This window comes from Moschus berezovskii, chromosome 12 (genome assembly GCF_049115385.1).
Source record: "Moschus berezovskii isolate FMDL1 chromosome 12, NW_MosBer_1.0, whole genome shotgun sequence".
NCBI lineage: Eukaryota > Metazoa > Chordata > Mammalia > Artiodactyla > Moschidae > Moschus > Moschus berezovskii.
The window spans coordinates 5,701,799-5,773,887 of NC_142471.1; positions in this window are offsets into that span (position 1 = coordinate 5,701,799).

Sequence of the window (72,089 nt, forward strand, 5' to 3'; positions counted from 1 at the left end):
CTCTCATTAAAACCTTCAGTGATTTGCAGTTGGCTTCAGAAGGAATGCTAATGTCTTTGGATGCTAAGTTGCTCCAGTCTAACTCTTTGCGACCCCATTGACTGTAGCCCGCCAGGCTCCCCTGGTCATGGGAATCTCCAGGCAAGAATACTGGAGAGGGTTGCTATGCCCTCCTCCAGGGTATCTTCCCCAGCAAGGGATCTAACCCGTGTCTCTTGTGTCTCCTGAATTGGCAGGAGGATTCTTTACCAGCAGCGCCACCAGGGAAGCCCTGCCAACCCCCTTTGTTGTTCAGTCGCTCAGCTGTCCGACTCTTTGTGACCCCGTGGACTGCAGCACAACAGGCCCCCCGTTCCTCACCGTCTCCCGAGGTTTGCCCAATTTCATGTCCCTTGCATCAGTGATGCCGCTCATTCTCTGATGCCCTCAATCTTTCCCAGCACCAGGGAGTTTTCCAGTGAGTTGGCTGTTCTCATCAGGTGACCAAAATACTAGAACTTCAGCTTCAACATCGGTCCTTCCAATGAGTATTCGGGGTTGATTTCCCTTAAGATTGACCGGTTTGATCTCTTTTCTGTGCAGGGACTCTCAGGAGTCTTCTCCAGCGCCACAATTTGAAGGCATCAGTTTTTTGGCGCTCTGCCTTCTTTACAGTCCAGCTCTCACAGCCACATGACCACTGGGAAGACCACAGCCTTGACTATAAAGTAATGTCTCTCTTTTCAACACACTGTCCAGGTTTGTCATCACTTTCCTGATAAGAAGCAATCATCTTCTGAAGGTTTTTCTGACACTAACCTCCTTGGCATGTGTAAAACCCTTCAGAGACACTCAAGTTCATTTCCAGACGCTCCCAGTTATGCAGTGTAGGTTGAAGTCTCCCTTCTTTTTCACTGCTCCCTGGGTACGGAGCAACTTTCAGATCTCTGCATATTTGCATACACTGTACTCCTTTGTCCAGAATATTCTTCTTCCTCTTTCTCAGAACTTTCTACTTAGCCCTTCATGACCCAGTATAGATAGCTTTCCTGGGGAAATTGTCATGACTCTCATAAAGAGAGCTGGTTTTTTTCTCCACCTTTGCAACCATTCTTCTGATTCCATTTGATGTTGTGTAATCTGCTGGCAAGACAAATCTGCTTCCCTGATCAGAGAGTGAACAGCTTGAGTGGTTTAACTCATCTCTGATCCCCTGCACTTAATTAAAAGGGCCTGGGACCAGGTAGAAACTCAGCAATTGTTGCCATATTCACAAATGAAGCAGGCGGATGGTGACATACAAAGAAAATATGTCACAGCGAATTCTTAAATGTTTTACTTAAATGTTTTCAGTTCCTTTTATGATAAAGCCAAAAGGAAATTAAATGAGGCCAGGCCATCAAAGATCAGAGAGTCCATTTTTATTCCTGGATTCTTCCAGAAAGAGAAAGATGACAGTTCTCATCCTAGCCTGCAGCTGCTTTTAGCTTGAGTTGCCTTGTTTTCAGGATTATGTATGGTGATAAACTGCTAGAATTCAATAATGAGCAGTGAGATTAACTGATAACTGAGGATTAATTTAAACACACAATCTTAAATTAAGTGAGGATACGACATTTTATTTTCCCAAAATCTGAAGTATTATTTATGGTGTTATCAGCAGTATAGCTAGGAATAATAGATTGAAATTAAGAAAAGACCATTTTCAGAGGAAGACAAGAAAAATTCTCTAGACAGTGAGACCTACTAGACTGTGAAATAGGCTTTCAAGTAAAGTGATGGAAACACAGTCCCCGGAGACATTCTAAATAAAGGGACAATGGACTCAAAAGTGCTTTGCAGAAGAGCACTAGCTGGGTAGCTGAGTATGATAGCTGGAGCAGCAGGGGGCCTGGGGTTTGGGGTGACGACCAGCTGTGGCCCATAGAAGGGCTGCATGCTCAGAAAGGAGGAGGGTGGGCTGAGACCCAGGGATGCTGAGGAGGGTTTGCTAAAGAGGAGAGAAGCAAAGACAGTGTCAGTAATGGAGGAGGAACACAAGTGGCAGAATTAACATGGTACGAACATAGGTATTTTCAGGTTTGTAGACAAGGCAGCTAGAACCAGCATTGACAATGGGAAAAAAAAGAAGTTTGGGTGAAAACAGTCAACTAGATCAAAGAGGAGCCGAACAGATGAAAAGAGTTTATTCTTGATTTGATGGGTAATGGGGAGCAGGAGCTGATCCCTGAACTGGGAATGAGCCCTGATGCCCTTGGTACAGTCTCTTTCCTTGGAAGCAGACGGGGATGGAACAGGTGTGACTTGTTTCTGGTAGCCCAGGATCTGGCAGAGAATGAATACTTGCTGAACATCTGTTGAATGAAGTAGAGAATGAATGGATAAGAGTTACATAATCAAAGCATAGTTGTAAAGAAGATTAGTTTGATTGGGGGGAGGCGGGGAGCGGGGCAAATGAGAGAGACGCTAGAGTCGGGACACCCATTGAGAAGCCTCACAGAGCATGTTACAGAGTCCAGCTCTCAAACACTTCTGTCCAGGTGAGAAATTCGTGCTGTGTTGTGACTCAGTTTACACACAAACCCCCATGCTTGCAAACACATGTGTGCCACAAAACAATACACAAAATAACAATACTCATCACAAACCTATGATATGGTTTGAGCTTCCCAGGTGGCACTGATGGTAAAGAACCCGCCTGCCAATGCAGGCAACATAAGAAGCTCGGGTTTGATCCCTGGGTCAGGAAGATGCCCTGCAGGAGGAACTGGCAACCAACTCCAGTATTCTTGCCTGGGAAATCCCATGGACAGTGGAGCATGGTGGGCTATAGTTCATAGGGTCGCAGAGTCGGACATGACTGAAGCAACTTAGCATGCATGCATGATATGGTTTGAAAATTCTGTTTTGTATTCTGTTTCATTTCTTTTTCTTTTCAGTGCTGACTGGGATACACTAAACTGACTTCATGACTGGCTGATGCTAGTGTGCCACAACCTGTGGTTTGAAAAGCTCTGATCTGTAGATAAACAATCAATTAATTATCATCGAATGAGACACAATAGGCAGAATACATTCTTGAAGAACATAGTAAAGTACAGCTTTTCTCAAAGTGGGAAATTTCCAGCAGCTGACCGAAGGGTGATGTAAGGTCACGAAAACGGGCGTCTCAAGCTGTAAGGAAATAACCCAGACACCAAGGGAAAGTAACAGGCTTTATTGGTAGCGCGCTCCCGGGCAGAACCCACTGACCGCAAGAATGGCCATGAGGAGTTCTGCCCTGAACAAAGGCAGAGTGCGATTTTTATGTCTTCGGGGCAGGAAGTGACATCATATAACCTCAGTTCAGTTCAGTCGCTCAGTCGTGTCCGACTCTCCGCGACCCCATGAATCACAGCACGCCAGGCCTCCCTGTCCATCACCAACTCCCGGAGTTCTAACCTGGACAGGCCTAAATAAGGCAAAGCTCAGGAACGCGAGATTGTGAACAGTCAGCTAGTCGAGGTGGCGAGACCGGGTTGGTCGCCCTGGAGGTCAGGAAGGAGGGTAGATCTCGGCAGAGGGTTATTACGTCAGAGATTCCTCAGTGGTTTGGCGGGACTTTTTCCCTCCAGCGGGAGATGAAGAGGGGAAGAAGGAGCCAAGATGGACACCGGGAAGGGGAAGCCAAGAAGACCACCAGGGTCCGACCTTACATTCTGACCCTTTTGATAGGATAAGAGGTGACGTAGTCATCTCTGGCTGCTTCCTGCTGAACAGTGGCATTGTGGGAAGGGGTCATAGTCGGACTCTAAGTGGTCTTGACTGTATTTGAGGTCTTATGGTCTTGTTGGGTCTTTGACAGGGGACTCTGGAATATGTGGCTTCTGCTGCTGCTGCTGCTGCTGCTGCTAAGTCACTTCAGTCGTGTCCGACTCTGTGTGACACCATAGACGGAAGCCCACCAGGCTCCCCCGTCCCTGGGATTCTCCAGGCAAGAACACTGGAGTGGGTTGCCATTTCCTTCTCCAATGTGTGAAAGTGAAAAGTGAAAGTGAAGTCGCTCAGTCGAGTCTGACCCTTAGCAACCCCATGGACTGCAGCCTACCAGGCTCCTCCATCCATGGGATTTTCTAGGCAAGAGTACTGGAGTGGCTTGCCATTGCCTTCTCCAGGAATATGTGGCTAGTAGCATCCTTTTTCCAGTGGCAGCTTGGACCATCGTCTGAATCCTTTGAGCAATACATTGTAGGATGCACAGTCCAAACAGTAAGAGCACTATTATGAAAATAAGAATGATTAAAATCGATTTCCACCAGTCGCCTTTTATCCAGGCCAGAACTGAAGCCCAAAATGGGGATTGAACATTAGACATAGCTTGGATTTGAGTTTGCATATCTTTTAGGGCAGATGACACATTATTTGATAAATCAGGAATATATACATAGCATTCAACCTTTATAATAACACATGTTCCCCCTTGGGCCGCTGTAAGGATGTCTAGAGCCATCTTATAGCTAATAGATATAAAAGAGCTAAATCCCACCCAGTAAGCTCCAGTGTTCTTGCCTGGAGAGTCCCAGGGACGGGGGAGCCTGGTGGGCTTCCGCCTATGGGGTCACACGGAATCGGACACGACTGAAGTGACTTAGCAGTAGCAGCAAGCTGAAGAATCATTACTCAGATTCAGCAATGGGTGGTAATGGGGTTTTGGAGATCATAAGCTTAGTGGGGGTTAAACTTTTTGAAGTATATGAGTGTGTTGGAGTAGAAGGCTGGGGAGGCAACCCATGCAAGGGTGCTGGCTTCAGTCGGGTCAAATGATACCAGGACTCGTGTCTCAAGAGTTTAGCTGTGGGAGTTGTAAGAATAACAGTAAAGGGGCCCGTCCATCTAGGTTGAAGAGGGGCGGGAGTCAAAATTTTTAAGAGCACTTGATCACCGGGGGCCACAGCATTTAGAGAGGGGTCCTGAGATTGGTCGTTTTCTGGTTGAGGCAGGGATCGATCTGTGTGTTCACGTAAGAGAGATTGGAGCAATGTAAAATAAGGCAGGTAGTTTCCAAGAGGAGGCAAAGGAGGGTCTGGGAGATTGGTGAGTTGACACGGCCTACCGTATAACAGCTCAAAGGGGGTTAAACCTGTTTTTGAGTGTGGAGTAGTCCAGATCCGAGTAAGTGCCGCCGGCAGAAGTTTGACCCAGGACAAGTGTAATTCGATGGAGAGTTTTGTCACATGGTTCTTGAGAATGCCGTTGGCCCATTCAACCTTGCCAGATGATTGAGGCCTGGAAGGAATATGTAAATGCCAATAGATATTTAGGGCTTTAGCCACTTGCTGGGTTATTTGAGAGACAAAGGTTGGACCGTTGTCAGACTGCATAGAAGTGGGCAGGGCAAACCTGGGAATAACATGATTTAGAAGTTTGTCTGCGACCTTGCTGGCAGTTTCTGACGCTGTGGGGAATGCCTCTACCCAACCCGAGAAGGTGTCAACGAAGACCAGAAGGAATCGAAAAGACCTATGATGAGGCATGTCTTGGCCAGGAAGATGGCCCCTTAGCTGATGAGTCTTATGAGGTGGTCGGAAACCTCATTGAGGGGAGGTCTTTGCACAGATCAGGCACTGGTCATATGCTGTTTGAATTGCCTGCTGGAGATGTAAGGGAGAGAAAACAGCACTTAGGAAAGTCAGAAAGGCTTTTGGGCCTATGTGAAGAGAGTTATGAATTTCTGTAATAATCGTTAAGGCTTGTCTCTTTAGTAAAACTAGTTTGTCATGTAACATAATCCAGATGAGGGAAGCCGGGAGGACCCCTCTTGGGTTAAAAGGCCTCTGGCTTCATCACTGGAATATTGTGGAGTGAGAGAAGTCTTTTGGAATAATATGGATGAAGGTAATTGGCTTAGAGCCAAGTGTTTGGCTATTTGATCGGCCTTATTTCCCATGGATACAGGATCAGAGGACATCTGGTGTCCCTTATAATGTATGATGGCAACCTGGGCAGGTTGTGAGATGGCTGGAGGGCTTCATTTTATTGAAATGTGTGGGTTGTCTAGGAAAGTTAAATGAAATTGTTGGAGTCTGGAGTCACTAAGGTCTGCGAGAAACCTGGAGGCTAGCAAGTCAGCCAGATGATGAGGAGAAAAAAGGGTTAAAGGTTGTCTTAATGTTAGTTTTTTTGCGTCAACATAGAGGGTTGCCGCTGCTGCCAGGGCCCGTAAACATGGGAAACATCCCCTAGCAGTAGGGTCTAATTGTTTTGAGATGAATGCTATTGGGAGAAATTAAGGACCTGCTGAGAAGTCCTTGGCCCATAAGGTGGTCTATAATCGGTTTAAGACCTCGCAGGTGCGCTTGTAAGATAGGGAATTGAGGACGGCTGGGGAAGTGGGTAGGATCTTTGAGTTTGATAAGGATCGACGTATGGTGAGTAGTTACTATAGGTATTTCTGTGTCCCAGATTATATGATCTATCGAAACTGAATTAGAGGCACATAGGAGAAGTAGTGGTATGGAAGAGATTGAGTTATTGCCTGAATTTGAGGTAGGCAGGTGTATAGTTGCCTTTAGTTTGTTTAAAACATCCCGTCCCAACAGAGGAGTTGGGCAGGAAGGGAGTACCAGGAAGAAATGTGTGAATAAATGATCATCAATTTGGCATAATTGAGGTCATGTCTGAAGTGGGTGGGAAGGCTTGCCGTCAGTACCCACCACCGAGACCTGGGAAGGAATTAAAAGTCCTCCATAAGAAGGAAGCACGGAATAAACAGCCCCTGTATCTATCAAAAAATTGATAGACTTACCCGCCACTTGAAGCATTACCCTAGGCTCAGCTTGAGTGATGGGGGTCCCCGAGTCTGGGCGTCGTCAGTCTTCATCAAGAGAGAGAAGTTCTAGAGCAGGGGATGAGAGCTGGGCCACCTTTTTGGGGTTTTGGACTCGGCCTGGAGGGGCTGTAGTCCGAGACCCCTGCAGACAGTCACTCGACCAGTGTCCCTGTTTCCCACAGCATGGGCATGGCTTAGTCGGAGGCCTAGGATTAGGACAGAAGCGTGACCAATGCCCTTCCTGGCCACATTTAAAACATTTTCCTGGTGGTATCTTCTGGGGACCCCCCTGAGGCCGTGTAGCCGGCACTAGACCTGCTACCAGTGACTGGGTATGTTCTTTTAAGAGACTAGCCTGAAGTTCAGCCTTCTGTTTAAGCCTTGCCTTGCAGCTGGCCTTGGCCACTTCTTCCTGAGCGTTATATACCTTAAAGGCCATTTTTACCAGGTCTCGGATGGGGGTTTGTGGTCCGTCCTTTGCTTTGGATAGCTTTTTTGTAATATCCGGAGCTGACTGAGAAATGAAATGATTAGCCAAAGTGGCAACTCCCATTGGGGAATCAGGGGCAATCCGAGTACAAGTAAGTAGGGCCTCCGTTAATCAATTAAGGAAAGCTGCCGGATTTTCATCAGGCCCCTGAGTTACCTCATCCAGTTTTAACATATTAACAACTTTAAGAGAGATGTTTTCCATTCCCTCTAATAAACATTCTATCAGGTGCCGAATATTTGCCTTTCCCCGACTTCCATCCTGGTAGTCCCAACGTGGATCCCTATCTGGAATAGAGGCAGCAGCTGGGGGCCTATCAGATCAGCTGGATTTGCTAGTTGGCGCTGGTCAGCTACCATGCTGGCCGCCACCCAAATGGCCTGCCGTTCTTCAGGAGTGGTTGTGGAGCCTAGAATTACATAGACATCCTGCCAAGTGAGAGCATAAGAGTGAGACAATTGAGTGAAATTTTTTATGTAGTTAGAAGGATTTGCCGAGTAGGAGCCCAGTTTTTGTTCAATGTGTGACAGATCTTGCAACGAAAAAGGAACATGTACGTAGGCTAGCCCTTCAGGTCCGAAGACCTGCTGAAGCGGAAACATGGAAGCGGGCGGTGTGGGCGGTATAGGAGCAGGTATGGCAGATAGAGTTTGAGACCTAGTATGGGAACTAACAGGCGAATCCATGAGAGGAGGTGTTTTTGGAAGAGGTGGATAGAGGGAGGGAATGGATGGGGGTCTCTGATCTGCTTTTCCTGGAGAGGGAGATCGAGGAGCAAGAGCAGGAACTGTAGGAGGATAGGGTGAAATTGGAGAGGTAGGAGGTGATAGAGGAGGAGAAGTTGGGGCCGCGGCAGCGGGGGCAGCCGCAGCGTATGGAGGAGGAGGGGCCACCAAGTCTTCCAGAGGGACTGTGAAAGCAGAATTTTCGTCCGCAGCGTTTGACCTCGGATGTTATCAGCAGAGAGAGAGTTTGGAGCTGCAGGAGAGATGGTTACCGAGGGGGAGGCAGCGGGCGGAGGCACAGGTGGAGGCATTGTTAGTAGGATCTGAGAAGGAGAACAGTTAGTACAGAGGGCAGGACGGGAGTGCAACAGCCAAAAAGCCTGCACATATGGTACCTCAGACCATTTTCCCGTCCTTCGACAGTAATTATCTAAATCACGGAGGATATCAAAATTGGAAGTTCCCACTGAGGGCCATTTTGAGCCATTGTCAAGAGAATATTGGGGCCAGGCCTCAGAACAGAGAAAAATCAATTGTTTGCATCGTATGTCGTTTGAAAGACGCAGAGTTTTAAGGTTGTCCAGAAGGCAATCTAAAGGAGTTGACCAACCCTGGTCAGGCTTGGAAGCAGTGGTCCCCATTGGTGAGCAACGGAATATAGGCTTAGGGGCAAATCAATCAGGCGTCCCCAAAAGATTTAGCACCCCAGCGGAAGGGCTAACCGCAGTCGAAATGGACATCTCCGAGATCGACTGGTGCCCAGGAAGCAGGACCTGGCCTGCGGAGGGGTCTATCGCAGCTGAAGCAGACGTCTCCGACTCAACTGGTGCCTGGAGGAGGGAGCCAGACACAGCGCTGTGATTTTCGTGACGGGCCTGGCCCGCAAGGACTGGACTCCCACGGATTACTCGCCAAGAGGGGAGCTACTCCGGGACCTAACTCAGGGAACTTACCCCGCATCCTGTCGAACGGCTGAACAGTCTCAGTGAGGCAGTGGATCAACCCAGGGTGCGGGCCGGGCCCGAGGGAGCCTCAAGCCCCGTGGCCAGCGGGGAGGGCTCTCTCCTCGGGCCCCAGGTTGGGCGCCAAATGTAAGGTCGCGAAAACGGGCGTCTCAAGCTGTAAGGAAATAACCCAGACACCAAGGGAAAGTAACAGGCTTTATTGGCAGTGAGCTCCCGGGCAGAACACACTGACCGCAAGAATGGCCACGAGGAGTTCTGCCCCTTCCCCGAACAAAGGCAGAGTGTGGTTTTTATGTCTTCGGGGCAGGAAGTGACATCATATAACCTGGACAGGCCTAAATAAGGCAAAGCTCGGGAACGCGAGATTGTGAATGGTCAGCTAGTCGAGGTGGCGAGACCGGGTTGGTCGCTCTGGAGGTCAGGAAGGAGGGTAGATCTCAGCAGAGGGTTATTAAGTCAGAGATTCCTCAGCGGTTTGGTGGGACTTTTTCCCTCCAGCGGGAGATGAAGAGGGGAAGAAGGAGCCAAGATGGCCACCGGGAAGGGGAAGCCAAGAAGACCACCAAGGTCTGACCTTACAGGTCACACCATCGAAATGCAATACATGTGGAGGAAAGGCACTGTTACTTCAAACAAACTGTGAAAAATGGTCCATTTGAACCTTTCAAGGCCTGTGTTGGACTCTTATATGCTTCAAAATACAGAATTCAGAACATTTTTAGGTAATTTACTAGGGACTGTTAGTATGGGAATCAGTTAAATACCCATTAAATGTTTTGATAACTCAGAATAATGCCAGCATACTGCAGAATTCTCAAAAGAAAGAGTAATTATTTTTATTTTTTATTTTTGGCAGAAATATATTGTGGGCCTCTAATCTAGGACATGGTTTTTCCTGTGGTCATGTATGGATGTGAGAGTTGGACTGTGAAGAAAGCTGATCACCAAAGAATTATGCTTTTGAACTGTGGTGTTGGAGAAGACTCTTGAGAGTCCCTTAGACTGCAAGGAGATCCAACCAGTCCATTCTAAAGGAGATCAATCCTGGGTGTTCATTGGAAGGACTGATGCTAAAGCTGAAACTGCAATACTTTGGCCACCTCATGCGACGAGTTGACTTACTGGAAAAGACTCTGATGCTGGGAAAGGTTGGGGGTGGGAGGAGACGGGGACGACCGAAAATGAGATGGCTGAATGGCATCACCGACTCAATGGACATGAGTTTGAGTGAACTCCGGGAGTTGGTGATGGACAGGGAGGCCTGGCGTGCTGTGATTCATGGGGTCGCAGAGAGTCAGACACGACTGAGCGACTGAACTGAACTGAATCTAGGACAAGGTTGAATTTAATTTGAGGGTTAAACATTAATCACACTGAGATTTTCATATTTCAGATTTTTTTTTTGATGGCAATCTCTTCTTCCAATCTTTTATAGTTCCTCTGGTCCAAATCTCTTGGGTAAATATATTTAAATTGTTCTAGGTTTCTGTTGCTCTTCGCACTGGCAGACATAGAAAGCCATTTTGCTGTGTTAGCTTCCAAATGGGTCTGTGGATCTAATTCTCCCTTCATTTCTTAATAGGTTTATAATAATCCTCTCTGGCACTGATTCCTCTCCTGATACAATAGTAAAGAGCATCATACTTCCCTTCATCCCTCCAACAGACAATAATATCTCCTTTTCCTTTCTTGTCCTTATTTGACATTGTTTATACTCCTAGGGACCCTTATCTGCCTTCCTGGTAGTTTTGTAAGAAAACCACCTATGTCCATACCTAATTTGTCTCAGGAAAGTCCCTTGGGAAGTCTTACTGGCAGTCACTCCATCCTTTGGAAACTTCAGTCTTGGCTTCCCTTCTGGGTCTTAATTATGTGTTTCCCCAAATTCTTCAGCTTTCTCATAGGCATATGGATGGCAGTGCAGTGGGGGGTTCAATTAATGGAAGCTCCAAGAGAGAAGACTTTTATAATCCACTGTTTGCATTTTTTTTAAAGGCAAAGCAAAATGATTGTGATAAGACATGAGAAACAATATTGGTTTACTTTAGAGGCTCAGGGGGAGAGGTTGTCTTTTGTGTACATACTAAGTTGCTTCAGTCATGTTCAGCTCTTTGCGACTGTGTGGACTGTAGCCTGCGAGGTGTCTCTGTCCTTGGGATTCTGCAGGCAAGAATATTGGAGTGGGTTGCCATGCCCTCCTCCAGGGCATCTTCCAGCCCGAGGGACTGAACCCACGTCTCCTGCACTGGCAGTTGGGTTCTTCACCACTAGCACCACCAGGCTGTCCTTTATCACCCTCTTTAAGAAGCACACGATGGAAGTGCTGAATCCTTGTGTGGCAGAAATGGAAGAGTGTGGGTTTAGAGGTGGACACATGGGTTTTCGCACTGAATCTGCTGCTTATAATTCACTCTGTGACTTTCACTGGCTACTTAGTCACTCTGAGCCCTGGTTTCTCCATCTGTAAAATAAGTGCAGCTCTATTTACTTTAATAGAATAAAGGATTAAATGAGGCCAGGTCTATTAGGTGCCTAGTACCGTTCAGTTCAGTCGCTCAGTCGTGTCCGACTCTTTACAACCCCATGAATCACAGCACGCCAGGCCTCCCTGTCCATCACCAACTCCCGGAGTTCACTCAAACTCATGTCCATCAAGTCGGTGATGCCATCCAGCCATCTCATCCTCTGTCGTCCCCTTCTCCTCCTGCCCCCAGTCCCTCCCAGCATCAGAGTCTTTTCCAGTGAGTCCACTCGTCGCATGAGGTGGCCAAAGTATTGGAGTTTCAGCTTTAGCATCAGTCCTTCCAATGAACACCCAGGATTGATCTCCTTTAGAATGGACCTGTTGGCTCTCCTCGCAGTCCAAGGAACTCTCAAGAGTCTTCTCCAGCACCACAGTTCAAAAGCATCAATTATTCGGTGATCAGCTTTCTTCACAGTCCAACTCTCACATCCATACATGACCACGGGAAAAACCATAGCCTTGACTAGAGGAACCTAGTGCCATAGTGGTTCTCAAACTTGATGTCTATCATAATCACCTGTGAATTGCTAAAATGTTCAGAAGCCCAAGTGCATTGAGGTAGGAGAAGATTCTTTGTCATTTTACTAACCTCCACGTGATTCTGACACCAAAGCTTGAGAACCATTTGTGTAGCATATGGTAGACCATCAGTATGCATGAGACCTTTGCCCAATTTGCACACTCAGAATAGTTGAAAAGTTCATTTCACTTCAGTTCAGTTCAGTTGCTCAGTCGTGTCTGACTCTTTGCAACCCCATGGACTGCAGCACGCCAGGCCTCCCTGTCCAACACCAACTCCCGGAGTTTACCCAAACTCATGTCCATCGAATTGGAGATGCCACCCAACGATTTCATGTTCTGTCGTGCCTTCTTCTCCCTCCTTCAATCTCTCCCAGCATCAGGATCTTTTCCAATGAGTAGCTGTTCTCATCAGGTGACCAAAGTACTGGAGTTTCAGCTTCAGCATCAATTCTTCCAATGAACACTCAGGACTGATATCCAACAGGATTGACTGGTTGGAACTCCTTGCAATCCAAGGGACTCTCAAGAGTCTTCTCCAACACCACAGTTCAAAAGCATCAATTCTTTGGTGCTTAGCTTTCTTTATAGTCAACTCTCACATCCATACATAACCACTGGAAAAACCATAGCTTTGACTAGATTGACCTTTTTTTGGCAAAGTAATGTGTCTGGTTTTTAATATGCTGTCTAGGTTGGTCATAACTTTCCTTTCAAGCAGTAAGAGTCTTTTAATTGCATGGCTGCAGTCACCATCTGCAGTGAATTTGGAGCCCCCCAAAATAAAGTCTGTCACTGTTTCCCCATCTATTTGCCATGAAGTGATGGGACCAGATGCCATGATCTTAGTTTTATGAATGTCGAGCTTTAAGCCAACTTTTTCACTCTCCTCTTTCACTTTCATCAAGAGGCTCTTTAGTTCTTCACTTTCTGCCACAAGGGTGGTGTCATTTGCATATCTGAAGTTATTAATATTTATACCAGCAATCTTGATTCCAGCTTGTGATTTGTCCAGCCCAGCGTTTCTCATGATGTACTCTGCATATAAGTTAAATAAGCAGGGTGAAAATATACAGCCTTGATGTACTCCTTTTCCTATTTGGAAACAGTCTGTTGTTCCATGTCCAGTTCTAACTCTTGCTTCCTGACCTGCATACAGGTTTCTCAAGAGGCAGGTCAGGTGGTCTGGTATTCCCATCTCTTTCAGAATTTTCCTTAGTTTGTTGTGATCCACACGGTCAAAGTCTTTGGCATAGTCAATAAAGCAGAAATAGATGTTTTTCTGGAACTCTCTTGCTTTCTCCATGATCCAGCGGATGTTGGCAATTTGATCTCTGGTTCCTCTGCCTTTTCTAAATCCAGCTTGAACATCTGGAAGTTCATGGTTCACGTATTGCTGAAGCTTGGCTTGGAGAATTTTGAGCATTACTTTACTAGTGTGTGAGACGAGTGCAACTGTGCAGTAATTCGAGCATTCTTTGGCATTGCCTTTCTTTGGGATTGGAATAAAGACTGACCTTTTCCAGTCCTGTGGCCACTGCTGCATTTTCCAAATTTACTGTTATTGAGTGCAGCACTTTCACAGAATCATCTTTTAGAATTTGAAATAACTCAACTGGAATTCTATCACCTCCAGTAGCTTTGTTCATAGTGATGCTTCCTAAGGCCCACTTGACTTCACACTCCAGGATGACTGGCTCTAGGTGAGTGATCACACCATCGTGATTATCTTGGTCATGAAGATCTGTTTTGTATAGTTCTTTGGTGTATTCTTGCCACGTCTTCTTAATATCTTCTGCTTCTGTTGCTGCTGCTGCTAAGTCGCTTCAGTCATGTCCGACTCTGTGCGACCCCATAGATGGAAGCCCACCAGGCTCCCCTGTCCCTGGGATTCTCCAGGCAAGAACACTGGAGTGGGTTGCCATTTCCTTCTCCAATGCATGAAAGTGAAAAGGGAAAGTGAAGTCGCTCAGTCGTGTCCAACTCTTAGCGACCCCATTAGCTCCATACCATTTCTGTCCTTTATTGTGCCCATCTTTGCATGAAACATTCCCTTGGTCTCTTTAATTTTCTTGAAGAGCTCTCTAGTCTTTCCCATTCTGTTGTTTTCCTCTATTTCTTTGCACTGATCACTGAGGAAGGCTTTCTTATCTCTCCTTGCTATTCTTTGGAACTCTGCATTCAGATGGGTGTATCTTTCCTTTTCTCCTTTGCTTTTCAGTTCTTTTCTTTTCACAGCTATTTGTAAGGACTCCTCAGACAGCCATTTTGCCTTTTTGCATATCTTTTTCTTAGAGATGGTCTTGATCCCAGTCTCCTGTACAATGTCTATAGTTCTTCAGGCATTCTGTCTTTCAGATCTAGTCCCTTAAATCTATTTCTTACTTCCACTGTATAATCATAAGGGATTTGAGTTAGGTCATACCTGAATGGTTTAGTGATTTTCCCTACTTTCTTCAATTTAAATCTGAATTTGGCAATGAGTTCACGATCTGAGCCACAGTCAGCTCCCGGTCTTGTTTTTGCTGACTGTATAGAGCTTCTCCATATCTGGCTGCAAAGAATATAATCAATCTGATTTCGATGTTGACCATCCGGTGATGTCCATGTGTAGAGTCTTCTCTTGTGTTGTTGGAAGAGGGTGTTTGCTACAACCAGTGTGTTCTCTTGGAAAAACTCTATTAGCTTTTGCCCTGCTTCATTCCGTGTTCCAAGGCCAAATTTGCCTGTTACTCCAGGTGTTTCTTGACTTCCTACTTTTGCATTCCAGTCCCCTGTAATGAAAAGGACATCTTTTTTGGGTGTTAGTTCTAGATGTCCTCAAGGAAAACACTGACGCTCTCCTGAGGACTCCTACCTGTGTCTTGAGCTTCTTCCTTCTTCGAGGCCCACATTTTAGTGATTCCTTCTGGTGGAAAAGACCACTTCTGTCCTTTATGTGGATTCAGGCTTCCACCAGCAGGTGAGCAGAGTAGGTCCAGGCTTCCTCCCATCACGGCGGGCTGTAGTTCTGCTTGTGTCTTGTGTCTTTCTTGCTACAGCTTCTCCTAAGACTACAGCAAAGTATCATTCCCAGCAGTCTTTCTGGGCTAGCATAGCCATGAACACTTTTGTGTATTCCCTTCCAGAGCCAAAAGACTGACCTAAGTGCAGTATACTGCCCAGCTGCTTGTACCAAACTGTTTGGTTTATAGGTTACAACTGCTCCTAGTATAGAATGTCAGATAGTTCTGTTACCAATTCAGATTTGGCCACTCACTGCTCAAAAATCAGTACAAGGAGGGGAGCGTGCATTGAAGGCAGATTCTTTAAGGAACAGAGTTATATTGAAGGTAAATCATTTTTATGTCTCACTCTAGCCCTAGAGAACTGAATCTGGGCCAGACACTTCAGCCTAGGTTCACAACTTTTTACCCATAATGGTCATCTTATAAATATCGATAGGAAAGTATATTCTCAATCTTAACTTTTAGCAAGTTTATTTTCATTAACTGTATTTCATAGTTTGTACTTTTTTACAACATTATCATTCATATTCAATAATACTTTTAGAACATAGCATCCTTTTTCTTTTCTTTTTTAACATATCAAAACCCTATGTTATTTTTAGCTTTGATAGAAGTATCATCTATTTTTATTTATTTTATATCATGCCTCATTCCAAATAGTATACAGGCTTCTAGCTTCTTCTAAGGATGTAGAAATCTGGAAAGAGAGCAGCTCTCACTTTAAAAACTGGAAAAAGTCAGATAACCTACAATATCACATCTTTCCTTCAATTTCTCAGAACACTTAAGGCACAGGGTAACCAAGGGTCTGAAACTCAAGGAAATTCGGGGACTTCCAAGGAGTGATGATGGGTCACGAGCCGGAGTTTACTTGTGAGAGAGGAAAGAGAAGCTGCCATAGAATTAGTTTAAGCAATTTCAGCTAAAATTTTAAACAAATTTCTAAAGGTTGCTTATTGCCTAGCATGGGAATGTAGAATCCCTGAGAGTCACAGATACAGGAATAGTTCTCACTTACTCACAGACCTCACTGTGGACTCACAAGGAATATTCAGGAAAGAGCAGGAGGCTGAGGAATGCTGCTTTGTTTTTTATTTCTGAATATCTGCCAGCTCTTCACATGGATGTGTCATCTTAACACTTGTCTCTGCTTAAATGGACCCTCCCCAGAGAGGCCATCCATGGCGGTGTTATACAAAACACCTTTCCCATAACTTCTTTATTATATGCCTTGTTGATTTCTCCCTCAGCGATAAACAGGAAAATTCTTTTCCTTCCTGTGTTTGTTTATCCTGTTTCCCCATACCAAAATGTAAATTCCAAGACAGCATGGGCCATGTATTTCCTGTCACATATGATTAAGTTGGTAATTTGTCAGAGGAAGATAAAGAATCTGCCTGCAGTGCGGGAGACCCAGGTTTGATCCCTGGGTTGGGAAGGTCCCCTGGAGAAGGGAATGGCTACCCACTCCAGTATTCTTGCCTGGAGAATCCCGTGGTCAGAGGAGCCTGGTGGGTGGCATTCCATGAAACAGTCAGACATATCTGAGCTACTAACACTGCTACTACTACCATAGAGGAAGAGTTAATATTATTCTTTTCTCTTCTTTACTTTATACTATGAAAATTTCACACATACATGAAAATGGGGAACAGTGTGATTATGCTTTACACCAATTCTTTACTTCAGTGTTCTTTACTTCAATATAATTGATATATGGCTAGTCTTATTTTTGGGCTTACCTGGTGGCTCAGACGGTAAAGAATCCACCGCAATGAGGGAGACCTGTGTTTGATCTGGGTTGGGAAGATCCCCTGGAGCGGGGCATGGCAACCCACTCCAGTAATCTTGCCTGAAGAATCCCCATGGACAGAGGGACCTGGCGGACTACAGTTCGTGGGGTCGCAAAGAGCCAGACTCGACAGAGCAACTAAGCACAGCACAGTCTTACTTTATCAATACCACCTTCCCTTCCTCCCAAGTGAAAAATTTTAAGGCAAATCCAAGACACATTATTTCACCTATAAATATGTCAGTACATGATGTTAGAGATAAGAACACTTTCTTTGACATAATCACGGTACCATTTTAACACCTAAAGAATTTAAAAATTTTTAAAATTTTATTTAATTCTCTGTGGACGTGGGTTTGAGTGAACTCCGGGAGTTGGTGATGGACAGGGAGGCCTGGCGTGCTGTGATTCATGGGGTCGCGGAGAGTCGGACATGACTGAGTGACTGAACTGAACTGAACTGAATTAATAGCTGGTTTGTTCAAATAAAGATCAAAGTCCACCACTGCATTTGGGTGACATGTAATTGTTTCCCTTCCTTTTGTTTTTTTAGCTGGTAATCGTTTGTCAAAAAATCTGATCAGACTTTTCTATGTAGTGGATATGACTGGCTGCATCGTTTTTATTCCATATATTTTAAAAAATGGAAACATAATTCATGTATCATAAAATTCACACTTTCAGGGTATATAATTGAGTTTTAGTATAATTCACACAGTTGTATAACTGTCAACATTATCTAATTGCAAAACTTTTTAAAACCCCAAAGTAGGGAGTTCTCTGGTGTTCTATTGGATTTGGCGCTTTCCCTACTGTGTCATGGGTTCATTCCCTGAGAGCTGAGATCCTGCAAGCCACATATCATGTGACAAAGCATACTGACTCAAATAGCAATCACTCTCTACCATTCCTCCCCGCAGTCTTGGGAACCACTAGTCCACTTTCTGCCTCTATATAGCATATTTTGGACATTCATATGAAAGAAATCATACAATATGTGGTTCTTTGTGACAGACTTCTTTCACTCAACTTAAACTTTCAAGATTTATTTATGTTGTAGCATGTGTCAGTAATCATCCCTTGTTATGGCTGGATAATAATTAATAATTAATTTAAAATATAGTTCAAAATAAAACAAGTTTCATTGTGTTGTAATTCTTTAATAACTGTCAAGCCATTCATTCACTTATTCATTTATTTATTTAACAAATACATATTGAACACTTACTCTGTACCAGGTATTATACTAAGTGCTGGGGACACAGTGGTGATAAAGACAAGCAGGATCCCTTTTCCTCTTAGGAAGTAAATGACAACTCAGATCCAAGCAGAAAGTGACAATGGGGTCACCAGAATATGCCATTCAAAGCCATTCTGGACAAATAGGTGTACGTGCATTGCAATAGTATCACTAGGACATGTCCCAGCACACAGTGAGTTCCTGGGAGAAGGAGAACGCATTTCCAAGTAGTTCCCTGTGTTCTTCTCCTTTTTCTTGGTCACTTGGTACCTCATTTCTCCAAGAATTCCAGAGTAGGCTTTCAATACCTTTGGTAGGTCCTTTTCACTTTTTCCACCTTTTCTATTTATTGTCTTCCTCCCCATTTCCTCCATAAAAAGCACGATGGCATGTTTCCTGATTTAATTGGTTCATTTCTTGAATGTGGAGGGCAGGATAGGATGTAAGAATATATTAAGAAATCTACCAAGAGGGTGGTGCAATTTGGGAGACTCTGGGGCTTCCCTTACTCATCAATGTCTGATATTTCATATTTAAACATTCTTGCTCCAGAAAGGTGTGTACTCTGGCTGAAATGTAAATACCCCTGGGGAAATCATATTTTTGAGTCTTATACATCCTTTCTGTATTGGGGTGAATGAGTTTACTTCATTCTTTTTAGAGGGAATGGGTTTGGGGTAGGAAAGAGAAAAATCGTGAGCAGTAAATAACTGAAATTACTTGGGGAGGAGGTAGGGAAGGGAGGTTAGAGTTACACCATTACCAAACAAGTCAGTTTTCCAAGCTGAACTGAATTGACTTTCCTTTCAAACTGTATTGCTAAGTTCCTGTAAAATGCTCTTTCTCTAAACATGACACAAAAAATTAAAATTAACCTGATGATAGGTACTCAAACTTCACTGAATGTAACACGGGATTCTATGTAACACTAGGATTATGTGAACATATTTGGAATTCCTCTGTACATGTTCAGGGCCTCTTATGTACTCCTTCCTGCAAATCCTTTTCCATCTCTGTCTTAAGGGTGAGAATTCTTGACGTTCTGGATATAGACTAGTAAAGTCAGTACACCCAAAATCAAAATTTAAGAAGAACATGAAAAGATTTTGGAATGATCAAAGAAGCATTAAAATTTAGAGACAGATACCTGTCAGAATGGGTGAATTTAGCTTTATATCTACTACTGTGGGCAGGAATCCCTTAGAAGAAATGAACTAGCCATCATGGTCAACAAAAGAGTCCAGAATGCAGTACTTGGATGCAATCTTAAAAACGACAGAATGATTTCTGTTCGTTTCCAAGGCAAACCATTCAATATTACAGTAATCCAGGGCTATGCCCTAACCAGTAACACTGAAGAAGCCGAAGTTGAATGGTTCTATGAAGACCTACAAGACCTTTTAGAACTAACACCCAAAAAAGATGTCCTTTTCATTATAGGGGACTGGAATGCAAAAGTAGGAAGTCAAGAAAAACCTGGAGTAACAGGCAAATTTGGACTTGGAGCACGGAATGAAGCAGGGCAAAGGCTAATAGAGTTTTGTCAAGAGAACGCACTGGTCATAGCAAACACCCTCTTCCAACAACACAAGAGAAGACTCTACACGTGGACATCACCAGATGGTCAACACCGAAATCAGATTGATTATATTCTTTGCAGCCAAAGATGGAGAAGCTGTATACAGTTAGCAAAAACAAGACCAGGAGCTGACTGTGGCTCAGATCATGAACTCCTTATTGCCAAATTCAGACTTAAATTGAAGAAAGTAGGGAAAACCACTTGACCATTCAGATATGACCTAAATCAAATCCCTTATGATTATACAGTGGAAGTGAGAAATAGATTTAAGGGACTAGATCTGATAGATAGAGTGCCTGATGAACTCTGGACGGAGGTTCGTGACATTGTACAGGAGACAGGGACCAAGACCATCCCCATGGAAAAGAAATGCAAAAAAGCAAAATGGCTGTCGGAGGAGGCCTTACAAATAGCTGTGAAAAGAAGAGAAGCGAAAAGCAAAGGAGAAAAGGAAAGATATAAGCATCTGAATGCAGAGTTCCAAAGAATAGCAAGGAGAGAGAAGAAAGCCTTCCTCAGTGATCAATGCAAAGAAATAGAGGAAAACAACAGAATGGGAAAAACAAGAGATATCTTCAAGAAAATTAGAGATTCCAAGGGAACATTTCATGCAAAGATGGGCTCGATAAAGGACAGAAATGGTATGGACCTAACAGAAGCAGAAGATATTAAGAAGAGGTGGCAAGAATACACAGAAGAACTATACAAAAAAGATCTTCATGACCAAGATAATCACAATAAGGTGATCACTGACCTAGAGCCAGACATCTTGGAATGCGAAGTTAAGTAGGCCTTAGAGAGTATCACTACGAACAAAGCTAGTGGAGGTGATGGAATCCCAGTTGAGCTATTTCAAATCTTGAAAGATGATGCTGTGAAAGTGCTGCACTCAATATGCCAGCAGATTTGGAAAACTCAGCAGTGGCCAGAGGATTGGAAAAGGTCAGTCTTCATTCCAATCCCAAAGAAAGGGAATGCCAAAGAATGCTCAAACTACCGCACAATTGCACTCATCTCACATACTAGTAAAGTCATGCTCAAAATTCTCCAAGCCAGGCTTCAGCAATATGTGAACCGTGAACTCCCAGATGTTCAAGCAGGTTTTAGAAAAGGCAGAGGCGCCAGAGATCAAATTGCCAACATCCACTGGATCATGGAGAAAGCAAGAGAGTTCCAGAAAAACATCTATATCTGCTTCATTGACTATGCCAAAGCCTTTGACTGTGTGGATCACAATAAACTGTGGAAAATTCTGAAAGAGATAGGAATACCACACCACCTGACCTGCCTCTTGAGAAACCTGTATGCAGGTCAGGAAGCAACAGTTAGAACTGGACATGGAACAACAGACTGGTTACAAATAGGAAAAGGAGTACGTCAAGGCTGTATATTATCACCTTGCTTATTTAATTTATATGCAGAGTACATCATGAGCAACGCTGGGCTGAAAGAAGCACAAGCTGGAATCAAGATTGCCGGGAGAAATATCAATAACCTCAGATATGCAGATGACACCACCCTTATGGCAGAAAGTGAAGAGGAACTCAAAAGCCTCTTGATGAAAGTGAAAGAGGAGAGTGAAAAGGTTGGCTTGAAGCTCAACATTCAGAAAACAAAGATCATGGCTTCTGGTCCCATTACTTCATGGGAAATAGATGGAAAAACAGTGGAAATAGTGTCAGACTTTATTTTTTTGGGCTCCGAAATCACTGCAGATGCTGATTGCAGCCATGAAATTAAAAGACGCTTACTCCTTGGAAGGAAAGTTATGACCAACCTTGATAGTATATTAAAAAGCAGAGACATTACTTTGCCAACAAAGGTCCGTCTAGTCAAGGCTATGGTTTTTCCCGTGGTCATGTATGGATGTGAGAGTTGGACTGTGAAGAAAGCTGATCGCCAAAGAATTGATGCTTTTGAACTGTGGTGCTGGAGAAGACTCTTGAGAGTCCCTTGGACTGCAAGGAGATCCAACCAGTCCATTCTAAAGGAGATCAATCCTGGGTGTTCATTGGAAGGAGTGATGCGAAAGCTGAAACTGCAATACTTTGGCCACCTCATGCGACGAGTTGACTCACTGGAAAAGACTCTGATGTTAAGAAAGGTTGGGGGAGGGAGGAGAAGGGGACGACAGAGAATGAGATGGCTGGATGGCATCATCGACTCTGTGGAGATGAGTTTGAGTGAACTCTGGGAGTTGGTGATGGACAAGGAGGCCTGGCGTGCTGTGATTCATGGGGTCACGGAGAGTCGGACACGACTGAGCGACTGAACTGAACTGAACTGAACTTGTTAGAATATGATACACTAAGATACACTGTGCCCTTCTGTGTCAATTCTTGCCTCATATACAGGAACCTAGATGTTTCTGCACCAGTATTATTGTCCTCAACAACAGCAGTCAGGTTTTAGTCATTCATTTCACTTCAGTAGGATAGCTATAATCTTTTTTTTTCAGTTTCAACTGATTAATTTCAATGATAGATTTTACACTCATATTAAACAATAACGTTTTTAATATGAAAGAAATGCCTTAACAAACCCAGTCTTTAAATGAATAGCAGTTGTGTGAAATTGCGTGTGATACCATCCCATATAAAATATGTGGACATAACAATTACAGACCATCTGTTAAACTGGCATCTTGCTTGTACAGGAATGAAATTTCAATTAAGTTTTATTATGAGGAAGTGTAAATGACGGATCCCATACGCAAGTCCATAGCCAGTAAACTGTCTAAATAAAGAGTGGGATGTCATACAGTTAATGAGTTGGATCAGGTTCCCTGATTACAGACTTTGTAAATAACGTGTTTGTTCACTACGTCTTAAAAATGAGTGCTGTTGGTAAGCATGGCAGTTGTTTTTAAAGAGATGCCCATATGGAAGGTAAATTAGAATGGCTGAGTGACACCGTCCAGAGTCGTCTGGTTAATGTTGATTCACCACTTCAGCTGGAGAGACTGAAATTAAATCATGCCTTTGATAAATGGTTGATATGAAAGGAGAGGAACACAAATCATATCTCAACAGCCTCTAATAAATTCTGATTTGCTGGGAGTCATGTATCCATTGCCTGAAGGCCAGTTCACAGCTCTGAGGAACTGATGTCCTGATCTAACAGGGGTTTGGCTGTGGCTGGATTGTCCCAGGAGGGCGAACATCTGACACTGTCAGCGAGTCTCAGGACCAGGGTCTGGATTATGAATGGGAGAACAAATGGGCCTGTGAGTTTTAGCAGTGAAATGTGCCTCACCCAACGAACAAGGTCCTCATTTCCTAATCTGTCACTGTTATTCATGTCTTTTATTGATGAAGACAGTCAAGAAAAGAGAAATCACACCAAAACTGTACTCGTTCAAGTAGTAACTTGGAGAGTTGTCAAAAGAAGTCTAATTTTCATTCCTATAAAATAAGCTAAAAATAATCTCAAGCCATTTCTCTTCCATGCTCTTCTGAAAGACATAGAATTAAGTACAGTTGTAATTCATCACAGAGGCCATAACCCACAGTGGCAGACCCTTGGAAAGTTATCTGAACTCTTCCCAGACTTTTGCTGAGTCATGTCTGTGTGATTCAGCAGCCAGACTCCTGCCCTGGGCAGGACTTGCCAGAGGCATCTCCAGCCTTGGTGACCTGTCCCCTCTGGGGCCAGACTCTTCCACATTCCAAGGCTCCTGAATGGATATCCTATCCCAGAAAGTAAAGTCTCCAGTGACTTTTACTGTTAATCTGCTCTTCTAGCTCTTAAAGGAGAGTGCTTTTTTCTTTTCCTTTTTGGTGCTGCCTTTTGAAAGAGAATGGGCAGATGACAAGAGCGAGGAAAGTAAGTTTTTTACTTGGATGGAGGTTAAGTGTGCATTTTTTTGGCGGTAAGGCAATGAAAGTAGTACGCTATATCCATGGCACTCAGGCCGCGACTAGCATCGGGGTGTGCCAGGAGGCAAGTATCAAGACTGCAGGTGAGTTTTGACCAACTTTTAAGATTTTTTTTTATGGTGATGTACTTTACAAAGAGTGAAATAGACGTATCTTACATTCAGCCATTTTTGACAAGTGTCCATGTGATTCACAACCTCACACTAGCAAACTTCCCTGTTCCCTTTTCCAATCAGTCCCTCTGCTTCAACCCACCCCTTCCATGCACCCACTGACCTGATTTTTGACCAACAGGTTCATTTTTCCTATTGCAGATGATGTACAAATGAAATCGGACAATTTGTGCTCTTTTGTGTGAGGCCTCAAGAAAAAGGCACGCCTTCCGCGAGAGTTTGAAGGGTTAATCCATGTTGCATGCAGCACATATCAATCATTCACCCATGTCTATGGATGAGGAGTGTATTCTGCTGCATAAAAATAAACCAACAGAGAGCTGATCTATTTTTCTATTAATGGACTTGCTGCTTCTAGTTTGGAACTATTGTACATATAGAAGCTTTGAAAATTCTCGTTTAAAATTTTTGTGGATGTTTTACTCCTGTTGGCTTAATATCCAGGAGTGGGATTATTGGGTTATGGGATAGATGTATATTTAACTTCCTAAGAAGCTTCCAGTGTTCAGGGATTGTACCATTTTGGGCTGTGCTGTGCTTAGTTGCTCAGTTGTGTCTGACTCTTTGCAATCCCGTGGACGTAGCCCTCCAGGCTTCTCTGTCCATGGGGATTCTCTAGGCAAGAATCCTGGAATGGGTTGCCATGCCCTCCACCTCCAGGGGACCTTCCCAACCCAGGGATCAAACCCAGGTCTCCCACATTGCAAGTGGATTCATTACCATCTGAGCCACCAGGGAAGCCCAAGAATACTGGAGTGGGTAGCCTATCCCTTCTCCAGAGGACTTTCCTGACCCAGGAATCGAACCAGGGTCTTCTGTATTTCTGGAGAAGGGAATGGCAGCCCAGTCCAGTATTCTGGCCTGAAGAATCCCATGGACAGAGGACCCTGGCAGGCTATAGTCTGTGGACTCACAAAGAGTTGGACATGACTGAGTGACTAAAACGACTAATACTTCTGCATTGCAGGCAGATTTTTTACCAGCTGAGCTCCCACGGAAGCCCAGATATACATTCCACATAGAATACTGGAGTGGATAGCCATTACCTTCTCCAGGGGACCTTCCCAACACAGAGATAGAACCCAGGTCTCCTGCATTGCAGGTGGGTTCTTTACTGTCTGAGCCACCGGAAAGCCCAAGAATACTGGAGTGGGTACCCTATCCCTTCTCCAGGAGATCTTCCCAACCCAGGAATTGAGCCAGGGTCTCCTACATTGCAGGTAGATTCTTTACCAGCTGAGCTACCAGGGAAGCCATTTTACATACCTGCAATTTCTCCATATTCTCAACATTTAATGTTATTTTTATTTTAGTCTCTCCAGTAAGTGAGTAGATACTGAGTTACTTTCAAGCACTAAACAACAGCAACAACCCAAGAAGGCTAAGGTCTAGAAACTGGAAATAAAGAACCTAGATTTGAAGTTTTTACCAGCTCTTTAGGCGTCAGGGCCTTGAAGGTCACAGCTGTGAAACAGTAAGACTTGGTTCATGAGAAGAGGTCTAGAGTTTGTATCCACATCTGAGTAAGATGCCCAGAAGTCACCTCATACCTCCTTCCCTCACTACCCCTCCTGGCATCTCTCTGGACACCAAGTCCTGTTAACTCTTCCTCCACATGTCTCCCTCCTCAGTTTCCAGCGGCCCCTCCCAAGCCGTCATGCTTTATTTTGGTTTTCTCATCACCTGGCCTACTCAGTGGGAGTGATGCTTCTAAAATGCTTGTCTCCTCCTGACACTTCCCTGTTTAAACTCTATCCATAGTTCCACATTTCCTACAAGATTAGAACAGAAATGTAATAAGAATACCTGATGTACTTGGCACTGTATTTTTATTCTGGTATTATTTTTACATTGCTTTGGTAACTCTTTAAAACAAGGATTCATATTATCCCTAAATACGCATGGTGAAACTAATGCTAATAGAATGTAAACATCTCTCCAGAGCATCAGATCCATGATAGGAATCCAGAGCCAGAGATGCTGACCCATGTGGCATGATGCAATAAAACTTCCAGGCAAGGAGATCTGCTTCTGGAAGGCTGGTTAAGGAGTTCTGTGGGCTCACCTCCCTATCCCAGGGAAAAGAGTAACACTGGTGAACATTATTTTTTTTTTTTTAAACACCAAGTCATTGAAAGTCTCTAAAAACTTTCCTAAGAGCATGCGTGCATGCTCAGTTGCTTCAGTTGTGTCCGACTCTGTGCAACCTCATGGATTGTAGCCTGCCAGGGTCCTCTATCCATGGGATTCTCCAGGCAAGAATACTGGAGTAGGTTGCCATTTCTTTCTCCAGGGGATCTTCCTTACCCAGGAACTAAACCCAGGTCTCCTGCATTGCAGGCAGGTTCTTTACCTATCAAGCTATGATGGAAGCCCCATTAGCAGGGCAGGCTGAAAATCTTTGGACCCTGACAGCCTGACCTCCCCTTGATAATAAAGATTCTAAACCAGGAGGGGAGAGTCAAGCAGACCAGAGAGATCTCCGAAGCAGCATGCAGAGTTATGGCTCAGACGTTTTTTCCATAGGGAGAAGCAAGCGATAAGAAGAGAACTCTAAAAACTCTCCAAAGGAACTGACTTCATTTACAGGGAGTTCAAGCCTAAGGCTGGAGTTTAAAACATTTCCTCTTGATTAAGAGCAACAATCTAGATCAGGCCTGCTAGCTCATCAGGGCTGGCTTGAAATAAACTTGGCTTCAAAATCTTGGGATGGGTTGTGGAGGTTAGGGTGGCCAGAAAATCAGTGATTTCACCCCTCTCAAATCCCAAATTGCCAAAAGAACAGAGTCTGACTCCCCTAGCTTAGCTAGCATCCTATGCCTTGATCAGAACACAGCAGAAATCCTTAGTAGAGCCTCATGCAGGGGTGCAGGTGTTCTCTAGGGGACAATCAGAAAGAAAAAGGACAAGGGCATCCAACAAATTCTCCGAGGACCTAAGTCGAAGTGACCCCGTTAAGAAAGGAGGAACTCTTGGAAGGATGTCTTTGAGCATCTAGAGGGTGAACTGGAAGAAACAGTGATAGTAAGGTATAACCAGTTTTTCTTTTTTCATTCAAAAATACTGATTATCTATTATGTGCCATGCACTAGCTTGAAAGCGTGAGTGTAGAATGATAACCATTTCTGGTTTGAATTTATAGTTGTATGGCAAAGACTGTGTGTGATGTTCTGGAATTTTAGCTTTTGGCCAATTTGTCTGAAGATCCATTACTTTTCTTAGTGAAACTGATAGAGGCTTTTAATGTTTCAGATACAGGACATTGATAATTCTAGGTATCTCAACCCAAACTCACTTCTGAAGAACGCTAAAATGTTAGGACTGGAATATGAAAGTGTCATTAAAACCTGCATTTTCTTTTTACTGCTTTTTATTCATTGTCTGGTTCTGCTAAGTAAAGTTCCTTCCCCTCTCCTTCCTTCCTTCTCTAACCTTCTTCCTTCCCTCCTTTCCTTGCTTCCTTCCAATATTTCCCTGATATTTGGTAAAGAAAATCAGTATCGTACAGCAGTCAGCTGCCCAGAAATTCTTCAAGGCTCCGAGGCAGAAAAGGATTGTTGACATGTGTAGTGAGTGAGGCTGGGGACTTCCCACTTCAATAACAGAGGGGAAAGTCATTCCTAACCATGGTTGGCAAGGAGACCAGAAAGCCTGAGTGAAAAGCAGGTTATCACCAGGAATCTTCTCTGCCTTTCTTTCTGGAGACAGGAGAGTGTCTTTCCACAGCTGTTTGAGCCCACTCAAAGTTATGAGAGCCTTGTGTGAAGAGAGATGGTCCATGTAGATGGAAACACCAACGAGCCTAGGAAATCATAAATAAATTTTGGTGAACCATTTTGCAGAGAAATATTTTTAAATGCAAGAAAGAGTGAGCCTGAAATAGAAAATAGTATAATCGATAACTGTGAATTAACTATAACTGTGATAACTATAAAGATTTTATTTTAATTAATGCACAATTGGATACAATTTAGAATGTAATGATTACTATAGGATTAGGTATTTTCTTTTCCATTCTGTATTGACTATGCAACCCAGTCTTGAATTGAAAGTGTAGGTGGATTGTTTAGTCAATACCAAAAAATTGAACAAGTGTACCCAAATTGCACAGGATTTTACTGAAAAGTGCTACAGGATTGTAATTCTATAATTTTCTGCTTTTGTTCTATTGTGATGGGTTTGAGGATGTTTGCCAATATCGTCAGAAAACACTTGTAATGGCATTGAGAGGGAGAGATTACGCTCGGATGTGAGAGGGTGATTATGCTGGAATGTGAATGTGGCAGCTGTGGTGTGCTGGAGCAGCAGGCTGCCCAACACCTGGACTGCAAGTGCACCTGGGAGCCTTCATTCTGGAAGGATGCCCTGTGGCAGGGTTTCCACATCCCGCTGCATATTACAATCACCTGGGGAGCCTTTACAGCTATTAGTGCCTGGGTCCCACCCTGCACCCAGTGTCCTGGGGACCAGGCATGGCTCTTTTCTCAGATCTGTCTGGGTTATTACAATTTACAGAAAGAGCTGAGAACCATTGTCCTTAGGAGAAGCAGGGCAGCAAATAAACTGCCTTCAGAACTGACAGTGACAAAAGAACGGAGATGAGACTGGTGGAAAGATGGGGGCAGAAAAAAAAAAAATCAATGCAAGGGAGGAGGACATGATGGGTTTCAGACTAAGAAGCTAAAGGATGCTCACATTTTGTCCAAAGTGGGAAAGAGAGCTGGAGTGTTGCTTTTTCCAACAGTCTGAGACACACCAAAAGAGCTGGAATATTGCTGGAATTCCTTGAGCATAGGGATCCCTAAGAAGCTTCAGACTATTGTGGACAATGGTTCCTTGTTAATTTCAAAGACCAGGAACAAATCCAAACATAAGATAAGCTTTGAAGAACCAGGATATCTCCCCCAAGTTAACAATGGCTACCAGGCAGACAGACCATGTTCTTCTTGTAGGATGTTGTGAGGAGCCAAGTTCAGCAAGAAAACATTAGTAAGAGGATAGATTCAGAGGTTACCATCTTCAAAAGGCATTTATGAATTCAACCTGGCTTTCCAATTTAGGTTGCCGATAAACCACAGGACACCCAGAAAAATGTGGACTGCACTAAACAACGAAGAACTTTTTAGAATTGCATAGGACTTATTTACACTGAAACTTATGTATTTTAAAATATATGTTTATTTATTTGACTTCATTGGGTCTTACTTGCAACACGCAGGATCTCCATCATGTCACGTGGGACCTTTCGTTGTGGCACACCAGTTCTCTTGATGTGGCTGTGGGCTCAGTTGTCATGGCACACAGGCTCCAGAGTGCGTGGGCTTCACTAGTAGCAGCCCTCAGGCTCTCTAGTTGTGGCATATGGGCTTAGTTGCTCTGCAGCATGTGGGATCTCGGTTCTCTGACCAGGGATCTAACTTACAACCTGCATTGCACAGTGGGTTCTTATCCATTGGACCACCAGTTCATTTCAGTCGCTCAGTTGTGTCTGACTCTTTGTGATCCCATAGACTACAGCATACTAGGCCTCCCTGTCCATCACCAACTCTCGGAAGTTGCTCAGACTCATGTTCATTGAGTCGGTGATGCTAGCCAATCATCTCATCCTCTATCATCCCCTTCTTCTCCTGCCTTCAATCTTTCCCATCATCAGGGTCTTTTCCAGTGAGTCAGTTCTTTGCATCAGGTGGCCAAAATATTGGAGCTTCAGTTTCAGCATCAGTCCTTTCAATGAATATTCAGGACTGATTTCCTTTAGGATTGACTGCTTTGATCTCCTTGTGAAGTCCCCAGATTTACTGTTTACTTGAAATTCATAGTTAACTGGGCATCCTCTGCTTTTATTTGCTAAATCTGGCAACTCTGATTCCGAGTGACTTTCTAGTAATGTTTGCTAAAATGCTAGTGTGGAAGGTGCGAAATGGCTGAGCAATGGAACCAGGACCAGCTGGGCACTCAGCTGATGGAGCCAGCTGAGCACAGTGGTGCTCTGACAGGAAAGACACTGTCCATGAGGAACAGCCACCAGTGTTCACTGTGAACACCAGGTTCAGATGGCTTCCAGCCAAGATGCCAGAGTCTCTTCATAAGAAGTGCTCATAAAAGCAAGGTGCTCTGTGCAGTACTGGAAGTTTCCTGGCTGGTAGTCAGTACATAGGACAGTCAACAGGCTGCAAGCTCTGGTCCCAGGGGAATACCTAATGCGATCCAAGTAGACACCTAGAACTAGCAGAGCACTGAGTCCTAGACTAAGCAAGCACCTACAAGAAAGGCTGAGATGGCAGCTCGGTTAGTGCAACTGGGGTACGGCAACATCTGCTCAAACTAGCAGCAAGCAGCAAGCTGTGCATACACACATATCCTTCCCTATCTACCTATCTGTGTCCATCTGTCTGTCTTCCTATCTAGGTGCCTATCTATCATCACTGTCTCCCCGTCTATCGACCCATCCTCTACCTTTCTATCTACTCTGTCACCTATTGATTGTCTCTCTGTCTGCTGTCTACCATCTGTCTGTTCTATCATCTATTATCTATCTATTAACAGGGTCACAAGAGTCAGACTGACTGAGTGACTAAACAACAACATCATCTGTCTGTCATCCATCTATTGTCATATATATATATGTATATAATCTGTCAATTATCTATCTATTTATCTATCTATCTATCTTTTTAGAATATCACGTTAGGAAACTGGCCAAATACTTCCTGCCTCAGACCAAAATTGCTTCTGGGGACAAAGTACACTGCTGAGCCTGCTAGTGAGGATAGCCTAGCCGCAGCCATCAAGGAGGGAATAATTGTAGAACCATGGGATGGAGACCCAGACCTAAGCAGCAGCATCTCTGTAGGGTTTGCAAGCATCTTTTCAAAGCAGACTGGATGATGACTTTGAAGGTCAGCTAAGTTACCGGCTTAATACAAAAGTAGACTGATCAATGTACTGATTGACAATTTCTGCTCAATGAAATGTCTTGACGAGGGTATGTGGCTCCCATCTAAGGTTAACCTTTGAAAAGGAATATAATGCTATTGATCATATTTGACGTCACAGCAACTTTTGATACCTTTGATCTCTGATTCGATGGTTAAACATAAGAGGTCTACTGGAAGTATGCTCTGGAAGTGGATAAATGTGTTCTAAAGCAGTTCTTTAATAATGGCACAGTTCTGTCCTTTTAATAATTAATACGAATTAAACGATGGTTTCTGAGTTGAATACTGGATACACAACCACCTCTTCAGTAAGAGTAGCGGGAAGACTGGGCATTATAAGGCAGATGGAAGGGTGACTTATAAGCAGAGCAAAGATGGCCTAGAATTAGGTGAGAACTCTTTTCAGAGTTCCCTTTTATTTCTCTCCCTTTAGAACACACCCCCAAAGACAAATCTACAGAGTATTTGCACCTCCTTTTGTAATTGAAGTACCAGGAAAGCAGATTCTGGCAACAACAGAAAACACCTTGCTATTTTATTGTGAGTATCCTTCCCCATATAAACCAATTTAATAGGGTACCATAGTTGCCAAGTTGTCTAATCTCCAGATTTTCTCAGCATTTCCCATCTGCTCACACAATAGCCAGAAGATGTTTCCTTCCTGGATGTAGAATAGTGCTTTAAAACTGCCTGAAGGAATCTACTAACCAAGCCGTTTTAATAAGGTTAAGTATATAAAATATTCATCTCACAGGATATACACCCATATGCCATCATATCATTAGTCACAAATATGAACAGTTGAGCACTCTGGCCACTAACGTCCATCTTTATGGCTAGAACACGAGGGACACTCATCAGGCTGTCTTATTCCTCTCTGGCAGCATTTTCCATCTGGTGCACAGGGCTTCGTCCATGTTGTCATATTTTATCTGTCTATCCATCTTGTAAATGGTTGTTCCTTGTTGTCAAGCACTGCAGTGTATTTAGAGGCAGATGGTCCCCTGATTCTACATAATACCCCAAACCATCTCCTTTGAGGCTCTCGTATGTTCTTAAACACTGCTACTGAACACTGAAATTCTGTTCTGTCTTTATCGAGAGCCAGGAAGGAAGTTCCTGGAATAAAAAGACCATAAACTGTTGATTGGAAGCCTCCTTCCCACTATTTCTAGATTCAAAAGTTCCAGCCCTCCTACAGTTTGGCCAATAAAAAGAAACTGCCTTCTATAAAGAGGAAAAAGAAACCTTGGGCTAAAGAAAGGACATATAGTAATTCTTCTCTCTTCTCTCCCTGTTGAAAATTATCACTCAGATTTGGCACTTAATGGAGAGAGGATTGGAGAAGGCCATGGAGACCCACTTCAGTTTTCTTGCCTGGAGAATCCCATGAACAGAAGAGCCTGATGGGCTACAGTCCGTGGGGTCACAGAGTCGGACACGACTGAGCAACTTAGCATGCACACATGCACAGAGAACAGGTGAATGGTCCCTAAGATTACGTTTCCCCAGAGGCAGAATTGTTTGTACTTTCTGTTCACAATATTTTTAAGTCAGAATACATATCAGATATATGCATAATTCAACTGCAGATATTTTTATATACCTGCTTACATACATGTCTATGTATATTTCTATTTAGACATATATATGTCAAAAATACCTACTTTATATTAAAAATAATTCTCTCTGGGTGGTGTAATTATAGGTGAATTTTACTTCATCCTGTTTGCTTTTCTTAGTTTAAAATTGTTTTGTCCAAGTGTGTGTTTTACCTGTGTAATAATTTTACAAATGTTAAAGCAACGCTCTCTGAACTGAATGCAAGGTATGTGCGAGTGTAAACGACGCCTGCCCATCACAAGTGTACAAGCCACGGGTGTCCAGAGACGGCCGTGTCTGTCTCTCCCGTGGGTGTGCAGCTGAGCTGCATGACGTGTCTGTCTTGCCCGCCCTTCTCGCAGAGCCCTAACAAGCAATGAGCGAAGGGTGCTCTGGGGGTCAGACAGAGCCATCACAATCTTCCACTTTGATTTCCCGAGATAATAGCAGTAGGCAGGAACATATATGCTATAAAAATAGAGAGCAGAAAGAAACTGATGTTTAGTAAGTGCCTCTTGATGGCCTGGGTGTGTGATGTGTGTGTTTCATTTTCCCTTCATTATCTGGCACCATTCCTATTTTGCAGATATGGACACTGACCCAGAGTCTCTCATGTGACTCACTAACCTATGACAGAGTCCGGGGTTGAACTGCTCCTAAAAATTGCAGCTCTACCCACTTACCCTATTGCGTTACGCTTCCCGATTATGGAGAAATGAGGCAGGCTCACGCGACACAGACGACTTGTCAGTCACTGTGACTGCTGTCTCTCTAGTGCTTTCCTGTCACGATTTCTCTTGACGTTGGGATGTAAAAGCCCCGCAAACTCTTTGCAGGGTTATATTTTCATCATCCTTTTAGTTTCAAATCCACCCAATTAATAAAATTATTTTGGTCCTTGGACTGAAAATCCCATGGGTGTAATTCTGAGATTTTTAACTTACACTGTGCAGAAGATGCAAGAGATGTGGGTTCAGGCCCTGGGTTGGGAAGATCCCCTGGAGAAGGAAATGGCAACCCACTCCAGCATTCTTGCCTGGAAAGTTCCATGGACAGAGGAGCCTGGTGGGCTACAGTCCATGGGGTCACACAGTCAGACCCAACTGAGCAACTGAAAACCCAAACTCAAAACTGACACGACAGTGACATTTGCTAACTAGCTTACTAATGTGAAGTCAGGTGGGCCTTAGAGAGCATCGCTACGACAAAGCTAGTGGAGGTGATGGAATTCCAACTGAGCTATTTCAAATCCTGAAAGATGATGCTGTGAAAGTGCTGCACTCAATATGCCAGCAAATTTGGAAAACTCAGCAGTGGCCACAGGACTGGAAAAGGTCAGTCTTCATTCCAATCCCAAAGAAAGGCAATGCCAAAGAATGCTCAGACTATGGCACAATTGCACTCATCTCACACGCTAGTAAATTATGCTCAAAATTCTCCAAGCCAGGCTTCAGCAATATGTGAACTGTGAACTTCCAGATGTTCAAGCAGGTTTTAGAAAAGGCAGAGGCACCAGACATCAAATTGCCAACATCAGCTGCATCCTGGAGAAAGCAAGAGAGTTCCAGAAAAACATCTATTTCTGCTTCATTGACTATGCCAAAGCCTTTGACTGTGTGGATCACAATAAACTGTGGAACATTCTGAAAGAGATGGGAATACCAGACCACCTGACCTGCCTCTTGAGAAACCTGTATGCTGGTCAGGAAGCTACAGTTAGAACTGGCCATGGAACAACAGGTTGGTTCCAAATAGGAAAAGGAATACGTCAAGGCTGTATATTGTCACCCTGCTTATTTAACTTATATGCAGGGTACATCATGAGGAATGCTGGGCTGGAAGAAGCACCAGCTGGAATCAAGATTTCCAGGAGAAATATCAATAACCTCAGATATGCAGATGACACCACCCTTATGGCAGAAAGTGAAGAGGAACTAAGAAGCCTCTTGATGAAAGTGAAAGACGAGAGTGAAAGGTTGGCTTGAAGCTCACCATTCAGAAAACAAAGATCATGGCATCTGGTCCCATCACTTCATGGGAAATAGATGAGGAAACAGTGGAAACAGTGTCAGACTTTATTTTGGGGGGGCTCCAAAATCACTGTGGATGCTGATTGCAGCCATGAAATTAAAAGACGCTTACTCCTTGGAAGGAAAGTTATGACCAACCTAGACAGCATATTAAAAAGCAGAGACATTACTTTGCCAAACAAGGTCCGTCTCGTCAAGGCTATGGTTTTTCCCGTGGTCATGTATGGATGTGAGAGTTGGACTGTGAAGAAAGCTGATCGCCGAAGAATTGATGCTTTTGAACTGTGGTGCTGGAGAAGACTCTTGAGAGTCCCTTGGACTGCAAGGAGATCCAACCAGTCCATTCTAAAGGAGATCAATCCTGGGTGTTCATTGGAAGGACTGATGCTGAAGCTGAAACTCCAATACTTTGGCCACCTAATGTGAAGGGTTGACTCACTGGAAAAGAGTCTGATGCTAGGAGGGATTGGGGGCAGGAGGAGCCGGGGGTGACAGAGAATGAGATGGCTGGATGGCATCACCGACTCAATGGACATGAGTTTGAGTGAACTCCGGGAGTTGGTGATGGACAGGGAGGCCTGGCGTGCTGTGATTCATGGGGTCGCAGAGAGTCGGACACGACTGAGCAACTGAACTGAACTTACTATTAGCGTGAAAAGAACCATTTGAGAGAAGCAAAAAAACCTTGACATGCACTAGTCAGAATGGCTGCCATCAAAATGTCGACAATAAATGCTGGAGAGGGTGTGAAGAAAATGGAACCCTCTTACACTGTTGGGGGAATGCCAACTAGTACAGCCACTATGGAGAACAGTGTGGAGATTCCTTTAAAAACTGGAAATAGAACTGCCATATGATCCAGCAATCACACTCCTGGGCATACACACCGAGGAAACCAGAATTGAAAGATACACATGTACTCCAATGTTCATCGCAGCACTGTTTATAGTAGCCAGGACATGGAAGCAACCTAGATGTCCATCTGCAGACAAATGGATAAGAAAGCTGTGGTACATTTACACAATGGAGTACTACTCAGTCATTAATAAGAATACATTTGAATCAGCTCTAATGAGGTGGATGAAACTGGAGCCTATTATACAAAGTGAAATAAGTCAGAAAGAAAAACACCAGTGCAGTATATTAACGCACATATATGGAATTTAGAAAGATGGTAATAACGACCCTATATTCAAGACAGAAAAAGAGGCACAGATGTAAAGAACATATTTTTGCAATCTGTGGGAAGAGGAGAGGGTGTGATGATTTGATAGAACAGCATTGAAACATGTATATTTCCATATGTGAAACAGATGACCAGTCCAAGTTCAGTGCATGAAACAGGGCACTCAAAGTCGATGCACTGGGACAACCCTGAGGGATGGGATGGGGAGGGGGGTTTGGGACAGGGGTGCTGGTTCATGTCGATGTATGGCAAAAACCACCACCGTATTGTAATTAGCCTCCAATTAAAACAAGTAAGTTAATTTTTTTAAAAAACCTTGACATGAAACCACTGATGACCCCTCTAAATCTCCTTCCTGACACTGATTGATCAAATATATGTGGGATGGATAAGTATGGGATGAATCTATGATCTACATTCCAGTCAGCCAGGGTTTTTAGTTTTTACTAGATTCACACTGATGTGAAGCTTGACTTGGAAGGTACCCAACAGCCAGGCTGGTCCAACCTCCCATGAAACTGCCTTAACAAGCCATTGCCACGGGAGCCCCATTAGTGATGGAGACGGAGGCAAGGGTGAGAGCTCACCATAGGTTTGGAAATCCTTCCTTATATTGACTTGCAACCTACTTTCCTGCAACCACACTCAGAGTGGATGGAAGACTCCCCCAGTGGTACAAAACTGTGAGTGAGTCTCTCTCGAATGTTGCCTCTTCTCCAGGTTAAACCTGTAGTTTGTTTGAACCTACCTAAACAAATTGTTGTTGTTCCGTCACTAAGTCACGTCCGGCTCTTTGTGACCTCATAAACTGCAGCATGCCAGGCTCCCACGTCCTTCACTATCTCCCAGAGTTTGCTCAGATTAAGAGTTTACAATGTGTTCCTCCTTGATTTTCTCTTCATTTTCATACATCCTTGTGGGGAAAATATAATGGTCTCTAGACCCCTCCCCATCCTTGTCTCTGGCAAAGGATATACACTATAAGACTGATGACACTGCTTTGAACACTACCTAAATAGGACCAAACCTGCAATCCGTCTCCAGCCCATCTGATTCAAGTGGAGAAGGTCAGGCTCTAGCATCTTCTCCCAACATGTGTTCTCCAGCAAGCCCACAACACTGTCTCAGACCGTGGGCAGTGACACGTGTAGGCTAGCACCTTTCAAGATACATTTTTAAAATGAGCCAGTAGGGCTCAGCCCATCATTGTTTACTCTGGCAAGGCTGAAAATAGCTGCAACCAACAAATATTTTGCCCTTCATGTGGCTTCTTGCAGTGTTGCAGCTGTTGCCTCATCCAGAGAAAGTGCCAGGCCTAAGGGTAAACAGACACTTAATTAGATCAGGGTGAGCTCCAAAAACTTGCAAGCGGGCAGAGCAATAATGCCCCCATGCCTTCTCATCAAGGACACAGTGTGTGTGCTAAGAAATAACTACTTGGGCCGGGAGAGCTGTGGTTCCTCCCCACCCTCCTTGTTTTAAAAGTGTTTTCTTGGAACTCTGTGGCCTGAGAGAGTGTTTCATGACAAAGAATGCGGTACTGCCATTTCCCTTCAACCCTGCAGTAAGAGCGGATGTGACCAAGGCCCTGGCATCCAGGGTGGATCTTTGGATTCATGTTTCAGCATCAGACAAGTTTCAACAGCCATTGGTATCAACAGCAGGGGCCAATTAGCAGAAGAAAAACACTCCGTCCCTGGCCTGGCACAAAAATCAAAACAGACATGCTCCAACCGGGAAGAGATGCAGTTTGCTGAGAAAACTTTATGCTTGATAGGTCTCACCATGCCCTGAGGAGCCATTGTGGACATTTTCAATATGTTTCACTATATAGTTTATGGTTGTTATTGCACAAAATGACAAGCATCTGCTCCCCACCGGCAAGGATCCCAGATGGTGAAGCTGGAGTTCAGTGAGCCTGTTGCCTTCTGAGTGTGGCCAGCTCTGTGACTCTTCCATCCCTCATTTCAGCCAAACTGAGGGACCTCTGTTTCTTCAAGGGCCAGAGAAAATGAGACCACAGATGGACTTGTCGGAGTCCATCTGTGGTCTGTTTTAGATTCTGCTCATTTTGGTAGGCCCATGGCCTTGTTTTGGGTGTTCATATTTTGTTCTTTTGGTTGTTTGTTTTTCTGAACTATGCTGTTATGCTGGTTTTGTGGTGTGTCCACTTGACCAGGCTAAATTACATGCCCAAGAATTCCTTTCCAAGTATGTGAGAGGCTGGGCTGAAGGAGACACTCTCCGCTGAGGGCTGGGGAAGGGGAGCTGCAGGATTTTTGTAGCAATCACACCCTCCCCCCAGGTATTTGACCAAACATGTATCTAGTGCTATAAAGGGACTTTGAGTAGTTATCGAAGTCTTTATCAACTGACTTTAAATTAGGGAAATTACCCTAAGTGGCCCTTACTTAATCAGTTGAAGAGATTCCTCCCTTTGGACACTAGTTTCAGCCCGTGCTCGTGGGGTTCCAGCGGATCCTAATCTTCCCTTCCTGACAGCCTGCCTCAATAGACTTTCAGTTCAGTTCAGTCGCTCAGTCGTGTCCGACTCTCCGCGACCCCATGAATCACAGCACGCCAGGCCTCCCTGTCCATCACCAACTCCCGGAGTACACTCAAACTCATGTCCACAGAGTCGGTGATGCCATCCAGCCATCTCATTCTCGGTCTTCCCCTTCTCCTCCCGCCCCCAACCTTTCCCAGCATCAGAGTCTTTTCCAGTGAGTCAACTCGTCTCATGAGGTGGCCAAAGTATTGGAGTTTCAGCTTTAGCATCAGTCCCTCCAATGAACATCCAGGATTGATCTCCTTTAGAATGGACTGGTTGGATCTCCTTGCAGTATAAGGGACTCTCAAGAGTCTTCTCCAACACCACAGTTCAAAAGCATCGATTCTTCGGCGATCAGCTTTCTTCACAGTCCAACTCTCACATCCATACATGACCACGGGAAAAACCATTGCCTTGACTAGACGGACCTTGGTCGGCAAAGTAATGTCTCTGCTTTTTAATATACTATCAAGGTTGGTCATAACTTTCCTGCCAAGGAGCAAGCGTCTTTTAATTTCATGGCTGCAATCAGCATCTGCAGTGATTTTGGAGCCCAAAAAAACAAAGTCTGACACTGTTTCCATTGTTTTTCCATCTATTTCCCATGAAGTGATGGGACCAGATGCCATGATCTTTGTTTTCTGAATGTTGAGCTTCCTCTTTCACTTTCATCAAGAGGCTTTTGAGTTCCTCTTCACTTTCTGCCATAAGGGTAGTGTCATCTGCATATCTAAGGTTATTGATATTTCTCCCAGCAATCTTGATTCCAGCTTGTGCTTCTTCCAGCCCAGCGTTCCTCATGATGTACTCTGCATATAAGTTAAATAAGCAAGGTGACAATATACAACCTTGACGTACACCTTTTCCTATTTGGAACCAGTCTGTTGTTCCATGACCGGTTCTAACTGTTGCTTCCTGACCTGCATACAGGTTTCTCAAGAGGCAGGTCAGGTGGTCTGGGATTCCCATCTCTTTCAGAATGTTCCACAGTTTATTGTGATCCACACAGTCAAAGGCTTTGGCATAGTCAATGAAGCAGAAATAGATGTTTTTCTGGAACTCTCTTGCTTTCTCCATGATCCAGCGGATGTTGGCAATTTGATCTCTGGTGCCTCTGCCTTTTCTAAAACCTGCTTGAACTTCTGGGAGTTCACGGTTTACATACTGCTGAAGCCTGGTTTGGAGAATTTTGAGCATGACTTTACTAGCGTGTGAGATGAGTGCAATTGTGCGGTAGTTTGAGCATTCTTTGGCATTGCCTTTAGATTACAGCTTAATCTCTTTCCTGGTGGTACAGCGATGAAGAATCCGCCTGCCAACACTGGAGAGCCAGGTCTGTTCCCTGGGTCGAGAAGATCCCCGGGAATAGGAAATGGCAACCCACTCCAGTATTCTTGCCTGGAGAATTCCATGGACAGAGGAGCCTGGAGGGCTACAGTCCATGAGGTCACAAAGAGGTGGACACAACTGAGTGCACAGCACACACACACACACACACACACACTCACAAAACCAGCCCCAACAATTGCAAGAGCCAGTTCCTTGTATTAGATTCATGGATCCCTCTATCTGTCTGTCTGTCCGTCCATCTGTCTTACCAACATCTATCACCTATCTATCTATCCTACTGCTTCTGCCTGTGGTTCAACCCCGGCTGATGTAGCTATAAAATCCTTATGGTCAAAAACTGCGCTTTAAAACAAAAATCACCATAGCTCATAGCAGAATATTCTGTAAATACCTGGCACATTAAAGATGAACTCTTGGATTTTTTTAATGAAGTGCAGTTACTGTGTGACTTATTCATCAAACATAGATTTGCTTGATAACTCTCTCAGATCCATTCAATGTACCAATGTTGACTGCTGCTACTGCTGCTAAGTCACTTCAGTCGTGTCCGACTCTGTGTGACCCCATAGACGGCAGCCCACCAGGCTCCCCCGTCCCTGGGATTCTCCAGGCAAGAACACTGGAGTGGGTTGCCATTTCCTTCTCCAAATGTTGACTGAGCATCTGATAAAGGGAATAGGTGTGTGTGTGTGTGTATTGTGTATGTGTGTTGTGTGTGTGGGGGTGTTGTGTGTGTGTTGCGTGTGGGGGGGGTGTTGTGTGGGGGGGCGGGTGTTGTGTGTGTGTGGGGTGTTGTGTGTGTGTATCAGTGTGTGTGTGTGTGTGTGTTGCGTGTGGGGGTGGGGTGTTGTGTGTGGGGGTGGGTGGGTGTTTTGTGTGTGTGTTGTGTGTGTGTAGGGGGGTGTTGTGTGTGTTTGTGGTGTGTGTGTGTGTGTGTGTGTGTGTGTTTGTATACATACATGCACACAAGACAAGAGAGAAAACCAGATTCAACTTCAGGACTAAAGCAGACCCCAGGCCTTCTTCACTCTCCAGCTGGGTTTAGTGAAGGTGACAGTAACACAGAATTGAGGTTGCTTGACCTGGTTTATTGTTATTCATCTGATGTTCGATTTATCATTCATTCAATTTTCCAGTCATTGTGGCATGAAATGCAAACCTATCCATGCAGAAATGTCCATTGAATTCAAATAAATCTTAAAATATTTGATCCACTCAGGCTATCATCCATCATTAGTCCAATTGATATGTTCAGCTATTTGCAAGTGAGGGAATTATATAACATATTTAAAAATACTGGGAGAAGAGGTTGTCTATCAGGAATGTGCTTGAAGTAGTAAAGGAAAGAGGCTGACGTGTCCCATGGAGATTGAAGAAGGAAGCCTAAATTTAAGGGGAAGGCAGACAAAATGTCCAGGTAGTCTTCCAGTGTAATCTCAGGAGGTCAGGCACCATGCCTAGAATGGCATCAGGACTGGGTGACTTTCCACTTTCCAAGAAGATCCCTGGGCTGCTGGATGTGGGCACTGGGGGATGGCGCTGGGTCTCATTTCCCTATATACGAAAAGGGAGGGCTTGCCCTTTGCTTTATGATGCTAACCAAACACAGGGTCATTTTTCCTAGACCAGTAAGATGATGTTGGCAAAAAGTTTTAGCCTCTTATGAACAAAAGAAATGCACAGATCTGAGCATGGATTAACAACCACAGGAAGCTGATCCTTGCTTTTAAACGAGATCAGGCGCATTCAGGGTGTTAGGGTGTAGACAGAAGCTTGATTTTCAGACCCAATTTCACTGACTCATTGAATCTCATGACGTAACTGCTGGCTCCCAGTCATAAGACGCAGATCCCAGTTAACACAGCATCATAAGCTCATTTCCCATTATGATGTGATCTTGGAAATGAGTTTTTAATGATTATTTTTACAAAGCATCCACAGATGGTTAGCCTATCACATTGGCCCATGAGCTGCGCAATCCCAGACTGGCATGATGACGATGATGATAATTACTTTTGTCCTGAAGGAGATAGTACCTTCTGCACCAACTAGAAATGATTTCAACAAGAAATTCTTTTGACTGTATTTAAGAGCAAAGTTGTTTTTTTCTCCCTTCCTCCTCCCCTATCTCAAACTAGAATCATTAAATATCCAGAGAAGGCCTCCTGCACACCACGTTAATAGCTCAATCCTCAAATGATTTCTCTCCAGACTGGAGGGCATAAGGTCCTGCCTGTTGAGGAGCCTCCCTGGACCTTATCCTGGAGGCACGGCCCTCCCTGTTCAGTTGGAGGTGGGAGCTCTAAGCTGAGGAGCTGGTCTCAGCTCTGTGGCATCTCTACGGAAACGTAGGGAGGGTGGAGGGTGTTGGTACCTCCTCCCCCGTGAGACAGGACCGTTCATTGATTTCTCATCCCTCTGTTCCTTTGATGGCTCTGGAAGGAAGGAAGGGGTGAGAGAGCAGATGTGCCCTGGGGCTGCAGGCATGTCCATGGCGGTCCCTTGGAAGACAGCACAGTGGGGAAAGGCCGAGGGGGAGTGAGGGCTGTGCCATGCCTTCCCGCGCCGCCGCAGTGACTGTTTCTGAAAACTGGCAGCTCTCTGTGGACAAGGCTTGAAATGTCAGGTGCTGATGTCACGATTCAGGGACAGCAGAAGGAGGAGAATTGCAGTGACTGCTTGGGAAGTTTAATTCATAGAGTGCAAACAAGCAGCCTGTGGGCTGGACAGGATCCGTGAATGGGTTTTGGTTTTTCCCCACAAACCTGGACCACATTGTGTCTTTAAAACTATGCCATTGTGCATCCTGATTTCAAAACAGATTTCACATAACATTTGAAAATTCTGTCTTCTTGAAGAATTGGGATGCCCACCATCCCTCCAAGTGGTAACCCACAGAGGCCCCTTCCCATGGGGCCAAGCTTCTCCAGGGGCACAAATCCTACTGTTTTTGGTTGTCTCCCCAAAATGGAGCCCAAGGGTGATCACACATGTCATAATACATATTAATATGCAAATGCAATGCAGAAAGAACAGAACTGAAGGAGCTTTTGTGAAATAAACTGGACATTTCCACCCATGATAAATAATATAAAGAATGATGAATGATGTAAATCTCCCCCATTTGTATTACCTTCTTGACTTTGTTGGTATTGGCCTTTGTGAGGCATGTCTTTAATTAGTTTTGGGGAACTCCTAGAGCTATCAGGGGAGGGTGAGTCTCTGGCCTCACACACAAAAAAGGGCTTCTGCAAGGGAGGAGGAGGTAGGGTGAACAACTAGGCAGGCTTCCCCAGATCGGAGGGGTTTCCTGAGATGTGGCACATTCAGTGCTAAAACCGAGAAACTTCCAAGTCAACTGAAAGATCAGTCACCCAAAAGAGGAGGCTCAGCAGAGGTGGCCCAACTTCCTCACAGCCTCACCAGAGACCATCCTGGGCAGCCACCCCTGTCACTCTCCTTCCAAGAAATGCTGGTTCCCTGGGACCCCGGGATCTCATTCATCCCTGAGGACTGTACACCAGGAATACGGATGGGCCTTCTCCCCTCTGGGTTTCAACTTGGCATTCCTTTGAGAAACTCCCAAACTGCTGGTCGATTCAGTCTGCCTCAAGCCGAGAGCCTCACCCCAGCCTCTCTCTGAGATGGAGAAAGAGTGGCTGGGAGTGATTCGATGGGCACCATGGGCCCTGGAGAGGGCAGCGATGACACAGAAGAACGCCACTTGGCCTGGTTTCCTCTGCTTTCCAGTACAGCTCACTCTGCCAGAATATCCCCTCAAGTCATCTTTTTCTTTGAATTAAAATTTTGGGGGGTATAGTTGCTTTACAGTGTTGTGTTAGTTTCTGCCGTACAGCAAAGTGGATCAGCTGTATGTACACATCCACCCCCTCTCCTTTGGAGTTCCTTCCCATAGGTCACCACAGAGCACTCAGTAGAGTTCCCTGAGCTATACGACAGGTTCTCATTAGTCAGCTATTTTATACACAGTAGATGCAGGAAACTCAAGTTCAATCCCTGGGTTGGGAAGATCTCCTGGAGAAGGAAATGGCAACCCACTCCAGTATTCTTGCCTGGGAAATCCCAAGGAAGGCCACAGTCCATGGGGTCGAAAAGAGTCGGACACGACTGAGCGCACACACACACCAGTGTGTATATGTCAATCTCCATCTTCCAATTCATCCTGCCCCCACTACCCCTTGGTGTCCACACATGTGTTCTCTACATTTGTTTCTATTTCTGCTTTGCAAATAAGATCATCTGTACCATTTTTCTAGATTCCACGTATCTGCATTAATATGTAATACTTGTTTTTCCCTTCCTGACTTACCGCTGAAGTCATCTTTAAGAGAAAATGACCAATTCTCCCTGTCAGAAGCAGATCTGTAGAATGGCCTCTTTTCGGGTCCTTTTCCTCCACAAGCTGAGTGTTCCTTAGCTTCCTCCTGCCAGCCCCCATCCCTCTCAGCTCAGCACAGCATGCCCCTCCGTAGAGAATCTTTTCTCATCCAGCCCTGCCTGACCTGCTTACCACCATGAGTCCTGCATCCCAGGGGGCCCCTGTGTGACCATGACCCAGCTCTGTGTGTGCATGCAATTCAGATTTCACTGGTTTGGAATTCCTGAGAATTCCATCTGGGCTGAGCCAAGTTTTACTGTGACATATTTTACCAGGAAATGTTTTCACAAAACAAATGAATACTGACAACAAAATTACAAGGATGTTTGGTTTAATAAATGGGATAATCTGTCAAGATACTATCCCCGCTTTAGGGTCTGGTTTGAGCCCCTGGACAGATGGAGTGTCTGGTCCACAAGTTGTGCCAGTTCCCCTGCTCTCTCCTCTTCTTGAAACCTTCCCTCACCATCCCTGGAGCTGACCCCATGCCCTCTCCCTCCTCGGAGCCTCAGGGCACTTCTGCACCTATAACTTCTTCCCCTGCGTTTATCACTTCTCTTGCCAATTCTCTTTAGAGAGTTCTGTGATTTAGACAGCTCTTTTTTAAAAAAACTTTTATTAGAGCGCAGTTGCTTGGTGATGTTTGTTTCTGCTGTACAGCAGAGTAAACCAACTATGCATATACATATATCCCCTCCCTCCTGGATTTCCTTACCATTTATGTCATCACAAGCATTGAGTAGAGTTCCCTGTGCTATACAGTCAGTTCTCATTAGTGATCATTTTGTGTGCGTGCTAAGCCGCTTCAGTCATGTCCGACTCTGCGACCCTATGGACTGTAACCTGCCAGGCTTCTCAGTCCATGGGATCCTGCAGGGAAGAATATTGGAGTGGGTTGCCATGCCCGCCTCAGATCTATTTTACACATGGTATCATAATGTATGTATGTCAATCCCAGTCTTGCAGTTCATCCCACCCCCTTCCCCTTGGGCATCCATTAAGTTTGCTGTCTACCTCTGTAGTCAGACAGCTCTTGCACTGCCACGCCTGATGTCTTGACCTCATCCTCCTTGGGGCCCTTGCTGCTGTTCTGACCAGTCACCGTGCAGCCAGGAGCTCTGCGTGTGCTCTGACCAACTCCACATGGCACAGTCCTACGTGCTCATCTTTCCCATGCCCTGTGTTCCTGCCCAGGGGTGCTGCCACATGAGATGTTACATGGCCCACCAGGTGCCCACACCTGCCCAGCCCACAGTGTGGGAGCATTAACACCTGTGGTGAAAAGTAAGCCCCACAGGACACATGAGCCAGAGGATAAACTCTCCCTTCCTCTGGGCACACGTGTGCATGCGGGCTCACTCGTGGACAACTCTGCAACCTCATGACTGTAGCCTGCCAGGCCCCTCTGTCCATGGGATTTTCCAGGCAAGAATACTGGGGTGGGTTGCCATTTCCTATTCCAGGGGATCTTCCCAACCCAGGCATCGAACCTGTGTCTCTTGAGTCTCCTGCATCGGCCAGAGGATTCTTTTACCACTGCGCCACCTGGGAAGTCTCTCCCTTCCTCTATTCTGAGCAGTTACCCTGAAACATCTATTTTTACAACTCGAGGGAACATGGCCCCACATGAGAAGCACTCACTCAGTGGACGCTGATGGGCCAGACATCCTGGATAGCTCTCCATCCTTTCCCACCTCACCCCTCTTTCCTTGTTCCCTGGGAGGATAATGCCTAACGAATCAGTGACCTATTAACTCAGGCCTCAGGCAGTGTTTCTGAAGAACCCAGGCTAAGACACTGTCTGTCATATTCTCCTCCCTGTCACTTCCAACCTACCCTGCTTTCAAGGGTCTTGGAGCCAAGACAAGGTGGAGACTTGGAGATGAGTCCCAGTGACCAGTCAACAGGCAGTGGGTGGGGTCTGGTGGTTCTTAGTTCAGAAGGAGGAATTGTGAGAGCAGGGTAGAGAGTTCCAGAACTGACTGTGGTGTTAGCTGGTCTCTTCCAAATGGTGCTTGTTTTTGTTTTCTTTGTTGACCTAAAATGATTCTCATTTTACATTGTATTACATTGTTTTACATTAATGCTTCATTGTGTACATTTTTTCATCCTTGCTGAGTAAATAGTGTAGGTAAATTTTATTTCCCAACATGTGCATTGTTCATGCACTTTTCCTTTTTTTGTAAGAGCTTAAAAATTACAAAGTGCAGGGTCCTCGGAGAATCAACTGAGGGCCTACACCAAGAGGCAACTGCAATCTGCCTTGTCATCCAGCTTCTGATGAGAAAACACATCATCTTTTCTTTTCCTAAAGCTGAGTAGGCTTGGAGTTTTCTAGCACCTACAAAAGAAAGACTCCTAGTTGCTGCTCAGAATCTGTGGCAGCAATTTGCTACTAGTCAGTAAACTTAAAAGTAATACAATGCTTCTTTTAAAATATTTAATAATTCTGGTTGTTCAAATAGGATATACCCCCAAACAGTCTTTAAAAATGTTCTGTATTGTTCCTTAAAAGAACTAAAAATAAAGTTACCATAGAAATTAGTAACATTAGTCATTCATTCGTGTCTGATTATTTGCGACCCCATGGACTGTAGCCCACCAGGCTTCCCAGTCCACTATTTCCCGGAGTTTGTGCAAACTCATGTCCGTTGAATCAGTGATACCATCCAACCATCTCACCCACTGTCGTTCCCGTCTCCTCCTGCCTTCAGTCTTTCCCAGCATGAGGGTCTTTTTCAATGAATCGGCTCCTGCATCAGGTGGCCAAAATATTGGAGTTTCAGCATCAGCCCTTCCAGTGGATACTCAGGGTTGATTTCCTTTAGAATTGACTGGTTTGATCTCCTTGTTTTTCAAGGGACTATCAAGAGTCTTCTCCAACACTGCAGTTTGAAAGCATCAATTCTTTGGTGCTCAATCTTCTTTATGGTCCAACTCTCACATCCACACACGACTACTGGACAAACCATAGCTTTGGTTATATGCACCTTTGTTGGCAAAGTGATGTCTCTGCTTTTTAATATGCTGTCTAGGTTGGTCAGAGCTTTTCTTCCAATACCTTTATATAATAATGATTTCTGTTGCACATGTGTGTCTGTAATTTGGGGACCTGAGTTGTTGGCAGTCAGGAGCTTGTCTTCCTTTTCCCTGGGAGTCCCCGAGGCCTCTGTCTCCAGCTCTGTGTCCGAAGCACTCAGGGAGCACTGCTGATTTATCATGACGAGACTTTAGAATGGTTCGAGGACAGTTGGGGGTTCTAGACACAGAGTTCTGCACTCCACCTCTGGGTGTCAGGGAGCTTACCAGTCGAAGGACAGCTAGAAGCTGATTTTTATTTAATCCCAGCGAACCTTCTCCTAATTCGACACAGGATTTGGGAGAAGAAATATCAGAAACAAGAGAAGGAACGGGGGAGGGGGGAGCTGTCTATGGGGTCATGTTTGTCGCTCTGAGCTGGGCCCTCCGCGTGGGCTGCACTGGGTGACACCACCTCTAGGTGGCGCTGGCACCTCCTGCCTGGATGCGGGGTCACCGGAGGCCTGCTTGGGAAGCTTGCGAGGAGCCAGGCACTGGGATTACTCGTTTCCTGTTCTAAAAATGTCACTGGGGGGAAGCTCTCAAATGACATTGTAGCAGTCACTCACTTCTACTCATCACCAAATCCTGACCGTAGATTTTGTTATATTGTGGTAAAATAAAACCGATGTACAATTTCCCATCCTGAGGTAAGTGCACAGTTCAGCGGTATTTAGTACATTCACCTCCTTGTGTAACCATCACCCCATGCGCCCCAGAACCTTGACATCTTCCCAAACTGAAATTGTCCCATTATACAACTACCTCTCCCCGCCAGGCCCCTCCCCAGCCCCTGGCAACATCCCTTCGACTTCCCATCTCCATGAAGCTGACTCCTCTGGGAGCCTCATGTCCGTGAGAATCATACAGTATTTGTTCTTTTATGTCGGGCTTGTTCACTTGGAGTAAGATCTTCAAACTTCATCCATGATGTAGCAAGTACTAGAATTTCCCTCCTTTTTAAGGCTGAATAAGTCACAGGATTTGGAAGCTGAAAATTCTAAAAATGTTCCTTCTTTGCTAAGAGGAAAACTAACTGAAAACCAGTGGGTTTTCAACTCCAGTATCAGCTGACTGGGACCCTCAGTGGCTGCTGTCTGGGTGCCCACAGGGAGTCACTGGGGGAGCCAGTCTCCATGCTGGCCTTTTGGTGCAGATTCATGGCAACTAGGAGTAGAAGGGTGATTGCCAGGGTCTGGGGAGGGGGCTGGGAAGTTGTTGTTTAAAGGAGACAGTTGCAGTTGGGGAAGATGACAAGGTTCTGCGGTGGATGGAGGTAATGGTCGCACAAGGATACAAGTGTACTAAATACCCCTGAACTGCGGGGGAAGAGGCAGAACTGCTCCCAGGGTCACCCAGGGCAGCGATCTTCATCAACCCAGTCCCAGGCTTCTGTGCACGCTGCACTGCGGGAAGAGGAATGGAATTTTGCTGCTCGAAAACCCCTAGAGGCACTCCTCTGTCAGCCTCTTCCCTTCCCTACATTTCTGCCCCCCGTCTTTTCTCTCCCCATCCAGCTGTTCCTGAGTAGGTATGAAGGTGTTCCCCCTTACCCTGGCTCTTTGAGAAGAAGCCAAGAGCCGACTCCTGTTCAGACCTCACCCAGGATGAAGAATGATCACCCTCCCTCCTGGTTCAGAATGGGTGAGTTTTCACTAGTCCAAGGAAGGACTAGGGCCTCCCAGGTGGCGCTAGTGGTAAAGAACCTGCCTGCCAATGCAGGAGACATTAGAGACATGAGTTTGATCCCTCGGTGGGGAAGATCCCCTAAAGAAGGGAATGGCTACCCACTCACTCCAGTATTCTTGCCTGGAGAATCCCATGGACAGAGGAGCCTGATGGGCTACAGTCCATGGTGCTGCAAAAAGTCAGACACAACCGAAGTGACTTAGCATGGAAGGAAGGACTGAATTCAGCTCTGAGTACACATTACCTCTAAAAAAATTACTATGATATTTTTTAAAAATTACTTTTCACTGGACTTGAAAACTAACTTCACAGGCTGAAATGGAACTTTCTCAATCCTTTCCCTCCGAGTCTTTACCTGGCTCCCTCCCACATGAGGAGGAAAGCCAGAAGCTTTGATAATGATAAATGGAAAGACCACACCTTGCATTCCAAGCTCTCCGAATCCTATCCAGACTCCTGGCTTCCTTCACAGAGTCTGTGGCTACAGGACGAGATTCCTTCTATCTTCCAAACACACCCTCAGCCTCCCCACTTTTGTTCATTTGCTAAACACCTTTTCTCCATCTGGAAAGGGCTCTATCTCTCAGCATCCACTTGCCACTGTCTGCACCAGAGGCCTTAAGTGATGTTTGCTACCGGGAGGATCAACTCTACACAGGTACTGAAATATAAGAGCCAAACCTGCAAGATCATTGAAAGCTCCTCCTGACCAGCAGTGTTGGGGCATCTGGAAACAGTCACCTTGCCCCGGCCTGGAGTCTGGCAAGCATTATGGAAGAATGTGGTGCCTGGTGTTCCCACGTGTAACTGGACTTCAGCTTGCCTGTTCTACCCAGTCTGGGGGATCCAGGCTCCATACTGGCCTTTTGGTGCAGACTCATGCATCTAGAACCTCCTCCAGCCCTTGAGGGCTGTGTGATGTGCCTGCTCAGAAAGCAATGACTAGAGAAATGGAGGCTTTAGCCCCAACACCAGTATTCTTTATACTTTAATTTTATACTTTATACTTTAATTCTGACAAAAGCTATTGTTGACAACTCTACTCTGCTGATCCTGGGAGGTCATTGCCAGAAACTTTAAAATCTGCCTGTCTCAAGACCATCGTGCAATCTCAATTCCAAAGAATATCTTAAACAAGATGGCTCTTTTTGTCAGTATTTATTTATGAATAAGTGACTATGAAGGGCCTCAACCACAGGCAAGATGGAAAACCCCCTTCATCAGGGAAACGCCAACTGCTAGACTGACAACGGACTCCGTTTCATACCCACATCCTGATGACCCACAGTGAATGTGCTGAGTGGACATGGGCTCACAAGGTGTCCAACCATTTCCCTGCACGACAGTCTGACTGCAGTTTCCTCCCAGCCATGTTTCTCTGCAGACTCTCCCGTCTCTAACTGGTTTTGACTCCACGCTTCTTCTGGCCATGTCGCCTGGTTGTCATTGTTTTCCAGTCACTAAGTCGTGTCCAGTTCTTTGTGACCCCGTGGACTGCAGCACATCAAGCTTCCCTGCCCTTCACCATCTCCCTGAGTTTGCTGAAACTCATGTCCATTGAGTCAGTGATGCCATCCAACCATCTCATCCTCTGTCTTCTTCTTCTCCTCCTGCCTTCAATCTTTCCCAGCATCAGGGTCTTGTCCAAAGAGACGGCTCTTCACATCAGGTGGCCAAAGTATTGGAACTTCAGCTTCAGCATCAGTCCTTCCAGTGAATATTCAGGGTTGATTTCTTTTAGGATTGACTGGTTTGATCTCCTTGTTGTCCAAGGGACTCTCAAGAGTCTTCTCCAGCACCACAGTTAGAAAATATCACCTAGTAATTGCAACCAGTTCCTACATGCTTGATCTCCAGGCTGCTTAGGTACATGTGCAGGCCATCTTCACTAGATACTTTGGCAAATGACAAGCCACAAAGAAACTTCCTAATTGATCCCTAAAACCTCCCTGCCTTACCTCTCTGCTCACCTCAGTTAGCCTCAGCCCAAGCCTCCCATGACCCCCACCAACAGCTGGACTTAACCCATACCACCCTCCTCAATCCCCTGGACCTCTGTTCTGGGCCCTGAGGAACTCAGGTCTGTCCTCGGTCAAATCCTCTGTATGGGACTGCTTCCTGGAAAGCTCTCTCCCTTCTCAGTTCAGTTCAGTTCAGTTCAGTCGCTCAGTCGTGTCTGACTCTCCACGACCCCATGAATCACAGCACACCAGGCCTCCCTGTCCATCACCAACTCCCGGAGCTCACTCAAACTCATGTCCACAGAGTCGGTGATGCCATCCAGCCATCTCACTCTCTGTCGTCCCCTTCTCCTCCCGCCCCCAACCTTTCCCAGCATCAGAGTCTTTTCCAGTGAGTCAACTCGTCACATGAGGTGGCCAAAGTATTGCAGTTTCAGCTTTAGCATCAGTCCTTCCAATGAACACCCAGGATTGATCTCCTTTAGAATGGACTGGTTGGATCTCCTTGCAGTATAAGGGACTCTCAAGAGTCTTCTCCAACACCACAGTTCAAAAGCATCGATTCTTCGGCGATCAGCTTTCTTCACAGTCCAACTCTCACATCCATACATGACCACGGGAAAAACCATTGCCTTGACTAGACGGACCTTGGTTGGCAAAGTAATGTCTCTGCTTTTTAATATACTATCAAGGTTGGTCATAACTTTCCTTCCAAGGAGTAAGCGTCTTTTAATTTCATGGCTGCAATCAGCATCTGCAGTGATTTTGGAGCCCCAAAAAATAAAGTCTGACACTGTTTCCACTGTTTTTCCATCTATTTCCCATGAAGTGATGGGACCAGATGCCATGATCTTTGTTTTCTGAATGTTGAGCTTCAAGCCAACCTTTTCACTCTCCTCTTTCACTTTCATCAAGAGGCTTTTGAGTTCCTCTTCACTTTCTGCCATAAGGGTAGTGTCATCTGCATATCTGAGGTTATTGATATTTCTCCCGGCAATCTCTCCCTTCTCACTGCAGTGGAACATGGCTGCCCTCAGAGGACGCTGCATCCACTGTAGCTTCTTATGTGGTGCCTGCTGTTTGTTTTCCCGCATCCCACGTGCTTGGGCCCAGAGTAAAATAAGTGCTCTCCTGTTCTTCATTGCCACTTCTAGAACGTTGCTTCTCCACCCTCCGAAACAAAAGCAAACCAACGAAACATTAAAGCGATCCACTCCTTCGAAGAACGTGCTGACTCTTCTGTCTCCACTGCCCCTCCTTTCTGTGGTCCTTTACCACTTGCAGCCATGCAGCCTTATTCATAAATGACTTCATGCCTGGCCCACTGATTCTGGTCTGCTTCCTGGCAACTTCAACATTCACACTGATGAGCACCCCCAGCCTGCCCTCCACCCTCACCGTCTCAGATCCTCCAGCTCCTCCTCCCCCAGCCCAGCTGCTCACCTCAAGGTCACGTCCTACCTTGTCATCACCAAAACAACATCGGCTCTAAATTCTTGATTTCCACCATCCCGGTCTCTGACCACAGCTTCCCATCGTTGGGGCTCACCCGCCCAAGCTTCCCATTCCAACACTTCCATGCTAGGACCTCTGATCAGGAGGCCCACCAGCTTTCTCCTCCCCTCTGCCTTCCCCTCCCCCTAATATCCTCACTTCCTTCCTGTCTAGCTTAGATTCTGTGACCTGTTGTTATAACCACAACTCCCTTAACCATTCTCTTCCTATATCTCACTCACCAGGAAAACCCCCAGATATAGTCAAATCCAGCTCTCCACCTACAGCACACCTGCATCTGAGCAGCTGACTGTAGATGCAGAGAAATACACAGCCATGCTGAGGGGGCTTCCTTTGACGTTACGACCATAGAGCTCAAGAGCCCCACAGCCTGACTCATAACCCCATGACACTCCCCTGGCAACATGACTCCTCCTCGCACTGGAGATCTCTCTTCTTATTTCAGTAGAGAAGTACAAGCTCACAGGAGCTGCATCCACCCAGCACCAGATCCATCTGTATCCTGGGGTCCTATCTTGTGTCTTCCTGCTGTTGCAATGGACCCCTAATGATAAGAAGACAGAGAACTAACGTTTTATTGAGTGCTTACTATTTCAAGCGCAGTTCTAAGTCAATGCGCTTAACCCTCATCGCAATCCTGTGTGATGGATACATTATCATTTTTATTTTGCAGATAAGGAAATGGAGGCACAGGAAGGGCAAATTGTGTGGGGGTTTTTGTTGGTTTTTTTTTTTTTTTTTGCCTAGCCACACGGCTTTTGGGATCTCAGTTCCCAGACCAGGGATTGAAACCAGGCCGCAGCAATGAAAGCCCGGAATCCTAAGCACTTGGCCACCAGGGGACTCCCAAACTATGTGTACTTGACCAAAGAAACCACTCTTCATTTGTCCCCTAAACTTTTGTCTTCTCACCTCTGCAAGGATAATGCTTCCAGCCCTAACCCTTAACTTGTCTCTTCCCATGGCTTACTCTCTGCTAGATTATTCCCATTAGTATGCAACCTTGTTGAAATACCTTACCTCTTGGGTAAAAGTATGCCTCTGTCTTCCAGTTACTGGTCCACTTCTCTGCCCCCTAGGATGGCTAACTTCCTTGAGAAATCCACTTCTCTCCTGAACGTTCTTGTCAGAGCGCCATACCCATCGTCCACTGAAACCCTGACATCAAGATTGCCAGTGATCACCGCATCCTATCTTTCTCACTTCTCAACAACCAACCCCTCCAAAACCTTTAATCCTAAGGGACGGCTTTCTCTTGATTCTCTTCCCACTATTCTGCCTGCAGCTTCTCAGACCCTTTTGTAGGCTTCCCACCTCCCCAACCTAGAAATATTGGACAGTCTTAGAGCCTTCTCTCTTTTCTTCCCACTTGCGTGTGTGCTCCGTCGCTTCAGTCGTGTCTGACTCTTTGCAACCCCATGGACTGTAGCCCCCAGACTCCTCTGTCCATGGAATTCTCCAGGTAAGAATACTGGAGTAGGTTGCCATTTCCTTCTCCAGGGGATCTTCCCGACCCAGGGATCGAACCTGCATCTCCTGGATCTAATGCGCTGAAGGCTGATTCTTTACCCACTGCACCCACCCTCTGGATAATCTGTGTACTGGATTTTCCAGTCAGCACCCAAAGCGGCATCACTGTCTTTCTCAAAGATGGGTAGTCAGTGTCTTTCCCTCTTCAGCTCCCTCTGTGTTGCGAAGGCACTTGCTATTTTGCTATTTCTTCCTGAGCTTCATCTACCCAGAGCTTTGCCCAGTAGCAGCCTCACCAGCATAATAACAGTGATCAAAAGGAGGCAAATTTGGAGTCTGAGTCATTCTAGAAAGCTCAGATGTCTGGGTTAACATGGAGGTTGGGTCTTCTCACTAGGGGTTACATCTTGACTTTCCTCCTGTCACCTAGTTGTCTGAGATCTGTCCCTAAATAGCCAATCATTCTGGTGCTAAGACCCTAGCTTAAATTTTGATCTCACTTTATTTTTCTCCCCAAACTGTAAACTTTTTATTTGGTATTGGGGTGTAGCCGATTAACAATGTTGTGGTAGTTTCAGATGAACAGTGAAGGACTCAGCATAGATAAGCATGTATGGGCTTCCCAGGTGGCTCAGTGGCAAAGAATCTGCCTGCCAAATAGGAGACTTGGGTTTGCTCCCTGGTTGGGGAAGATCCCCTGGAGAAGGAAATGGTCTCACTTTAAAAATCTGCTTTTACATCTGTTTTGATGGCCAGCAAATGGCCCATTAGTACAGCTAGAGTCTCATTTTAAAGTTTTGTCTGGTCATCACATCTGCTCCTGCAGATCAACCAGGGACCCACTAGATCCTTCAGAGCCTCCATCTCTCCCTAATTCCACCCACTCTCCCTGGCCGGTCACCTGGCTGTGAGTCATCACACAGTTCTGGAGTCATGCCTTGTGCATAATAAACACTCACGAAACATTAGTCGAACTGAATTAACCAGACAGTATTTCAGTCACCACCCACAGTTGCAGGGAAAGAAACACTCTAGTAAAACAACAATTTACCATTTCTCATGACTCTGTGGATTGACTGGGCAGTCCTCTGTGATTGTGTATTTCTGACAAGGTGCTGGGATGGCTAGGCAGGCACGGCCACACCTCATCATTAATCTCCTGGGAGCCAAGCTGGGACTGTGGCCATGGAGTGTGGTTTTCTCTCTCCTTGACTACTGAGCTTCCTTAAAGCAGAATGGCTAAATTCAAAGTTCTGCTTGTCATATGGTATCTGAGGCTGTGCTGGTCAATGCTAGTCACTTATCTAAGTCCAGACTGTATTGGGACACTCCACAAGATAGCTGGGAGGTCTCTACACTGGAGGCTCCCCAGATGGTACCCCTTGATCCCTGTGGAGGCACTCATCCTTCAGCATGTCCCTCATTCCAGGCCACTGCAGAGTGGTCATCAGGTCAGCAGACACAATCATGTCAACACACACCTTGGCCCAGGCGCTGGCTGCATCATCAGCATTCTCGTATGGGCGGAATACACAGCCTCTTTCCCATTTAACTCAGTAGCCATGAACCACTGCATTTACATGGGCCTCTGAGGCATCCCCAAATCTCCATCTTCTCACCCTCATTTTTGTGGCCATGAAGGTCAGGAAGGAGGCTATTGCTCTGCCCTGTTTTACAAATGGAGTTTAGACCGACCGTCACTGGGGGGTTGTCTCTATTCCACTGTTAGGCAAAGAAGAGTCGTCATCTTTCTTAAACTCTCTTAGTATTTGGACTGTCAGTTACTGGCAAACTGTCAATAAGAGTGGTGGAATAAACTGAGGGGAAAACACTAAAAACCGATGTACTCTTAGTACTAAGACTATTTTGGAATTAAAGCCATACAGTCTAATATGGCTTCCCTGGTGACTCAGACAGTAAAGAATCTGCCTACAATGCAGGAGACCCAGGTTTGATCCCTGGGCCAGGATCTATGAGCTGGGCCACCAGCTAGTATGCAAGTAGATGGAGCACCATTGCAGCTCACCTCTTCTCATTTAGTGCTGAAGCCAGCTCCAGCAAAAAAAAACTCAAGTGCTCCCTCTGAGTTTTTATTTCACAAGGGGCAGGCAAGGTCCAATCCACGACGACAGAAATGTTGTTTTCCCAGAGCAAAACTAGACTGTGCTCTCTCCCAGAGAGGAAGAATGCTTGTCTGGCTCTGTGTGCATCTCCTTAGACTCAGAAGGAAAGCAGCTCCTAGTCTTGTGCTCAAGAAGCAGATGCAGAAGTGGTGGGACTCCCTCGAGTCCTCTTCCTTGCCCCTCCTTCCCACTGCGGGACACACTAGGGGAAACAAGAATTGTGGGCATCAAACCAGAGGCTCCAGGATGAGGAGGGCACTTCAGAATCTCCTTCTCCTTTGGGAAAGAGTGGAATTTCCTGAGGGAGAGGCAGAAGGCATCAGGCTGAGCGGTGGAAGGACAGGGCTGTAGAAAAAGCAAGTGAAGTTGAGGAGAGAGAGAGAGAGACATGAGAAGCACCCTCTTTTCCAAACCTGCTGGGTGTGGGTCCCCTCTCTCCTACAGTGCAAGAGGACACCTATGTTGGACCAAGTCATAACATCTGCTTGGAGATCTGACCGTCTCTTCAGTAGAGAATGTTGAGTTCCCACCACCGCAGTGGCTGGGTGTGGAGATTGGGGTGTACTGGGGAGAACAGGGCTGTGCCAGGGAGCCTAAGAAAGCTGGGGGTATCCAGAAAATGAGGGGCAAAATCATATTCCTCTCCTAGATAAGATTCCAGGGTGCTGGGGGCTACTTCATTCCAGGAACCCATGTAAATGCCATCATGGAAATTTAGAAAAAGATGCTCAAAATGGGGAGGTCACAGATGTCTGGGCCAATGGCAGCTCTAGAAGTGGAGGGGCAGGCAGGAGCCCAACCACTCGTTCCCCTTAATGGAGCAACTTGTGTAACCCCGCCTCCTGATCGTTCCCCGTATATGACAAGGTAAACGCTGGAGTCAGAAAGTGAGGGAATTTGTCATAACCTGGTTGTAAGAATCTTAGTCACATTCTTGAGAGCTTTCTGCAGGTTGTTCACATCATCCACTCCTCTGCAAAGGAGGCTTCTGAGGCGTCTAGAGTTGTGACCTGTCCCAGAACAAACAGCTGGTAACCAGCAGAGTCCCGCTTACCAGCTTTTCTCTCTGGACCTCAGCCACCTGGCTGTCTCCCTACTCTACAATTGGAAAGACTGGCTCCTCTGAACAAATTGGTCCAAGAGATTTTGTCTGTTTTCTGTTATTTTTATTTTATTTCACCAGTTCTCATCAAACTGCCCACAGATTTGGGTAAGGTCAGAGTCCCAGGAAGTGGTGGATCAGAAAAGTTCTGCCTCCCAAGCCTGGGCTCCTCTGGTAGCATCACCCCTGGGTTTGTCTGCTCCTGCCCAAATCTGGAGAACTTAGCCAACGCCACCCATCTGGTGTGTCCGGTGGGACAGAGCTTGATCCAAGATACCTCATGTCAGCTGGACACTCAGGGCATCGTGGCTCCAGGGACCCTGCAGACAGACCCCATCTACTTTTTTGCTCCTCTGTTCGAGTGAAAACTTGCGGTGACCAATCTCAAGTACAGCTGCTCCTTCCACATCCTCCCCAACAAAGAAACAGTCATGGAGCCATTCCATTTTATAGTCTCTCATCTTCACTGTTAGGAATCCCCTCTCTGTGTGTACGTTTAGTTTTAGTTAATATTTTATTTTTCTCAGTTTTGATCATTAACATTGTGATTTATCAAGTATGCAGTCTTCAATGTTTGAGAACTCTATAAATATGTATTATTTGGTCTTTATTAAATTAGAGCTCTTGGGAGATTTCCCACTGCAGGAGATGGGTGTGTCTTCTTCAAGTTCCTATTATTCTTCTGTCTGTGGAATGAACCATCTCAGAAGCAGGAAGTGCATACACATGTGGGTCTGTTGAGATGTGTGTGTGTGTGTAGCCTTTTATTCATGAATTTATCATATTGTTGATTGTTTATGTTCATGCCACTCTCAATGAACAGCTTATATAGACAGTTGGTAAAAACAGTGATGTGCATGCTCAGTCGCTTTCGTCGTGTCCAACTCTTTGCATCCCAATGGACTGTAGCTTGCCAGACTCCTCTGTCCATGGGATTCTCCAGGCAAGAATACTAGAGTGGGTTGCCATGCCCTCCTCCGGGGAATCTCCCCAACCCAAGGATTGAACTTGCATCTCCTGCTTTACAGGCAGATTCTTAACTGCTGAGCCACCTGGGAAGCTCCAAATATGTGTCAATAATTCCCTTCCACTGAGAGTGCAAACTGATGAGTCTGATGGTCTTTCACGCAGGAGGTTCTCTCTTCCCACCTTGAGGCTGTGCAGTCGCCCGCATCCTTCACTGCGTACAGTCACGGTGGCCCCCAGGGTAGAGCGGAGAGCCGCCACGTGCATCCTGTGACAGAGCTACAACCTCCGGGGGAGGACAATGCGACAGAGACACTACGTGCTTCCGGGGAGGTTCAGATGCATCCACACAGGTGCTCTTTCAAAGTCAGACTATAGACAAAAGAAACCAAAAGCATGGCGTTTTTTAAAAACAAATCTGGTTAGGATGATTTACGTGTAACATTATGTCATTCAATGAGATGCAACGTTATACAAATGCTGATTTTTAAAGACAGAAAATGTTCATTCCCCACGTTAGAAGTTTTGACACGTTTTCACAGCCTCTGAAATGTGGGGGTTTGGTCTGGGAGAGGGCAGTGAACTGACCACATGGAGTTCAAGGGCAGCAAGAACTGTAGCCATTGGGGTGGAAGGCCTTGGAAGGGTTGCTTGATTTGGCAAATAAATATGCAGGTTATTGCTGTTCAGTCACCCAGCTGTGTCCAATTCTTTGCGACCCTATGGACTGCAGCAAGCCAGGCTTCCCTGTCCCTCACCATCTCCCAAAGTTTGCCCAAGTTCATGTCCATTGCATCGGTGATGCTATCCAGGCAAATATGCAGGACACTGAGTTAAATTTGAATTTCCAATAAACAACACATTTTTATGAGTATATCCGATATCATATTTGGGGTGTACTTATAGTAGAAAAAAGTTCTATTTTATTAGAAATTCAAATGTAAGTTAGTATTGTATTTTGTATGGCAACCTTACTAGGAAGCTCCCCACCTCAATCCCCTCACCACCACCACCACTGCCCCCCGCCACTCTAGCCTCTGACTGAGAGATGAAGAGACAGGAAGAGGTGAATAATGGAGGAATGCACAGAATTTGAGGTCTGCTTCCTGGAGAGCCGAATGTAAGGAGTTAAGAGGGTTTGACGTTCAAGCTGCTTAGATACAAATACAACTCAGAAATGAGTCAAGTCTTAGTTCAGTGGACTTTGCAGCACAAAATATGGTTCTGATTAAACCGAAAGCTCTGTGCTTAAGGTACTGCCAGAATTCCATGGAATGGTGATTGGAAGCCATTCCATTTAGGCAAGATGGTCCCCGGTTCCCTAGCTCCACCCTTCTTCCCGCGCTGCCTCTCTCTCCCTTCCTTCCTTCTTCCATCCTCTTTGTTTTCTCTTTCTTTCCTTTTCCCACTTTCTTTCACTGAGTAAATATGTATTGGTGCATGCTAAGCAAGTCCTCAAAATGTTCATATTTTCACTCTTACCCAATTGCATCTTTCTTTGAATCCTTAAAAATAGAGAATCACATAAACAAACTTCTAGGCATCCCACAGATCCAGGGAATAAGTGGTTAGAAACAAAGATGCTAGTTTTGTCGACTCATGTCAACCTGGAGCAAACTGCAAGCTTCCTGCAGCCATCCACTGGCACGCCCAATCCAGAAACGAGCAGATGCAATTGCTTTCAAAGTAAAACTCCAAAATGGGCTAAGCTGGAAACACCACAACAAAAATGAGGAGTGACAACCAGGGTCAAAAAAGAAGCAAAACACCAAAGACAAGGGGCTGTAGGTTGTTTTCATAATTCATTCTTGTGCTGATACACCTTCAGAAAGCGCTTCCAGTCAACTCCGTGTCATTGCTGGCCATGCAGAATGAGAAGGAGCTGTGTAGAAAGAAGATCCTAAAATCTGCTTTGCTGTCTGCTTGTGTCTCTCTTTTTCAAAATCTCTGTCCGAATATCTGGCAGATCACTTCTGGTATCAAGACGTGCCCATGGGACACCCAGCAACAACCCAACAGGATTGATTAAATAAATGGTCTGTAAATATTTCTCAACTAGCATTTACTGTCAACTAAGAGTTCTGCATTTCTATCAACCAAGAGTTTTGATTCGCCGAACGTTTTAAGTCCCACGCTTCTGACAACCTCCTCTGTAATTGTGGGTATTGGACACGGATTCTTATTTTCCATGAATTTGCTGGTTCTCCTGTTAGTACTTACAGAGACAAATGTCAGCCACCCTCCCCAGGCTCATCCTTCCAGCCCCTCTCATTCTGTCAGGGCCTGCCCCCGTGGGCAGTCTCTAATTCACAGCCTGTCTCTTTCCGCTGTTTCTGGGCTTCATCTGCCTAAGCTTTGTACTTGAGCCCATCACTCTGCATGACAGGATGTTCCTGAGAGAGCTACACTGTCACCTTTTGTCCCTTTCTTCAAATAGAGATGATTTCTGTTATGCAATCACTACCTGACATATAATTCTCTCTTGCTGTGATCTGGTTGACAATTGTATTAATACACTAAAAGAAAGCCTCAAAGCCAACAGCACCCAAGCTGAAATCCTCTTATTATTTCCCAAAGAAAGAACAAAAAATCAAAATGTAACAGAAAATACTGGGGGAATACGGAAGACTTTCATTAGTACTAGACAGCCACCTCAGCACTGCTGGAATTCCAGGGGCTATGATTCAGCAACTGTACTGACACGCTCCTTTTGGCCCATTTTTGTGGCCATTGTGACTGTCTCCTTTGTATTTTGTCTGGAACTTCTCTTGAGATCAGGTGTCTGCTGCCTTGTTCTAGTTCACCATGCTTTTTGGCTTAAAGATATATTGTGTATTTAAAGGAGACATTCAAAGTGATGCACTTGAATGACAGTTATGCTGTTTGCAAGGTCCTGAGGTCTGTACTAGACAGGAGAACTTTACATTCTTTACACACACCTTTGGCAAAAATCTTGTTTATTTCCTGGGTTAGTCATATTTGCCAATAGTCAGGATGCTTCTGGAAACGACAGAATGTTAGCACAGGGAAACCCTTTAAAGATCATCTAATCAAAATCACTGTGGATGCTGATTGCAGCCATGAAATTAAAAGACGCTTATTCCTTGGAAGGAAAGTTATGACCAACCTAGATAGCATATTAAAAAGCAGAGACATTACTTTGCCAACCAAGGTTCGTCTAGTCAAGGCTATGGTTTTTCCAGTGGTCATGTATGGATGTGAAAGTTGGACTGTGAAGAAAGTTAATCGCCGAAGAATTGATGCTTTTGAACTGTGGTGTTGGAGAAGATTCTTGAGAGTCCCTTGGACTGCAAGGAGATCCAACCAGTCCATTCTAAAGGAGATCAATCCTGGGTGTTCATTGGAAGGACTGATGCTAAAGCTGAAACTCCAGTACTTTGGCCACCTCATGGGAAGAGTTGACTAGCTGGCAAAGACTCTGATGCAGGGAGGGATTGGGGGCAGGAGGAGAAGGGGATGACAGAGAATGAGATGGCTGGATGTCATCACCGACTCTGTGGACATGAGTTTGAGTGAACTCCAGGAGTTGGTGATGGACAGGGAGGCCTGGCGTGCTGTGATTCATGGGGTCGCAAAGAGTCAGACACGACTGAGCGCCTGAACTGAACTGAATCAAAGTTGATTATTTTTTAGATTAGGAAATGAAAACCCCCCAAAAAAGCAAACTGTCCAAGATCATATTCCTTCTTTTTCTGTTTATTTTCACTGAGAACTCTTATAATTCTGCATCACCTGCCTCCCACGGTGGGTGTTGTATCTTGTACTTTGAACTCCTCACAGAGACTAGCATGTATGTTGGCTACAGTCTATTGGGCACACATATATACTTGGAGCTTGTGTGTGTTAGTCACTCATTCGTGTCTGACTCTTTGCCACCTCATGGACCCATCAGGTTCCTATATCCATGGAATTCTCTAGGCAAGAATACTGGACTGAGTTGCTGTCACCTTCTCCAGGGGATCTTCCCGACTCAGGGATCGAACCTAGGTCTCCTGCATTGCAGGCAGATTCTTTACCATCTGAGCCACCAGCAAAACAATGGTGACTATTTGTTTCAGCTTGGGTTATGAAGAGTGGAATGAGGCTTCCCTGGTGGCTCAGAGGGTAAAGCATCTGCTTGCAATGCATGAGACCCACATTCGATCCCTGGGTCAGGAAGATCCCCTGGAGAAGGAAATGGCAACCCACTCCAGTATTCTTGCCTGGAGAATCCCATGGACAGAGGAGCCTGATAGGCTACAGTTCACGGGGTTGCAAAGAGTCAGACATTACTGAGCAACTTCACTTTCTTTCTTTATTATGCCATCTACAATCCTCCTAACAGCTTTACAACATATGTAAAAAATAATGTTACAAATGAAGGAACTGTGGTTGAGAGAACTTCAAAAAACTGTCCAAAGGTCACACAAGTAATCAGTCATAAATGTGGGTTGTCAGTCAATTCTTTCAACCTCAAATATGAATTCTTCTTTCACAACATCATTCTGACTTGCAAGCTCCATAGGTTTTAAAGATGCTAGAGATCTCTTCAAGAAAATTAGAGATACCACGGAAATAGTTCATGCAAAGATGGGCACGATAAAGGACAGAAATTGTATGGACCTAACAGAAGCAGAAGATATTAAGAAGAGGTGGCAAGAATACACAGAAGAACTATACAAAAAAGATCTTCATGATCCAGATAACCACAATGGTGTGATCACTCACATAGAGCCAGACACCCTGGAATGCAAAGTCAAGTGGGCCTTAGGAAGCATCACTATGAACAAAACTAGTGGAGGTGATGGAATTCCAGTTGAGCTATTTCAAATCCTAAAAGATGATGCTGTGAAAGTGCTGCACTCAATATGTCAGCAAATTTGGAAAACTCAGCAGTGGCCACAGGACTGGAAAATGTCAGTTTTCATTCCAATCCCTAAGAAAGGCAATGCCAAAGAATCCTCAAACTACCACACAATTGCACTCATCTCATACGCTAGTAAAGTCATGCTCAAAATTCTCCAAGTCAGACTTCAACAGTACATGAACCATGAAATTCCAGATGTTCAAGCTGGATTTAGAAAAGGCAGAGAAACCAGAGATCAAATTGCCAACATCTGTTGCATCATCGAAAAAGCAAGAGAGTTCCAGAAAAACATCTACTTTTGCTTTATTGACTACACCAAAATCTTTGACCGTGTGGATCACAACAAACTGTGGAAAATTCTTCAAGAGATGGAACTATCAGACCATCTGACACTCCTCCTGAGAAATCTGTATGCAAGTCAAGAAGCAACAGTTAGAACTGGACATGGAACAGCAGACTGGTTCCAAACTGGGAAAGGAATACATCAAGGCTGTATATTGTCACCCTGCTTATTTAACTTATATGCAGAGTACATCATGAGGAGCGCTGGGCTGGATGAAGCACAAGCTGGAATCAAGATCATTGGGAGAAATATCAATAACCTCAGATATGCAGATGACACCACCTTTATGGCAGAAAGTGAAGAACTAAAGAGCCTCTTGATGAAAGTGAAAGAGGAGAGTGAAAAAGTTGGCTTGAAGCTCAACATCCAGCAAACTAACATCACAGCATCTGGTCCCATCACTTCATGACAAATAGATGGGGAAACAATGCAAACAGTGACAGACTTTATTTTGGGGGCTCCAAAATCACTGCAGATGGTGACTAAAGCCATGAAATTAAAATATGCTTGCTCCTTGGAAGAAAAGCTGTGACCAACATAGACAGCATATTAAAAGCCAGAGACATTACTTTGCCAACAAAGGTCTGTCTCGTCAAAACTATGGTTTTTCTAGTAGTCATGTATGGATGTGAGAGTTGGACTATAAGGAAAGCTAAGCACCAAAGAATTGATGCTTTTGAACTGTGTTGTTGGAGAAGACTCTTGAGAGTCCCTTGGACTCAGGAGATCCAGCCAATCCATCCTAAAAGAAATCAGTCCTGAATATTCATTGGAAGGACTGATGTTGAAGCTGAAAATCTAATACTTTGGCCACCTGATGTTAAGAGCTGACTCATTGGAAAAGACCCTGATGCTGGGAAAGATTGAAGGCAGGAGGAGAAGGGGACAACAGAAGATGAGGTGGTTGGATGGCATCGCTAACTCAACGGACATGAGTTTGGGTAAGCTCTGGGAATTGGTGATGGACAGGGAAGCCTGATGTACTGCAGTCCATGGGGTCGCAAAGAGTCGGACACAACTAAGTGACTGAACTGACTGAGGAGCAGTCTGGTTCAACTTGTGTCTCTCTTGATGGTTATGTGACCCAGACTCTAATACAAGCTTGAAAGAGCTGAATGCTCACATCTGTAAGCAGTTTCCCAAAAGGAGTATCAACAAACCAAAAAAATAAGCATGACAAGTCTGGGGACTGAAAGATTATGAATCTTGGAGAGAAACAGGCTTTCAATCTTTCCTTGCTAGTGAGATGGGATTTCTATCACCAGCGTGACTTACAGCAATGGAAATCAGAATTATAGGGGCTAAATAATTTGAGGTTCTTGAAGGCTGACTGGTATCTCCTACAGAGACATCCTGACAAAAAGGAATGGCTCTGTGACATAAAATTCCAGGCTTCAGTGCCTGAGAGGAAGAACGAGTTCTTAAAACAGGGGCATGGTTTGTCCAGCGTGGTAGGCAGAATAATGACTTCTAAAGATGTCCATGTCTTGGAATCTGCAAATATGTTAGGTCACAAGCCAAAGGAGAATTAAGGTCACAAATGGAGCTAAATTTACTAATCAGATGACCTTGTGATGGAGAGATTATTCTGGATTATTGGGGTGAGCCCAGTGTGGTCACAAGGGTCCGTATAAGTGGAAGAGGAAGGCAGAAGAGGAGAGTCAGAAGTGATGCTGAAAGCAAGGGTGGAGTGAGGTGATGTGGGGACCCAATCTGCCATTGCTGGCTTTAAAGATGGAGGAAGACACCAGGAGCCAAGGAATGCAAATAGCCTCTAGAAGCTGGAAAAGGCAAGGAAATGGGTCCCTTAGAGCACCCAGAAGGACCAAAGCCATACTGAAACTTTGAGTTTTTTGGACTTAGAACCTCCAGACTGTAAGATAATATAATTGTGCTTTTTGAATCCCTGTGTTATGTGTGTTAGTCCTTCAGTCATGTCCAACTCTTTGCGACCCCATGGGCTATAGCCCACCAGGCTTCTCTGTCCATGGAAGTCTCCAGGCAAGAATACTGGAGTGGATTGCCATTCCCTTCTCCAGAGGAACTTCCCAAGCCAGGGACTGAACCCTGGTCTCCTGCATCGCAGGCAGATTCTTTACCATTTGAGCTACAGGGAAGTCCTAAATTGTCTTGAAAGTCCTAAATTTGAATCTCTAAATTGTGTTAATTTATTACAGCAGCAGTAGGAAACTAATATATCCATAAACTCTGAAGACCAGAAGGCAGTGGGATTAGGTGTTCAAAGTGCTATAAACAAAACAAAACTCAATGTGTATGCCCAGGAGTGCGATTGCTGGATCATATGGCAGTTCTATTTCCAGTTTTTTGAGGAATCTCCACACTGTTCTCCATAGTGGCTGTACTAGTTTGCATTCCCACCAACAGTGTAAGAGGGTTCCCTTTTCTCCACACCCTCTCCAGCATTTATTGCATGCAGACTTTTGGATAGCAGCCATTCTGACTGGTGTGAAATGGTATCTCATTGTGGTTTTGATTTGCATTTCTCTGATTATGAGGGATATTGAGCATTTTTTCATGTTTGTTAGCCATCTTTATGTCTTCTTTGGAGAAATGTCTGTTTAGTTCTTTGGCCCATTTTTTGATTGGGTCACTTATTTTTCTGGAATTGAGCTGCAGGAGCTGCTTGTATATTTTGGAGATTAATCCTTTATCAGTTGCTTCATTTGCTATTATTTTCTCCCATTCTGAGGCTGTCTTTTCACCTTGCTTATAGTTTCCTTTGCTGTGCAGAAGCTTTTGATTTTAATTAGGTCCCATTTGTTTATTTTTGCTTTTATTTCCAATATTCTGGGAGGTGGGTCTTGGAGGATCCTGCTGTACACACACAGAGGAAACCAGAATTGAAAGAGACACATGTACTCCAATGTTCATTGCAGCACTGTTTCTAATAGCCAGGACATGGAAGCAACCTAGATGTCCATCTGCAGACGAATGGATAAGAAACCTTTGGTACATATACACGATGGAGTATTTTTCAGCCATCAAAAAGAATGATTTGAATCAGTTTTAATGAGGTGGATGAAATTGGAGCCTATTATACAGAGTGAAGTAAGCCAGAAAGAAAAACATCAATACAGTATACTAACGCATATATATGGAATTTAGAAAGATGGTAACCTTAACCCTGTATACGAGATTGCAAAAGAGACATAGGTATATAGAACAGTCTTTGGGATTCTGTGGGAGAGGGTGAAGGTGGGATGATTGGGAAGAACGGCATTGAAGCATGTATATTATCATATGTGAAATGAATCACCAGTCCAGGTTCGACGCATGATACAGGATGCTTGGGGCTGGTGCACGGGGATGACCTGGAGGGAGGATATGGTGAAGAGGGAGGTGGGAGGGGGGTTCAAGAAAGGGAACACATGTACACCCGGGGCGGATTCGTGTCAATGTATGGCAAAACCAACCAATATATTAATGTAAGGCAATTTGCCTCCAATAAAATAAATTTTAAAATAAATAAATAAATAAATAAATAAAATATTACCCAAACAACAACAACAAAAAACAAAACTCAATCAACCAAGAATCCTACATCTGGTGAAATTATTCCTTAAATATGAGTAAGAAACTATAACATCTCCAGATAAACAAAAGCTGGATGAATTCACTTCACCTGACTTATAAGAAATGTTTAGAAGACATTTTAAAGGGTGAATAAAGAACATTAGAGAGTACCTTAAAGCCATGTAAAGAAATAAACAACTCAATAGAGGCACGTTCATGGGTAATTTTAAAATGCTAGGCTTATTGTAACATTGGTTTCTAACTGGACATTTTATTTTCTACATGATTTAAGAGATTAATATAGTTAAAGAAAAATAATTATTAGTCCAAAAGCTAGGATTATTGTAACTTTGGTTTATAACTCCAAATCTTGTTTTCTACAGAATTTAAGAAATTAATGAATTTAAAAGAATTATTAGTTTATGTTTGTGGGTGCACAGTGTATAAAGATGTAATTTTTTTTATCATATCAACAACTGAAAGGAGTGGGACAAAGCTGTAAAGGAGCAGAATTTGTGTATGTCAGTTCAGTCAAGTGGATATTAATTCAAATTAGAGTTTTATAACTTTAGGATGTTAAATGTATAATCCCCATGGTGACCACAAAGAAAATATATAGAATATACACAGAAGTAAGTGAGAATGAACTTTAAATGTTCACTGCAAAAAATCAAATAAAATACAAAAAGAAAACAGTATCACAAGACACCAAGGATAAAAAATGCTATAATACATATAACACAATACAAAATTGAGTCCCTCCTCACTAGTTAAATGTAAACCATAGCTTGATCTTTCCAATCAAAAGACAAAGATTGGCAGAACATATAAAAATACGTGATTCAACTCTATGCTATCTATGAGAGACTCACTTAAGATCCAAGACACAAATAGTTTGAAAATGAAAGGATGGAAAAAGATATTTCATGCAAATAGTAACGAAAAGAGGGCAAGAGTGATTACTCTATCAGAAAGAATAGACTTGAAATAAAAATGATTCAGGGGACTTCAATGGTCCAGTGTTGAAGAGTCCACCTTCCAATGCAGGAGTCATGGGTTTGATCCCTGGTCAGGGAACCATGATCCTACATGCCATGGGGTAAGACCACAAGCTGATGACCTAGCACAGGCACAGGCACAAAAACAACAACAACAAAACAAAAAAATTTTTACAAGTCCACAAGGCAAAGAATGCTATATACTAATAAAAGGTTCAATACAATAAGAAGATATAACTATTGTAAACATTTATGCATCTATTAGACCATCAAAATAATGAAGCCTAAGCTGACAGAATTGAAGGGAGAAATAGATAGTTCTACAGCAGTATTGGAGGCTTCAGTACCCCATCCCACTCTCAATCATGGATAGAGCAAGCAGACAGGAAACAGTAAGAAAACAGAGGATTTTAACAACAATAAGCCAAGCAGATTTCAGAGACATAGACGGAACACTAACAATAAATGATCTGAAAAGGAAACCACAAAACAATTTTATTTACAATACCATCATAAAGAATAAAATACTTATGAATTAACTAAGAAGGTGAATACAATAAAGTGTATAAAACATTGTTGAAAGAAATTAAAGACATAAACAGGTGGAAAAATAGCCATGTTCATGGACTAGAAGAATTAATTGTGTTAGGATGTTGATTTTACACAAAGTGTTCTACAGATTCAAAGTAGTCTCTATCAAAACTACAAATACTTTTTTTTCCAGAAATAGAGATTGCATCCTAAAATTCTTGTGACATCTTAAGATACTCCAAATAGACAAGACAATCTTTAAAAAGAAGATCAAACCTGGAAGACTCACACTTCTTGATTTTTTTTATTTTATTTTTTATTGGAGGCTAATTACTTTACAATATTATATTGGTTGGTTTTGCCATACATTGACATAAATCCGCCCCGGGTGTACATGTGTTTCCCATCTTGAACCCCACTCCCACCTACCTCCCCATCCCATCCCTCTGTGTCATCCCCGTGCACCAGCCCCGAAAATCCTGTCTCATGCATCGAACCTGGACTGGCGATTCATTTCACATATGATAATATACATGTTTCAATGCCATTCTCCCAAATCATCCCACCCTCGCCCTCTCCCACAGAGTCCAAAAGACTGTTCTATACACCTGTGTCTCTTTTGCTGTCTCATATACAGGGTTATCATTATCATCTTTCTAAATTCCATATATATGCGTTAGTATACTGTATTGGTGTTTTTCTTTCTGGCTTACTTCACTCTGTATAATAGGCTCCAGTTCATCCACCTCATTAGAACTGATTCAAAAGTATTCTTTTTAATGGCTGAATAATACTCCATTGTGTATATGTACCAAAGCTTTCTTATCCATTCGTCTGCAGATGGGACATCTAGGTTGCTTCCATATCCTCGCTATTATAAACAGTGCTGCAATGAACATTGGAGTACATGTGTTTCTTTCAATTCTGGTGTGTATGCCCAGGAGTGCGATTGCTGGGTCGTATGGCAGTTCTATTTCCAGTTTTGTAAGGAATTTCCACACTGTTCTCCATAGTGGCTGTACTAGTTTGCATTCCCACCAACAGTGTAAGAGGGTTCCCTTTTCTCCACACCCTCTCCAGCATTTATTGCATGTGGACTTTTAGATAGCAGCCATTCTGACTGGTGTGAAATGGTATCTCATTGTGGTTTTGATTTGCATTTCTCTGATAATGAGGGATGTTGATTTACAAAGCTATAATAATCAAGAGAGTATAAAAATAAATATGTAGATCTCTAGATTAGAATTGAAAGCCCATAAATAAGCCCTTAACTTTTGATAGGTGTGACAAGACCATTTATTGGGAGAAAGAACAGTCTTTTCAACAAATGATGCTGAGAAAACCAGGTATCTACATGTGAAAGAGTAAATTGGGTCCTGATCTGACACCATAAACAAACATCAACTCAAAATGTGTTAAAAGATGTAAGACCTAAAATTATAAAACTCTTATAAGAAAATAGAATCAAAGTTTCATAATGTTGTATTTGACAGTGTTTCCTTGGATATGATACCAAAGGACCAGCGACAAAAGAAATAACAGACAGATTGAATTTCATTAAAATGTAATCATTTTGTGCATCAAAAGACACCATCAAGGAAGTGAAAAGGGAGCACATAGAATGGAAAGAAATATCCGCAAATCACATTCTGATAAAGGATTATTATCCAGAATGTGTGGTGGTGGTGGTTTAGTTGCTAAGTCGTGTCCAACTCTTGAGAGCCATGGACTGTAGCCCCCAGGCTCCTCTGTCCATGGTATTCTCCAGGCAGGAATATTGGAGCAGGTTGACATTTCCTTATCTTCTGACCCAGCGATCAAACCCATGTCTCCTGCATTGCAACAGATTCTTTACCGCTGAGCCACCAGGGAAACCCTTTCCAGAGTAATTAGGTAACTCCTAAAACTCAAGAACAAAATGGAATTCATTTCCAAATGGGAAAAGAACTTGAATAGACATTTCTCTAAAGAAAATATGCAACTGGCCAATAAGCACATAAAACCTGTTCAGTATCATTCAGTTTAGTTCAATTCAGTCACTCAGTCGTGTCCGACTCTTTGCGACCCCATGAATCACAGCACGCCAGGCCTCCCTGTCCATCACCAACTCCCGGAGTTCACTCAAACTCATGTCCATCGAGTCGGTGATGCCATCCAGCCATCTCATTCTCTGTCGTCCCTGTCTCCTCCCACCCCGAATTCTTCCTAGCATCAGACTCTTTTCCAGTGAGTCAACTAGACACATGAGGTGGCCAAAGTATTGGAGTTTCAGCTTTAGCATCAGTCCTTCCAATGAACACCCAGGATAGGGAAATGCAAATCAAAACTACAATGAGATACTACCTTATACCCATGACCAATATCCAAACTGATCTGGAAAACAGTATGGCATTTCCTCAAAAAATTAAAAATAGAATTACCATTTGATCTAGCAGTTCCATTTCTGGGTATATAATAATACCTAAAAGAAGTAAAAGCAGGTCTCAAAGAGATATTTGTACACCCATGTTTATAACAGCATTATTCACAATATCTAAAATGTGGAAGCAACTCAAGTGTTCATTTATGATGACGAGATAAGCAAAATGTAGTATATACACACATGATGGAATGTTATTCAACCTTAAAAAGATTGGGGGCGTTCCTGGTGGTCCAGTGGCTAAGAATCTGCCTGCCAATGCAGGGGACATGAGTGGGATCCCTGGTCTGGGAAAATCCCATATGCCACAGAGCAACCAAGCCTGCATGACTAGAGCCTGTACTCCACAACAAGAGGAGCCACTGTACTCCACTCCAAGAGAAGCCCACCTACCACAGCAAAGAGTAGCCACTGCTCACCTTAACTAGAAAAAGCCCGTGCTTAAAAAATTAGCATGTGCTTATCTCACAATATTGAGGGTTGCCAGTTTTGGCTGAGTTCAGCCATCTGGTTCATCTCTGCTGGACTTGGTAGGGCTCAAACACATGTCTGTGGTCCATCCACTCCAATTCAGTTCACAGGCTGTGCTGGAGGTGGGATGCTGTGAACTGACACCCCTCGTCACCCAACAGACTAGCTCGGACTTAGTGACACAGGACAGAAAGATTCCACGTGCAGCAACTAGTGCTTTTCAAATCTCTTGATTGCACCATTTTTGCTACTGTCCACAGAAGGCTACATGGTCAACCCAAGCACAGGGTAAAGGAAGACCTCAACTCAATGGATGGAGTTATGAAGCCACAAGCCAGGATGTAAATAATGGGGGGGGGGGGGGAGTGGGGAAGAAGACCTTGTGACCATTTGTGTAATCTAGACAATCGAGTATTCCTTGGCAATATCTGACACCAAGGGTGAGTCTGATCCATCTAAAATGCAAAGAGCACCTTAAAATTCAGTTGAATGCATTCCTGCCTAAATAACTCACCACATGAAAAAGAGACTAAATTCCTGCAATATCATTTCACTAAAAAGAACCTGGTCCCCTTTACAATGGCAAGCAGAGATGCTCTTGAAATAAAACAACAGTTAAGGGTAGCTGGATCCAGACCTCTGCTTTTATTATCTCCCCTCTTTTAACAGTTAGATCTACTTCTCAGAAGCCTAGAGCCTCAACTAGACATTTTGAACCTTCTTCAACTGCGGGACTGGTTTGCAAAGAGAATTCTACGGGTCTCTCCTGGGCACAGACTGCCACCATCCTGTTTGGCAAGACCCCTGACTCCAGCTCTAATCTCCGAGCCCCAGTGGCTGGAGTCACCAGGTGTCAGAGAGGCACTCCACTGATATGAGAAAGAGTGCTTCCGCACACACCAACTGCCAAGCTCTGACTGTTTGGGTGAGGCTGAATAGTAGAAGTAATGGCCTGTCAGAACGCTTAGCTGCCTTTGATAAACCTTGTATCCATCTTTCTTTTTGACAGGTGTCCTCAGATTTCTTTTACGAGGCCCAGGACTCTCAGCTGATGCTGGCTCCAGTCTGAGGGAGCGATGGACAAACTGTCACTGCATGTGAGGTTTTGGATGGTGCTTGGGGTCTCTCCTAATGTCGAGGAAAGTTGGCAACTAAAAACGGAGCGTTTGAGTCGGGAGCAGTCAGTGAGGTCCTGGGTGAGTGACCTTTGACTTATCTGCACACCACGCTAACAAGACGGGGTTTTAGGTAGCCTCCAAAACTATACATACCTCAGAATTTGAAGA